Raw genomic sequence first — 56,045 nt, forward strand, 5'->3', positions numbered from 1 at the left:
ACATAACATTCTTGTCGAACAAATGACCAAAGTATAAAAGCCTGGGGTAATTAGAGTAGTAGCTACTGTAATTCGTTTCATCACAATTTGGCAAACAGCAAAGGCTACAGTCTCGGTAAGCCAATATGCATGTTGGAGAGAGGCACATGACAACATGTCATTCAGAGTGCTCGTCTGCACAGATTTGTCACACACCTTCACTCTGTCTCTCTGATTGGCTCGAGGGGGCTGTGGCGGTCGCCCTTTTCCAGGTTACAATGATACCAAGTATAGGCAACCTACACGTTTCGAAAAAGGCTATTGAAGAGACCGAAAGGAATGGTAAACATTTTTCAACAAGACTGCTCTTCAGGCGAGGGATGAACACAAATATGAATAATCTTATCCAGGTAATTAGAACAAGTAAATAATTGACCGACTAATACAATGCACTCATGAAAAAAAAAGTATTGCTGCAACAAATGCTACGGAAAAGAAAGAGGTGATGTTATCTATGCATACACCAAAACAGTTGTTCTTATTGCAAGTCGAATAACTTTGAAGCAGGTGCCTGCAACGATTTATTCATCCCCGCACTCAATAAAACGTCATTCTCGTAGCTGAAAATAAGTGAGCACTTCGCACTTACCAAAAAAGGAGGAAAAGCGATCGAATGTAGAATCGTCGATTTGCACAAGATCGCAGGAGCTTCTTCGCTAAAAGTTGCTATGGTTATTCGGTGACGCAGGCCTGAAACAACTTCTCCTAGGCCCAAACGTGACGTATACCTTTCGCGTCGATTCTCAGACATTCCAACGTTCAAACAAAGTCTCATACCTTCATATTTTCACATTATACCTGCGTCAGCGAGCACGAAAAAGCACGAAATCGTCTGAAAGCCGCTGCACATCACGGCTGCCGCGCACCGAACAAACTCGCATCCGCCAGCTCTGGGCGCTCCCATCTTACCTGCGACGTCACGGCTCTTGTGAGGTCACGTGACGAGTGGTCACATTTGCGTAAAACATGGTGGCAACCGGGGGGGGGGAAGGGTGCCACTTCCGAACTTCCGGTTTATCACTCTAAGCCCCTCTACCTCGTTGATCACTAGGATGGATGGATCGATCGATGGATGCTAATGTCTGTTCTCTTCGTAACGGGCAGTAGCTTGCGCCACCTAGCCCATGACCTTGTTAATGTTGCCAGAGGCCCCTTTGTCTTAGAGTTAGTTATTATGCTCCGCCTGGAGAACAAGCTTTAGCAACGGTCTGAAATGTTGGCCTAGCGGTTCTTGTTGTTGTTAAGGCTCAAGGCTGGTTCACAAAGACCCGTTTTCTTACGTTACGTTACGTTGCGTTACGAAAAGTCACCGGGAAATCTGTGCTTTGTATTAAGCGTGGCTACCAATTCAAGGAGATAGCCTGGTAAGCGACGTTCGAGACACGCATGTTTTGGTGACTTAAACGTAACGTAAGAAAACGGTGCTGTGTGAAAAGATTAACCGAGTTGAACTCCTTACGTTACGTTATGACCGAGTTGAACTCCTTACGTTACGTTATGACGAGCCTTGTGTCCTTGGTTGCCACGGTAACTCACCGTCCTAGCTCGTCGTCACCGAAACATTCGTGTTTACAATGTCGCGTGCCAGGCTATCTCCTTGAATTAGTGGCCACGCTTAATACGAAGCACAAATTTCCCGGTGACTTTTCGTAATGTAACGTAAGAAAACGGGTCTGTGTGAACCAGCCTTCATTCACACAGACCCGTTTTCTTACGTTACGTTACGAAAAGTCACCGGGAAATCTGTGCTTCGTATTAAAAGTGGCTGCTGTTGTGTATGCAGCAGATCATCGGGCAACTGTGAGCGATAGCAGCACCATCTTCCAGTAGGCGGACGTGAAAGGGCTCACTGTTCGCCATTCCGTTTTCTACCTCTTCGACTCTTGTACGCCGCCGAAGTCGGCCTTGTAAATAAACCCGTGTTATGCATACCAATTCAAGGAGATAGCCTGGCACGCGATATTCGAGACACGAATGTTTCGGTGACGACGAGCTAGAACAGTGAGTTACCGTGGCAACCAAGGACACAAGCCTCGTCGAACGCAACGTAAGGAGTTGAGCTCGGTTCAACTTTTCACATTGCATCGTTTTCTTACGTTTCGTCCTAGTCACCGAAACATTCGTGTCTCGAATGTCGCATGCCAGGCTATCTGCTGGAATTGGTAGCCACGCTTAATGCGAAGCACAGATTTCCCGGTGACCTTTCGTAACATAAGAAATCGGGTCTGTGTGAACGAGCCTTTTTGCCCGAGTCCCACGAGAGCGATGAAAAGAAACCAACGACAGCGACGATGCTCGCGATGGTACCTTTGGCAGGCGTTCCGTTGTTTGCTGCTCGTGAAGTAAGCACGAGTGATCGCAAGCCTGCCAAAGATACCCTCGCGTGCATGATGCACGTGTTTAGCATAGCTTCCTTTATTCTACAGAGCCAGTAAAATCGTGAAAGTCTCTGGTTTGACGCTTGTCGCTGTCGTTTTTTTCTGTTTATCGCTCGAGTGGGACTCGGGCAGCATTAGCGATGAATAGTAAGGAATGTAGTGGGAGAGTCAATCGTGTACTTGCTCAAAGAAAGATTGCAACAAAAAAAGAAAAATAAGTATGCCGTGAAGCGGCCGTCGTTGTTGCAGGAAGAAAGGCGGGTACGGTTACCTGTTTCGCGCATGCGCTATCGTACGTCCTCGCTTCCACCTCGGCGGCTTGGTGCCTGTCTGCTCATGTCGTGTTTTCCCGTCGTCCGCTGCTTCGGTGATCTAAACATCGCTGGCTGGCTTTATGGTTTATTCAGACCTTTTGGCGAACAGAGATTGCCATGGAGCTGGGGCAAAAAGGTGACAATAAAGTCGCCTGACTAGGGCCCTAGTACCAGGCTACACTCACTGCACTCACAAAACAGGCAGCAGGAAAACATACAGCAACACAACAACAAAAAGAAAAACTAAAAAAAGAACTTGGTATATATACTAATTATGAGGTCATACAATCACCGAGGAAAAATGTATATAACTGCAACATAATTAGAAATGCATCGATATGTAGGATAAGAACAGACAAAGTAGCACACTATAACGGATGAAGGATTCTTGCCTGTATTCTACACACAGATCACAGGCAGCAAGCAAACATATACTATCTATGGGGTCATACAATTTTCTAAAGAAAAAATATGTAACAGCAACATAGTGACAAATACATCGAAGTGTATGATTAGAACAGAAAAAAAAAAAACTACAACGGAAGAAGGAAATACAGTTTGCTTGTTTATTGGACAACAGTCAGGAGCTATTGTCAATCATTTCAACTTAGGGACGGTAAAGGTTCAGAAGGTTAGGAATTCACCAGGTAAACAATTTTGTACCGTAATTGTTTCTGGCTCTAATTTTTTTTTTTAATTTTTGTGTGTAAATTTGTATTGTATATGTCAGCGTCTGTGTGTGTACACAAATATAGTTCACGATCAGGTTCTAGTTCTGAAAACATAAGTTCAGACATTCATTGATTATATAAAGCCTCAATATTCAGTATATGATTCAGTTCAAAATATTAAGATGTGTCACCTGATGCAAACAAGTTTTGAATAAACATTATTACTTTTTCTCTATTAAATACAAACGTTCTATATTTGATTTGTATGTAATCCCATACAAGAGTAACCAATAGCGTAGTGTAGAATAAACAGTAGAACAGTAAGGCTCACACTTTAGCCATGTGGACAGCAATGTCCTAACTCTATTGAGCATGCCAATTGATTGCGCAAAATTCCGTTTCATGAGGCTTACATAGGACGTCCAACGAAGACTTTCATGGAACTGTACAAGTAAAAAATTGCATTCGAAAACCTCTTCAAAGATTGTGGCTGCAATATTACTTCTATAGTAAGATTTAATGGCCTGTCAATTGAAGGAAAAACAATATGCTTGGTTTCGTTAACATTCAGAAGAAGCCGATTGGCATCTAGCCACTTCGACGAATTTTCAATACACAATTTTAAGAAAACGCAGTCCTGATGGTACGCGCGATGTTAAAAGCTTCCAGAAATTTCTTGCTAGTCAGACTTCAGTGTAAGATCTACATTTCGTAAAAGCAAAGCGCACAATATGTTGCACCCAAAGTTCGGTCCGGAACGTCTGCCGGCGTTAACCTTTTCCACCGCAACGTTGCGCGCGAGCGCTTTCGCCGTCTGCTTGTTCGCCACCAATTTTAAACAGCGCTCGCGACATAAAAAAGAACGCAATTGGAAAGTCTAAGCGGCACACACGGTGTCCGAAGCTTCATGAAGATTCCTTCCGGTCACATTTCAGTGTAATATTTTCATTTCGCAAACGCCTAGCGAAAAACGTGTCAACTCCAAACCCGGCGCTCCACAAGGCGTTTTGAAGCGGTTTGGGTGATGCATAATTGGCGCGTCTGACCCCTTCTCCGACAAGGACCTGTTTGCGGCTAAGGCAAAAGGAAGGCCGTACTATGGCTCTGCCATTTAGTTACTCTTCTTGCCCGTAAAAACGACAACATTAAATCTTCCTCGTTTTCCCCTCTCAGGACCGGCATAATCAAACGAGCGTAAAAAGGGCGACGGGGTCACGGTAATCTGGGCCAGTCTGAAGATAAGCGCGAGTTTTCATCGTCGGTCGGTTCGTGCGTGATACGGGCTATCACCGTTCTACATGACTACACACAGTCTCGGCTTTCGGAGATAAAAACAAGCCGACAGCATCGTTTAGAAGAGAGAGTTGTGCCTGTCTGAGCGACTCGCTATTTTCATCAAACGCCCTTGAAGACCTGCTTGCAAACAAAATGAACCTCGGATACGGCGTGTTCGCTTCGTCGATGCTATGCCTGCTGGCAAGTTTTCTCCTGCTTCTTTGGAGGTGAGATCTCTTTGATTTGTTCTCAGCTAAACTTTACGTTTTAAAATGCTGTGACATGCCAGTTAAATTAATCAGATTTTAATTCCGAAAAAAAAAAAACACTTTCTACGGGTTTTCCCAATATGTATCAAATAAATACCAGCGGTGTCGTCCACGGACTCTGAGCCTGGCAGTTGTTGATAAAGTCGGCGAGATCGCCGACGGCCGCGAATGGCCAATGCCGCACCTAACCTCGACGCTGACCGCTCACTGCGGTCGGCGATCACGCCGATTTTCTCGCCGACTGTCCGACTTAGAGCGACAGGTCTCCAACGACCAGCGGAAGACTTCTAGCTTGTCAAATCGATCCCCAGTTCATTGCTGGGGCATGCGAGATCAGATTCCTTTTGTTGTTTTAACATGTAAACTCACATAATGTACGTGTTTTTTGTGTGCTTCTTCGTTTCTATGTTTCTTTGTTTGTTTGACTTGACTGACTTCCCATTGTTCACATGTCACATGCCTGTGGTAACGTGCTAATTAATAACTAAAAATTCCGTATTTGTATTACCCTCCATATATTAAGTTGAGGTTTCACTTGCCTGTATCTGACCGGGGCAGCGCAACTGTCGAAGGAGTCAGTAAACGATTTTCCAGCTTTTTCCTGTTCAGCTTTCCTCTTCAACTCATAAATTACACATTGTACCAAACAGTTTGAAAAGACGGAAAAGGGAAAGTCCCCTCTTGCTCGGACTCTCGTTTGTGTACCCGGACACAGCCATTCTACCCCCAGAAGATTAGCCCGTCGCTCAAAATTCAGACAAACGTTGCTTTCCCCACTCCGTTCACTCCGATGCTTACAGTGCTGTGGAAGCTACGTGGTCGTTGGGCCAGCCACACTTTTGCCACGTGATCACGCTCTCTCGTGCATAACCACGCGCAGAGAATGAGGTCAGGTGATAAAAGGCAGGCGGTTGATTGGTCCGGCAAGCGCGTAGCATCCACCGCAATGTCAGCTTCGGGGTGAAGGGATTAAGTGAGGTCCGGTGTCGTATGACGTGCGTTTGGACACGGTGACACGCTTTGGGGACTGCGGATGTATCACAGTGAAAAGGCAGAGAGCTTACGAAGGGAAGGAGATGCGAAATAGCCCGCTGTATTTTAAAATTTTCGTACAAAAATTCAAGCCTTTGACTTTCGATTTGTTTTCGTTTGGCCCACTAAACGAAGTGCTATGTAAGATCCCAATCTAAATTGATTTATCCCAGCACAAAATTGGTTTCATGAACCCTTTAACTTCAGTCTTTTGAAGTGTGCTGCGCATCATTGATTAGAGCACAACATCTAAAGTATCACTGTTGGCACAAGTGTTCCTAAGTATGTCTGCCAAAACTAAGCGCATTTTATCCTTTACTTCGACATGCGCTGGGCATTCGTGAGAAAGTACGACCGTGTTTGTTTTGTCCTGCGTAAAGAAACTATGCCTCGCAGAAGGCTTAAACTCCGATGGACCGGGGGAGGACACGTTTTAGAACGTGGCGTTAACTGGGTCAAAAAATAGTTGAGAGAAACTGAATTTCAGTATGAGTCCACCTAGGCAATGTCGTCGAAACACGAACTTAATTTGTGCATGCATGTGGCATTTAGTATATCAGTGAAAACACACTTCAGCACACACATTAAAAAAAGGACATCACTTAATTCTTTTTTTTTTCTTCTTGTTGACAAGGTTCATTTTTGTCTGTAATAGATGTTACAGGCGCCGACAATATCATTTCTTCTTTAGACGACATTAGGTTTACGTGGAGGACGACTCACAGGGAGATGTAGTCTTTTTCTTTTGTCGTTTGATCCAAGTAACTGCATATTCTCAAATATTTGCGTATCATCATAACCGTGAGCGTTCAATTCTCAAAGACTTTCAGCCTTTTGTGATGCGTTGTTTATGTACACGGGTCGAATTTTTTTTTTATTCCGTAGGTTCTTGACAGAAAGGAATTGAAGGTTGCAGGCACCAGTCGTGCCAGAACAAATATATGTTTCCGTTTAACCTATTGGGGTATGGTGACAGTGCTTTGCCGACCTCAAACTGAGCCATCGCATGACCGCTGTTTAAAATACGGACAGCAGTGGGTCGGCACTAATGCTTTCGTTTCAATTCATTTACTTAAACTCAAGGGCATTTGTTTGCGCATTTTTGTGCATTTTGTGTGGTACTGCATCGAAAGACCTTGCCAAGTTTTTCGATGCAGTACCACACGCAGTAGTCTACTCCTAAAGGTGTCGAACCTTCAAATTGACCTTTTCATTGTAAAATTTATAGCGCTTTTTTTTTTTTACGGGTCAGAACTTAATTAATGAGATTAAATAATACTCCTTCATCTCAAATTCCCCGTTACATCAGGTCTCCCACCTGGTAGCGTGAATGGCCCTCTCCTATTCTTGTTATAAATAAATGACCTTCCATACATTTAACATCGAAAATCCGGTTATTTGCGGACGACTGCGCCTTATATCGGTAAGTTACTAACCTCGATGATAGCCACGCTTTACAGACCGACCTACACAAAATCAACACGTGGTGCTAAAATGCTAGCTTGACATTAATATCAATAAGTTCCGTCAAATTAGACTAACTAAAAGGGCAGACGTGGTAACAACCCAATACAACCTTCTTTCTTTCGATCTTGACATTTCCACGTGCTACATAAATACATAGGCATCCACATTTTGAATCACTTCACTTGGAACGAGCATATCAATCGCACCATACGAAAACGAGTAACAACTTTATCCATATCATTTGCAATGTCGACAAGTTCTCGATAGCATCGGTGTTTTGAATTTCGCAAATCGCAGAAGGCTGATTTTAGTAAAATAGACCAAAGGGTGGCTGGTCGACATTTTTAAATTAACTGATGTTTTATATGCTATTGTCTAGTGTCTGGTATAAACTACTCCAAACTTAGTTTGACCGGAAAAGAATATTTGGTAACAGAAAAAATCGTAAGGCATGAAGTGGTGGACAGTTGCATTAACGCGCACTGAGAATGAATAACTAAAACGATAACATTAGAAGAATTCTAATACATTTTAGACGGAAACTATGGGTACAGCTTGCTTGTAGTAGAAATTAATAATACTTATTCAAATTTTATTTATTTTTCTAAAAACTGCCAAACATGCCTGCTCGAACGACAAATGACAACTTTTGGAGGCCTGTATCTCATGAAATAATTCAATCATTAATATATAGCTGGCATATGGTATTCTACTTATATATGGCTATTGCATAAAAAATAAATAATGTATCTGAGTGATACGATAGTCAAGAACATGAAAAAAAAAATCAAACAACGAAACATTCCCATGCAAATAAAAAACAAACACCAGCTTTGATCTTTTTTTAAATTTGAGTACCCTGTTGTACTCTATTTCGGCATTCATTTTTATTAAAAAATGAAAGCCGTTTACAACTCCCTGTAACGCCAAATTAGAGCGCAGCTCTTGAGGAGGAGGAGGGAAGGGTACTGAGGGTCGCGTGTTCTCGGGGGGGGGGGGGGGGGGGGTCACGTGACCTCGAGGGGGGAGGTTTCGTGACCTCGGGGGGGGGGGGGGGGGTCACGTGACCTCGAGGGGGGTGGTCACGAGACCTCGGGGGGTCACGTGACCCCCCTCCCCGATTTCACCGAATGCACCCGAGGTCCTCCCGACGTACTCCCGAAGGAACCCGAAGTCCTCCCGAGGTCCTCCCGAAAGAACCCGAGGTTCTCCCGAGGTCCTCCCGAAGGAACCCGAGGTCCTCCAGAAGGAACCCGAGGTCCTCCCGAAGGAACCCGAGGTTTTTCCGAGGTCCTCCCGAAGGAACCCGAGGTTCTACCGAGATCCTCCCGAAGGAACCCAAGGTCCTTCAGGAGGACTTCGGGTTCCTTCGGGAAAATGTACCCATAATGCACCGCGCGGTTACGCCGACGGCAGCGGCGACGCCGCTCAAGCCGGAAACGGGCGCCTGAGAGCTGCGCTCTAAAACATGTTGCATTATTTTATTACGAAAAGAGAAACCACTCTCCAAAGTGGGGTCTTTTTTCAGAGCCTACACGTAACAGTCCCCTATACAGGAAGTGAATCTGAGTCGGAACTCAGTCACTAGTTTTATAAAACTAACAGACATCTTTTATATATTTTTATTCAGATGAGGACATTGAAAACTATAGCAATCGTTCACACGCTAAAATTGATGAGAAAGTATGCGGTGTAAAAAGAGCTATCATATTACGAACTAGTGATCCGAGAAAAGAGTCTACAGCTATCGGCCACTAGGAACTTTGTTAACTTTATTTTCCTAAGGCACAGTCTTACTCTCTATCTCTATCTTTCTCTCTCTCTCATATATAGCCCTCCCATATATAGCATATATAGCCCAATCTTACTCTCTATCTCCATCTTTCTCTCTCTCATATATAGCCCTGACTTATATCTAGAATAAAAACATAAGCAAGCATTCCTTTCTGCGTGATAGTGCTCGGTGGCTAGCACCAATCATTTCCTCGCGAAGATCCCGATTATGGCGCAATAGTTGACGAAAGTAGCAGACAACACTCGTCGCGAGTTCTGGCAAAACGGCCGATAAAATCTGTTTTCGCGTTTCCCCGCTCGCTGTCAAGGATGAGGGGGTTCGCTTCAACCAACAAAATATGGCCGCCTATGCCTGTTTACTGAGTAATCGTGCCTGTCGCCATCCCGCTCGCTGACTTCGCCGGCGATAATATTAGGCCCAAAAAGGAACACCGACAAAGAACAGAACCCCCAAATCCTCGAGCCCCGCCTAAATATATTAGAGCGTAAACACTGTCGCCATGTTAACCTAGAAAAGATTAATATGGCGAGAGTGTTTACGTTTCAGGTAAGGAAAAATGTGGCATCTGGTATGAGCCGGATCCTTACACGAGGTGCAGGGTGAACCCTGAGAACATGTCTGCTGCCCTAGAGTACTTCACGAAAGACGAGATGCAATGTTCGCGCCAAGGTCTTAGCCAGAAGGACGTGATCTCTGTCATGCTCGACGGGGAGAAAACGTCCGTCCCAAAGCGCTTTCTGACGCGCTCAATGCTAGAAGCCTTTCGTGTATACAAAGACAAGCATCCTGATCCCGGCGTTAGGCAAATGAAACTTTATTCCTTGCGGCCTAGATGGATCGGATGTATTCCACACTATTAAAAAGACCATAAAGGCAATTTAGTTTTTTTTTTTTTTTTTTTTAAAGAAGGTGTTTTCGGAAGCATTGGGGTCCTGGCATGCCACACAATTATTTCTTGAACGTTGTGACTCTTATTTTTGTACCTGCAAATAAATTTGCGAAACCAAAACAAACATTCAGATTTCTTCCCTTTTTCGCCTCTGGAAAGAGAAGTGACGTCAGGGAGCACTGTCGGCATCGGTAGGATTTAGTGCACACCCAATGTGGTTCCCGTGGTTCGCTCTAGTGCACGGCGGTCTGTGAAGAAAACCTAGAAGAAATGGACGACAACGCCGCGCTCGCAAACGAGTTTGAGCTCCCGTTCAGCGACATCACGCCGACTGAACGGGAGACGCTGCTAAGGACGCAGAACTCTGGACTGGCGACCGATGCAGCAATGCTGCGTATTGCAGCATCGGTCGGCAGTTTATGCAAACTAACATCACCCGACCGACCGCACGCCTTTAGCCGACCTTTCGCGCAACCTACTACTGCACATAAACGCGGCATGATTGGTGAGACACCAGTTCGCAAAGCGAACACGAGACGACGCACGAAACCAAAACCAAAAGTCCGCCGACCCGGCGCTCGTACCTTCTACCTTTTTATTTTTTTGTGTGTCCGTGGTTGCTCGATGCTTTTTACGCGCCCGAGGTAGCAGTGCGGGATGCGTTCAACCAGTGACAAACGGAGAGATCGCTTCAGATTATGCTTTTATACACGGTATGAAACCTATTAATTCCCAACTACAACTTCAAAAGATTATCCAACGTTCAAATAAAAATTTTTCATCACATCTCACTACCGAAATCGAAACCAAGAGCGCGTCTATCGTTTGAACCAATCGCCAGACGAGGTGCCCGCTGTCGTCACGCTTCGGCGCACTTTAGTTCACCTTTCTGCCGCCGCCTCGGTAGGCTCTCAGGCATCGTTCCCGGCGCTATTATTACCGCGCCTGTTTGCTCGATTGGTGCGGCACCCAAACTTCTGTTCAGGCTAGAACTTGGTCAACAGTATCTAAGACGTGCCTGACATCCATTTCAATCGTCGAATAAAACTTCGAAACTGCCTCATGGTCCCTTTAAGTGTGCGTTTGTGTGCGCTGCACGAATTATTACCTTTGTGTTGCCGCTGTAGAGAACGTTGCAGGCTCAATGTTCAACACTGGTGAAATGAACTCAGCATTTCTGTGCGACCCCCTAGCAAGTCTGTGTCTTTAAGGAGACTGTGATCACTGCCCAAAAGGCCAGTCTCTTACACTTGAGGAACTTCATATCCCAGAGGATGAGGATATTATTCTTACAACATAAAAATCCGCCGACTTTGTGAAAAAAAAAATAAAAAACATTGGATTCTGAGACTTTTCTAAAAGTCATTCAAGTAACGGTTGAAAGTTGGATATTTCACAACCATATCCGAAAAACGCAAGGTAAAGCGATCTACGATGAAAAGCAGTGCATGCAACGCGGGAGCATTGTCTTTCATTTTGACTGCTGAAAACTGGACCACCGTGATTCCCGACAAAGTTAAAGCATACCACTGAAGAAAAAACGTTATGATATTTACATGTGTAGTGACGACAAAAAATATCTACAAACAGCGTAGCTATCTTCAGTGAGGACCTTTGTGACGACGTCGCTCTCACGTGCTTGGAACTAGAAAAAGTGAAAGAGTGAGTTGAAGACAACGTTGCGGTATACTCGCGCGTTACGTTCGTAAGTGACGGGTCCGCCAGTCATGTTAAGAATCGCTACCAGCTTCACCAGTTTGCACAGGATGGTTGCCCACAAGCCCAACATTATTTTCTGCATCTGGACAGGGGAAAATGCATGCGACGGAGCTGGCGGACTCGTGGAGCACCGGGCCACGCTGAACGACCTGAGAGAACGTTCAATAAATTCCATTCGGACAGCCAAGACTATGGTGAGCGTTTTATATAAGAAACTGGGTGCATCTCGCGTATCTGGACGAAATTGAGCTTGTTCGGTATCGTCTACAAAGAAAAAAGAAGAGTCGATAGTCGGCAGACTATCGATAGTCTGCCGACATTCGATAGTACCGATAGTCGGCAGAAATTTGACTATCGATAGTAAAAAAACTATCGCTAGCCGACTGTCGAAAAACTATCGATAGTGTATCGATAGTCGACTATCTAAAAACTATGCAATAGTACTATCGATAGTCAACTATCGAAAAACTATCGATAGTACTATCGATAGTCGACTATAGAAAAACTATCGATAGTACTATCGATTGTCGACTATCGAAAAACTATCAGTAGTACTATCGATAGTTGACTATCGAAAAACTATCGATAGTCGACTATCGAAAAACTATCGATAGTGCTATCGATTGTCGACTATAGAAAAACTATCGATAGTCGACTATCGAAAAACTATCGATAGTACTATCGATAGTCGACTATCTAAAACTATCGATAGTACTATCGACAGTCAACTATCGAAAAACTATCGATAGTACTATCGATAGTCGACTATCTAAAACTATCGATAGTACTATCGACAGTCAACTATCGAAAAACTATCGATAGTACTATCGATAGTCGACTATTGAAAAACTATCGATAGTGCTATCGATTGTCGACTATCGAAAAACTATCAGTAGTACTATCGATAGTTGACTATCGAAAAATGATCGATAGTCGACTATCGAAAAACTATCGATAGTACTATCGATTGTCGACTATAGAAAAACTATTGATAGTCGACTATCGAAAAACTATCGATAGTACTATCGATTGTCGACTATAGAAGAACTATCGATAGTCGACTATCTAAAAACTATCGATAGTACTATCGATAGTCAACTATCGAAAAACTATCGATAGTACGATCGATAGTCGACTATTGAAAAACTATCGATAGTACTATCGATTGTCGACTATCGCAAGACTATCAGTAGTACTATCGATAGTTGACTATCGAAAAACTATCGATAGTCGACAATCGAAAAACTATCGATAGTACTATCGATTGTCGACTATCTAAAAACTATCGATAGTACTATCGATAGTCAACTATCGAAAAACTATCGATAGTACTATCGATAGTCGACGATTGAAAAACTATCGATAATCGACTATCGAAAAACTATCAGTAGTACTATCGATAGTTGACTATCGAAAAACTATCGATAGTCGACTATCGAAAAACTATCGATAGTACTATCGATCGTTGACTGTAGAAAAACTATCGATAGTCGACTATCGAAAAACTATCGATAGTACTATCGATAGTCGACTATCGAAAAACTATCAGTAGTACTATGGATAGTTGACTATCGAAAAACTATCGATAGTCGACTATCGAAAATCTATCGATAGTACAATCGATTGTCGACTATAGAAAAACTATCGATAGTCAACTATCGAAAAATTATCGATAGTACTATCGATAGTCGACTATCGAAAAACTATCAGTAGTAGTATCGATAGTCGACTATCAAAAAACTATCGATAGTCGACTATCGAAAAACTATCGATAGTACTATCGATTGTCGACTATCGAAAAACTATCGGTAGTACTATCGATAGTCGACTATCGAAAAATTATTGATATTACTATCGATAGTCGACTATCAAAAAAACTATGAATAGTACTATCGATAGTCGACCATCGAAAAACTATCGATAGTACTATCGATTGTCGACTATAGAAAAGCTACCGATAGTCGACTATCGAAAAACTCTCGATAGTACTATCGATAGTCGACTATCGAAAAACTATCAGTAGTAGTATCGATAGTCGACTATCAAAAAACTATCGATAGTCGACTATCGAAAAACTATCGATAGTACTATCGATAGTCGACTATCGAAAAACTATCAGTAGTAGTATCGATAGTCGACTATCAAAAAACTATCGAAAGTCGACTATCGAAAAACTATCGGTAGTACTATCGAAAAACTATCGATAGTACTATCGATAGTCGACTATCTAAAAACTATCGATAGTCAACTATCGAAAAACTATCGATAGTACTATCGATAGTCGACTATTGAAAAACTATCGATAGTACTATCGATAGTCGACTATCGAAAAACTATCAGTAGTACTATTGATAGTTGACTATCGAAAAACTATCGATAGTCGACTATCGAAAAACTATCGATAGTACTCTCGATTGTCGACTATAGAAAAACTATCGATAGTCGACTATCGAAAAACTATCGATAGTACTATCGATAGTCGACTATCGAAAAACTATCAGTAGTAGTATCGATAGTCGACTATCAAAAAACTATCGATAGTCGACTATCAAAAAACTATCGATAGTACTATCGATTGTCGACTATCGAAAAACTATCGGTAGTACTATCGATAGTCGACTATCGAAAAATTATTGATATTACTATTGATAGTCGACTATCAAAAAAACTATGAATAGTACTATTGATAGTCGACTATCGAAAAACTATCGATAGTACTATCGATTGTCGACTATAGAAAAGCTATCGATAGTCGACTATCGAAAAACTATCGATAGTGCTATCGATAGTCGACTATCCAAAAACTGTCGATAGTGCTATCGATAGTCGACTATCTAAAAACTATCGATAGTACTATCGATAGTCGACTATCTAAAAACTATCGATAGTACTATCGATAGTCGACTATTGAAAAACTATCGATAGTACTATCGATAGTCGACTATCGAAAAACTATCAGTAGTACTATCGATAGTTGACTATCGAAAAACTATCGATAGTCGACTATCGAAAAACTATCGATAGTACTATCGATTGTCAACTATAGAAAAACTATCGATAGTCGACTTTCGAAAAACTATCGGTAGTACCATCGATAGTCGACTATCGAAAAACTATCAGTAGTAGTATCGATAGTCGACTATCAAAAAACTATCGATAGTCGACTATCGAAAAACTATCGATAGTACTATCGATAGTCGACTATCGAAAAACTATCAGTAGTAGTATCGATAGTCGACTATCAAAAAACTATCGATTGTCGACTATCGAAAAACTATCGGTAGTACTATCGATAGTCGACTATCGAAAAACTGTCGATAGTACTATCGATTGTCGACTATCGAAAAACTATCGGTAGTACTATCGATAGTCAACTATCGAAAAATTATTGATATTACTATCGATAGTCGACTATAAAAAAAACTATGAATAGTACTATCGATAGTCGACTATCGAAAAACTATCGATAGTACTATCGATTGTCGACTATAAAAAAGCTATCGATAGTCGACTATCGAAAAACTATCGCTAGTGCTATCGATAGTCGACTATCTAAAAACTATCGATAGTACTATCGATAGTCGACTATTGAAAAACTATCGATAGTACTATCGATAGTCGACTATCGAAAAACTATCAGTAGTACTATCGATAGTTGACTATCGAAAAACTATCGATAGTCGACTATCGAAAAACTATCGATAGTACTATCGATTGTCGACTATAGAAAAACTATCGATAGTCGACTATCGAAAAACTATCGATAGTACTATCGATAATCGACTATCGAAAAACTATCAGTAGTAGTATCGATAGTCGACTATCAAAAAACTATCGATAGTACTATCGATTCTCGACTATCGAAAAACTATCGGTTGTACTATCGATAGTCAACTATCGAAAAATTATTGATATTTCTATCGATAGTCGACTATCAAAAAAACTATGAATAGTACTATCGATTGTCGACTATCGAAAATCTGTCGAAAGTACTCTCGATAGTCGACTATCGAAAAACTATCGATAGTACTATCAATAGTCGTCTATGGATAGTCCTGCGATACTATCGATACATTTTCAAAAACTCTCGATAGTCGATTTATTGATAGTTTTGCATCACTAGGGTCTGACGGTGTGCGCCTCTCCTGGCATTCAGTCGTCTTGGAACGCGTGGCGGCTGTGCAAGTCATCAACAGAAGAAACCTGTGACATATATGTTGCACGAACAGTCGGATCCGGTTAGAACCTTTATTGAATGGGGACATCGAGGAAAGCCTTAGTGTAAAGTGCCGAATTTGATGCCCCAAGGACTGCTCATTTTGAATGCAGGGTTATCTTAGTTATTCCAGTTTTCTTCGCGGAATATTTAACCTACTATTTTCCTTGGTGATAGCTTATAATCTTTATCTGATCACCATATGAGAATCGCGAAGCGTTATCCTCGCGCAGGATAAAATATCTTGGCTTGCCACGATCCATTCGTACACCGAAAGTATCGAAGCTCTTACAGTCCGACGCGGTGGCACCGCTCTCCTGAAATGATTTGTCCCCGGAAATACATAACTAACCTAAACAATTTTAGTATTTTATCTTTATTTTTGTGTGTGGGAGTAAATTTGTTTCTTTTATTTTAAATTTAAATTATACCGGAAAGTAAAACTTCACACTCCATCATCTTTTCTCGAATCACTAGTCTCCACATGATACCTCTTTGTACGCTGTATGTAAAATGCTGTATATAATTTCTCCTCAGTTTTAGTATGTGACCGATTGCTCTAGTTGTCAGTGACCTTATCTGAATAAAAATATATAAAAGATGTGTGTTAGTTTCCTGAAACTGGAACTCAGAGTCCCTTCTCGTATAGGGCACTGCTCAGTGTAGGCTTTGAAAAAGGTCCCTACTTTGGGGAATTGTGTCGTCTTTCTCAATAAAATACTGCAACATGTTTTTAATAGAAATGAATGCCGAAATAAAGTATGACAGGGTACTCAAATCTTAAAAAAATCGAAGGTGGTGTTTTTATTTTGTTCTTTTTTTTTACATGGTAATTTTTCGTTGTTTGATTTTCTTCCCATGTTTGCCTAGATATATCCCGACTGTTGTACCACTCAGATACCTTCTTTATTTTTAAATAATAACCATAGATAAGTAATATACTACCTGCAAGTTATATGATAATTATTAAATTATTTCATGAGATACTGGCCTCTAAATTTTGCCATTTGTCGCCCGAGCAGGCATCTTTGGCATTTTTTTAGAAAAATAAATAAAATTCAAGTGAATATTACTTCTTGTTACAGAAAGAATAAACAAAAAGGGCGGACAAGGGTGTACATCTTTCGATTTTCAACGACATGTAGCGTTTTTTATTAGATGTTGGCGTCGAGATCGGTGGATTATAAGGGAAAGGGAAAGGAAAAGTGAAAAAAGGGAGGGAGAAAGGGAAGGGGAGGAGAAAAGGGGGAAAGTGGCAAGGAAAGGAAAAGTGAAACAAGGGAGGGAGAGGAGGGAGGAAGGTCGGGGCTGCAGGAGAGCGAGGATCTGTTAGCCTAGTACGACACCAGGGGGAGGTCGGCATGAGAAACTCACGAAGTTGTTAGCCCGGTAAGATTAGGGGGGGGGGGGGGGGTGGGGGGGGGAGGTAGGGAAGAGGGCAGTCATCTTGAGACACAGAGCGGCGCCGCATCGCCGCACTGTCAGTGAGCAAGGGCCCCCGGGGCCCGCGTCAAGGCCGCCAGTTGGGGTCGCAGATAAGCCGCCTCCCACTTCAAAAGAACAAGCTAGGAAGACGAAATGTTTTGAGATGCCTGCTGCATGGCGTATGCTTCAGTTATCTCGCGCCCATAGCGGTCTCTATGTGAGCCCAGAATCCGCGCGATGTGAAACGGGCTCACACGAAGAGCATGCGCCTCTATGGCGGAGAATGGGATGCTGGGACTCAATGTCCCCTTTTTTATTTCCTTGTCGTGCTCGCCTAGCCTGTCATTCACGCAGCGGCCCGTTTGACCGATATACTCGGCGCCGCACGACAGGGGGATTGAGTACACACGACCCGTTGCGCAGAGAATGAAGCCTGCTTTGTGTTTCAATGCACACCCTGCTCGTGAACGGCGCTGGGGGTCGTTCACGAGGCGGCACATGGGACCTAATCGGAACCGACATGATCAGGCCACATCAATATCGTACCGCTGGGCCGCTGCCCTCAGGCGATGTGATGTGTTGGTAAGGGATTAAGGCCCGTTCACACTCTTGCGACTGCTTGCGACATCTTAAAGCTGGGTTCCTTAAAACTTCTTAAACCAGAGAACACACTGGCGCCATCTATTGGGAAGCAGTGTAAACTCGGCGGTCCGGCATATTTGTTTTTATTTCTCGCGCAATATCCTTTCTTTTTTGGCTCGAAAAACTTTTGTCAATGTAATAAACGAGCCTTTCTATGGGTATTACGCACATTTGACCTCGGAAACCCCGCAAAACCTTCGCTTTTGTGAAACGCAGTTCAAGGGTCACCGGATAGATGGCGCTACAATGTCAGTGTGTCCCCTCATTCTAGAACCATTTAAGAAGTTGTAAGAGATCTCGTCTCTCTCAGTCGTACTCGGTCGCAAGAGTGTGAACGGGCCTTTACAGTGAGCTTTTTTGGTCGAGGCGGTCTGGCGCTGTCGGGGTGAGGCTGGGAGATCAGGGATTTTAGGGATGTCGCAAGAAGGTCGCGTGGATAGCCCGCCTTCTGGAGGCGACATATTTGGGCAGTTCAGCTGGTTTGAGAAAAGGGGGAGCAAGATTTGGCACGGGATGAGGAAAGAAAAGATCTTACAATCCCGGACTACACAGTTTTTGAATGGTTGCTTCCGAATGGTAGCACAGGCTTCTTGGACCGCTGCTGGAAATTCCAGTGGAGTCCGCCGCTCTGCGTCTCAAGATGACTCCCCTCTTCCCTTCCCCCCTCCTAATCTTACCGGGCTAACAACTTCCTGGGTTTCTCATGCCGACCCCTTTTCTTGTCGTACTAGGCTAACAGATCCTCGCTCTCCTGCAGCCCCGACCTTCTTCCCTCCTCTCCCTCCCTTGTTTCAATTTTCCTTTCCTTCCCACTTTCCCTCCTCCCCTTGCCCCCTTCCTGCCTTCTTTCACTTTTCTTTTCCCTTTTCCTTTCCCTCATGGTCCACCGATCTCGACGCCAACATCTAATAACACACGCTACATGTTGCTGGAAATCGAGAGATGTCCGTTCTTGTCCGTCCTTTTTGTTTATTCTTTCTGTAACAAGTTATCAAAACCAACGCGCTCACGTTCAACTAAATATTATTACTTTATGTTACATGCAAGCTGTACTCATAGTTTGCGTATAAAATGTATTAGAACTTTTCTAACATTATCGTTCTAGTTTTTCACTTTCAAACGTGCCTTCTTCATCCTTGGGTTGCCAAAGGCATGGTAGCGCTTTTTTGGACGAGGACAAAAGAAAGAAAGACAAGACAGACACGAGCGCTGACTGCAACTATTTAATCAACATGGAAATGAGGCATATATACACGCTTCGATCCTATCAATCAACCAACCCCAGGCCTAGCCGCCACTTGCATGAACTGCACCTCCTTATCGAAAAGGTCGATAGATGCAACGCTGACACACCCCAGCCCTGCCCTTTTTATTTCGTCTGCTTCGATAATCTCCCTAACAGTTCTATTTTTATGTCTAGCGAGTACGGAGCATGAGTCAAACAAAGGCTTGCACCCGCAGTCATGGCAATGCATTGAAAGGTGGCCATCCCGATAGTTTTTGATGTTTAGGCTATGTTCTCGGAGCCTATCGTTCAGGCATCTCCCAGTCTGACCTACATATTTCTTACCGCATGTTAAGGGAATCTGATATACAACACCCTCAACACAAACGACAAACGGATTTCGGTGCCTAATCACACAACCCAGCGAGGCTTTGCGGAAAGGGTTCGTCAAATGACTCAGCCTGGCTAGCTTCTCTGGCGCAGAAAAGACCACCTTAGTGTTTATGCGGCTTGCTATTTTCTTTAGGTTATGCGCCGTCTTGTGCATATAAGGCACGACTGCAATCCTTTGTTTACTCCTGGCCTCTTCTGGACGGGTGTTGCCCTTAGCTCGAAGCCTCTTAAGGATCACCTCGGCTACCGACACCAGTACAGCCTCCGGGTAACCAGCCGCCAACAGGCGTTCAGACTGCTCCTGGACACTCAAATGTGTCACATGGTGACATGACTTATGAAGGGCGTTCTTGAAGCACAAATTAACAATCCCTCTCTTAACCAGTTTTGAGTGGGACGAATTAAAAGGCAGCAGGGGCTTGTTGGCTCTAGGTTGATACATCCAACATACATGATTCTCGACGAAAGTAAGCCTGATGTCGAGGAAACGAATGACACCATCTACGGGCACTTCATGTGTAAGTTTCAGGGGATAAGTCTTCTTTGATAAGTCTTCTTCATCCGTGCGCGTTAATGAAACTGTCCACCTCTTCATGGCTTACGATTTTTCCTGTCCCCAATTTTTTTGTTTTTTTGGTCAAAACTAAGCGTGGATTCGTTTATACCAGACACTAGACAATGGCATATAAAAAAAGATATGTTGATTTAAAAATGTCGACCAGCCACCCTTTGGTCGATTTTATCTGAAATCACCCAGAAGCAAAACTGGTGTGGTTTCGATGCTGGATTCAAGAATCACAATCGGGCGCCTATTTCCCAGACCGAAACCTTCGCTACTTTCCTTCTCCCTCACGTCGAATTCGTCCTCGGGTAATCGTTGTGGCCATTTTTATCGCCGATTTCCCATTACTCCTGTACCGGTTCGTCTAAACTCCCAATGACGTCCGGTATGCGTAAAAATAGAGCACCCGCTGGGACATCAATGACAGCTCCCAATGACAAGCCCGGAGGAGTTTGCGAAAGAGTTCCACTATAAAACTATTTCGCTTACTTTCGAACGCGGCCGCCCAGTTGGCATATCCGGTATGAAAAACGAAAAAGTAATAAAACGTCTAAATCTGCAAATGTTAAAAAAAATAGAACGGAGACGAAGCTAGAATGGTTGACGATAACGCCTATATCCTAAATGCATTATATTTGCATGGCGACGGCAAAGCAAGCTTTCCGCCTATTTTGGAAGTGACGATAATTCAAGATGATGATGATGATGATGGGGTTTATTTGCGTGCCTGCAAACAGCCAAGTGGCCTGAGCAGCAGTGCACTTTCTTGTACACAGATACATAAAAGTGAGAGATAAAAACACAATCAGGCGAAAATGTTTGTTTCACCAAAAAAGGCATCGTGAGTCTGTTGCAGACGTGTCATTGGGCAAGTGGCCCGCACATCAGGATAAAACGTGTCTCTGCATTTTGATGTCCTCCCTGACGGTACCCGGAACCTCAGCGACATCAGCAGCTGGGCACAATCAAGAGACCCACGCCGAATTTGACGCAGGAAATGCATGTCTCTTGCAATTCGTCTATCGTGCAGAGGCACTAGACCGAGGTCAGTGAGCAGGCAATGGTAATTGTAGAAACGGCGGCGGCCGATATATCGGTCGTATAAGATTATTATAAACTTACGCTGAACGTTTTCAATAAGATTACTCTGCAACATCGTTACAGAGTTCCAAACCACGGACGCGAACTCGAGGCGTGATCTAACCAATGCACAATACAGACATAAAAGACACTCAGAGCGACGAAATTTTTTCGTCATCCGCGAGATTACACCCAGTTGCCGAAGTCCTTGGCCAACAATGCGAGAGACGTGGAGGCGAAAATTCAATCTCGAGTCCACAAAGACACCAAGATCCCGTACATAGACAACCCGCACCACTTTCTCTTCAAATATAGTGTAGTCGAAGACTATGCTCCCCTTCTTCCTGGTAAGGGACATTACTACCGTCTTTTTTTGGATTCAGTTGAAGCCTATTTTTTAAGCACCAATTTTCAACGGAGCGGATGTCATTTCGTATCTGAATACAGTCATTTGCATTGTCAACAACACGGAAAAGTTTAAAGTCATCGGCGAACATTAACACTTTCGAGTTTCTGATAGAAGATGGTAGATCGTTAACAAATATCAAAAACAGGAGTGGTCCAAGGTTAGAACCTTGGGGTACTCCAGATAAAGATGCAAATGTCTCCGACACATAATTTAAAAATCTAACATAATTTTGGCGATTTGAAAGGTAACTTTCAAACCATGCGCAATACAAAGTGCATAGTCCGTATTCTTTTAATTTCAACAAGAGTATCTGGTGGTCAACCTTATCGAAAGCCTTGGTCATGTCAAAGTAGACTGTGTCCACCTGACCACGGTTGCATACTGCAGGACCACTATGACCGAGGAAAGCAGCTAAGTTCGTCTCCACTGATCTGCCCCTGAGGAATCCGTGTTGCAAAGGTGAAATGTTTTGTTTAAAATATGAGTACAAGCGTTCATACATCACCATCTCAAAAACCTTTGAGAAGCGGCATCCTTGTGAAAAAGGGTCTATGGGTGTCGGACCGCCAAAGGCGGTTTATTGTGAGAGTTTGAACCGGAAGTACGTCATATTATACTGTCCTTATACACATGCCACTGAAACCCACCCCCGGTGACAGCGATCTTAAACAGCCGTTTTGGTTTTTTAAGCGTCTGCAATTCCCACAATCACTATTATTCCTCACTTGGTCGAATAGACCGATGTATGGAACAATCAGATTTACCATGTTATCAAAACGTTGTCACAAATTGTTGGCACGTTAGATCGTCATCGTAATGCTTCAAACATAACCTTTAAGATACGCGGTTTGACGTGTCCTTGACAACCTACAGTCCACAGCGACGGAAGCACAGCAGAAAAAAAACATATACGGAAAAAGTAATATACAAAACTCACAAAAAAAAATCAGCAGAGATCATACACAAAGCAAGTAAATGCCACTAATATTTGAAAACATCACTAGAAAATAATGATAGAATTTCACTTATCGACATTTTGTTGCAATCCCAATGTATCGAAAATATTTAGTAAATGAGGGATGTTTTGTTTTAGAGATTTTGTGCCTAATGTTTGCATGATCACCTCCCAGCACCTGGGGCACCGGTAGGGTATACATTAATTTTAATTTAGAGACAACAGAGAGTTATTGAAAAGGTTATATTCCTTATGCCATCTATCTTTAGGCTAATACTAAGTCTTCAGTATAAAATTATGGACATTAATGATTCGAAAATTTCAGAATATGTCAAAATATATGCGATTGAAATGGAATATTGCGAATGGTCCTTACTGTTGTAGTTGTTTTTGTGCAACAAGTGTACCGTTTGAGAATTCGTTCACGTGGTTGTTCCCCAAACTAAATAGCAATAATATAGGTTAGAACAGAACAAAATATTATAAACTATGCTTTTCGAAAAAATTTCAAGAAGCAGAGGGGATTCAAAAACAAAGTAAATTTTGGGGGTAATAAACTGTCAGACACGGCGGACGTCGAAGATTGCAGAAAAATAAAACATAGTAATAAGCAAAATAATTAAGTTAAATTTACCAATTACCTCTTGAATAGTGAAAATAAACATATAGATCTCGTTAGAAATATTCCGAGTATCATCAAAAACTTCCATATCGGTCATTTTTAGGACGGCCTGAAGCTAGTGGGGAGCGCCAGGGTGCGCCGAAACATACCACTGGTGTAACAGCCACACCGGTGATGCGTGAACGTCGATGTTATCCTTATTCGCTTTTTTGGCATCGCTGGCCCTGCGCTTCCTGCAGGAATGGTAACTTCAGAGCACCCCATGAGTGCTACGTATTTCAAGTTTTCTACAATTGACCGACTGGGGAATTTTAGATGACGCTCAGCTAGTTTCCAGTCGGAACCTTGCGTTTATTTACAGTCAATAAAAAGTCAATTAGGCAGTTTAACCTCAACATATTGCTACTTAATATCTTGTCTTTGTTTATATACCTAGCGTCCGCCGAGCCTCTCAGTTTGTTCTCGAAAATATTGTTTCCCCAATTTTAGGGGAGCTTGAAAGTTTCCGCAGGAACACCCGGTACATAAAAACTAAAGCCCAATGAAAATAAAGTAATTTAAAGTTTCTTTCCATCCCGAAAAAAACTCACAAATACCGGGTATTCGAAAGCTTCATACATGTCTTAGTTGATACGTCGACTGCCGGTTTCTATCTTTTTTTTCGCGTTTTATTCTAGTTACGGCACCTGTATTTAGACGCTGTCACTTGTCCAGGAAGGCCATGTCAGAAAATTCTAGCCACGTATCAAACAGTGAAAAATAAAAATATAAAACAGGGCGCAGGAAACGCAATAAGGTCCGCCGTCTCTGACAGCTAATAACCCTGAGTAAAATTTAAAAAAAACTCAACTAGCCAAAAAAGCATCCACGCGTGATGGAAAGCATTTTCAAAAGAGGCGACTCGATCGAGTGGCTAAGCACTACAATAAAGATAAACGGATTTAACTGCGTTTTGTTGCTTGGAATACATTTTAGCGCTCAAGACACGCAGACACAAAGACGAGGATCAGACACCACAGTGCGCTTTGTGTCCTTGTGTCCTTTTTTTTTTTTTTTTTTTTTTTTTTTTGAGCGCTCAAATGTATTTTAAGGTCCAAAACCAACTGGCTCAACAGTCGACTGTAGTGTGTTCTATTGTTTTTCGTTTGTTTGTTTGTTAGTTTGTATGTTTTTACGGGAGAAGGAAATTCAGCTAAAAAGAAAACATTAAAAAGGGTGTCCAAGCCACGAAGCCTTTAGATCGGGGAAGGAGAAAGAGAAGAAAAACTTCAGAAAGAAAAGTGGGACATTTTTCGTTAGAATTGTGTTTCTTGTTTCCAGTTAGGGTTCCGTGTTTTCGATTCATGCCAATAAATCCGAAATATAACCCCCCCACCCCCCCAAGCGGTCTTGTACACATGACTGGGAAAAAAAATTAACCGATTACATCAATTATATTACTCGATTACCCGAGAAGAAAAGTAAATTGGCCGTTACTCGACAGTCACTTCTTTGATTACTTCTGATTTTCAAAACGACACATTCTTGTGCACGTTTAAAAACGTGACTTTCGTGCTGCTCATTACTGGACGGGAATTTCTCAACTAGCAACTACGTCTCTTCTCAATCTATCAAGTTTTGTGAACCAGCCTTCTGTTCGAGATTTGGGTTAAAGATTATTCGGTAGGAACCTTGTACAAAGAGCGTCACTAAGAATGGGGCATGGTAATTGCTCCAAGTACTCTTAGTGCTTTATTAACTAATCAGGTCACTCTCGTGTTTACTTTGTAACAAAATATATTCAGGTTGTTACAATATCACTCCAAATAGTAACATATTACGAGTAATTTAAACACTCGTAAAAACTGCCGTGCAGGTCTGCCCCCGAGCCGGTCTTGTCAAAATCGGATACACCAAAAAGAAACCGGTTGAAGGTGTTCTTGAATAAGAAGAAGAAAAAAAAACAAGCTTCACGGAAAGGAAATTTTTGTCTTCATCTTCATTTTGTAATAACCCCCGGGCGAAGCCCCCAGAAAACTACCTGCGAGACCCATTTTTCTCGGAACCACACAATTAATCCCGTTTTCTTTTCTCATCGGTACGGGGATGTTTTCCAGGTATTCAAATCACGCGTACGTTCCCTGAGGGTTGGAGAATCTCAAGCTCGGTTTCTTTCTACCTACCCTAATGAATAAACCGCTTAAAATTCGAACAGGTTACAAACTAGCCGACCCGTTCAGGTTATGATGGGACACGGATACCCGTTTAATACACGTATCAGTTTGATACGGAAAGAAAAAGGTTTGATACGGGTACACGTTTACAGGGACACTGGCAGGGTATTTATGCTCGCCGAGGTTTTTAGTTGTACGAGACATATGAGAGCCCAAATACCCAGAACAGAGTTTGCGGCTCGAAATTCGGTTTCTTACCGCCCGAAAAGCGCCGATCGTAAACTGGCCGGTTGGAGTCGCACTCGCTTTCTTTTCCGTGGTCACGGGCCGTTCTCTAGTTTAGACATGACCACCAAATTTAATCAAAGTCGTTGGTCATTGAAAGCACACAGTCAATACTAAAAATAACAAAAAAAAATGAAACCCATTTTTTCTGGCTTCCATAAAGCTGCAAATACGTTTATCGAAAAAAAGGTTGCACAGAAAACTGGAAACATTCTGTGGGTTCACTGAATAATTTTCAATATGGCGTCGTTTCATGTTTCGTGGGACACGCGGGTGGCAGCGGACGACGGGCGTGGGACCTCTACTTCAAAATTGTCGTTCACGGCACCGGTGAACTCTGTCTTTCTTCGAAAGAAAAATTTTAAACCGATTAAAAGAATTGATATTCATCCCGTACGACACGCCCGACCAGCAAGCCGATTGCACGAAGACGTCGCCGAGCCGTCGTCCCTTCTCGTGGCTGAAGACATCGCTCGCTCAAACGTCAAGCACGAAGTGCGTACTTGGAGTTGAATACGCACGCGTACGGTTTCTTTACTAGGTGCGGATGTGGCCAATTCGTGGTGCTGCCCGACTTCAAGCCGGCAGTGCATGTACACGGGGGAAATCGCCAGCAAACTTTCCAGACATACAGTCGACCGACTGCATTACTACAAACGAAGGAGTTCCTTCAGTAGCTCAGTGGAAAGACGTCCGCTTCACACGCAGCGGGCACGGGCTCAATTCCTAATGTGGGCGTACCATTTCTTTTTTCCGAACAATTTGCGATGTTTACATTTTTTGTGCAATTATTACTGAAAAAAGCAATTGTTGTGGACGATACGTCGCTGAACTAAATCGAATGGGATTTCATGTTTGACGCCTCTACCGCACAATGCCATTTTCAGATGCAGGACATGTGAGGCAGCTCTTCACGCAGCATCGTGGAAGTGTTCTTTTCGGAGCCGATTACGGGAATTAACCACGGGCACTCACGACTAATTGTCAGCAGTTAAAGGTGTACTCCGCCGATTTTTGAGCTACCTCAACTAACTATAGTTTCTGACTCCCAGGCCTTTACCCTTTCTGGAATGCTATTTAATATCGTGAAATTCATAATAGTTATTGCGAAATCGGCAAATGAAAATGATGCAAAAACAGACATTCAAATATACCCGCCCTTTTCAGGGCCGTGACGTCACTGGAAGTTCAGCTTGCCAGTCGGGCGAGTAGTCTAAAAAATAGAATATGCCAATTATTTGTTCCGTGCTGGAGCGCGGGGACTGGAGCGAGCTTCCAAAGCATTCATTTGACACCATGAAACTGCTTCGAATCAGTTGGGAACAAATTCTACAGTCCAAAGAGTGAACCCCTGCACTTCCAATGACGTCACTTTTTCATTGTTGCCAGTAGAGACTTTCAGTTTGAAAAACACGGTGAGGACCAAAATTGTAAATTCAATAACTTCGTGAAAAAAAATTATTTCGACCTAATATTTGGGATACTATTTTGGCGATGTTGTTTGGCGAGTTTAGCAAAATTTAAAGCAAATCGGGGACCATGAAGAAATCGGCGGAGTACACCTTTAAATGTGCAAAAGAACTCATCTTGACGTACAGAACAGCGAGCGGAATAAACATAAGTGCAAAGGAATCGCACGGCGAACGGATCTCGCAACGCATTTTGCCTGCTGCGCGCGAAAAAAAAAAATCGCGCGGTCGGGTGTAGCCACGCGACTTCCGCCACTCACTCTCTCCTCTCCACGTTTTCGTGCGGTGCGGCGGTTTCGGTTTCGAACAGTTGCGTTTTTTTACTTGATTGAAAAAGTACGTGACTCTGTGGCAAAATAATAATTCGGTAGTATTCCGAAACCATAATAAGTCGCCTGCCAAAAAATGAAAAAGAAAAATATGGGAGGTGTCAGTGTCCCTGTAATACTTCTACACGTTTGATACGGGCACCCGATGAATGTGGAGCGCAAGTTTGTCTGCTTCGTTTGCAGGGGTTGTGGTGACGTCAGAACGCCGAACGTATTTCCTCGCTGTCATAAATAGGCTTACGAGTTTCGGGACTTCTTACAAAAGCTTAAAATAACCAACCTTCCAGGCGAGACCCATTTATGGCTAGCGAATAATTTGCCTATCTGAATGGCGCGTTCAAATGTGTGGTCACGTGCTCGGTCGAACGGGCACCCGTATCGAACAAGCACCCGTATCAAACGGGCATCGTTTCAAACGGGTCCCGTTTCAAACCGGTACCCGCATCCCATAATCGCGTTTGATCCAAACGGATCGACAAGTTTGCCACCCGTTTGATTCAAACAGGTCGACCAGTTTGCCACCCATTTGAATTTCAAATGTTTTTTTTTTCTTTACAGTTGGGAGGAGGTAGTCCTCAAGGCAGCTCACTTTGAGGTTTGCCCACTATCCTTCAATCAGAGCCAACCAGATCTCTGCGTCTTTCTGGCGTTACCGCAACTCCTGCGCAAGAAGTATAGACGACCTGGTATCCGCATAGGAGTACCCGTTTGATGCGGGCACCCGTTTGACGCGGGCACCCGGTTGAATCGGGCACCCGTTTGAATCTGGCACCCATTTGATACGGGCACTGGCTTGATACGGGCACCCGTTTGGCCGGGCACCCGTTCAATACGGGTGTAGATTTGATACGGGTATCCGTTCGGTACGGCACCCTTTCCAACAGTCATCCACATACTGAAGCACATTCTAAGTTAGCCCCAAATGGGTGCGTTCTAAAATAGGCCCACCTATCACACACACAAACCCCAAACAACCCAGTTTTCTATTACCGAGAAGCACCGAATCTGTGGGGAAGAAAACACGTCTGAGGAATTTAAGACTGCTTACGTGTAGGAATGCGAATGGCATTATAGTCCGCGGGTGAAATGTTTTCGAGCAATGCTTCTACACATTTAAAAGTTGTTTCTGCCGGTATTGTATTCGGTAGCCGCCGTAGGTGTAGACGCTGCTGCCGATGTCGAGGCGTAGACGTGGTCGCCTCACGGTCCATCGTACGGAGCACACAACCAGCACAGATAAAGTCCAAAAAGCAAACTGACGCGCCGGAGGCAGCGCGCGACGTCTTCCTTTTGCACTCGACACTATGGCGGTGACATCACGCTCTCCCACTGCGCAGGCGCCCCGCCCCCACCGGTTTCGTGGTTTCCGTGACGAAGCATCTGCGTTGCTGTTCTTTTCTTTCTGTTTTATCTCTGAGGCGCGTTCGCTTTGATCTTGAGCTGCACGTTCTTGATGACGTATTTTTATGGTCATCTTTCGGGCACAACGTCGACGCCACCTTTTCTCGTAATGAAACTACAAACGATAGCGTTACGTGCTCAACAATTAAGAATGTTCCCAAAATAATGGTGGCATATTTTTTTACTTTCCCAATAAATCACTATTTATAAAGGCTTTCGGTCCACCGCTTTTTTTTTTACTTCAGTGCAGTAAATGTTCTTTTAAAATGTTAATTCGGGTTGTTAACTCGGTGACTGAAAAAATTCTTCGACAAATGTTGAGCTTTCCAACCAGATCTTTTTATTGTAGGTGATTTAGAACAAATCGAAAGCAACGTGAAGTGTAAAAGAGAAAAGCTAGTAAATATTGTTTCTTGCTAGCTGTGTTTCGTTTTTGTTTAAATTTACACGTGTAGCAAGACGACGAGTTAGAACAATATTGCGGCTTTCTAAAGTGATAGTGAAGTAAGAATTGATTGTGAGGGGTTAGTGTAAACTACGGCATATTATCAGTCTAATATGTTAGGGATGTGTTCAACTCCCACAATCCTGGATTGCATCTAGAGCAAATATTTATAGATAACTATATCAAGAATCAAGAATCAAGAATAGTTTTATATGTATATATATAATACATATATATATATATATATATATATATATAGTTTCTTCTATATATATATGTATATATATATATATATATATATATATATATATATATATATATATATATATATAGAAGAAAATAACCCTTAATGAAAACAGCAACAACGTCCTAAGGCCGAACTCCGGCCGAAAGGTCAAAGATTGAATCGTCCGTTGTTGCTGTTTTCACTAAGGGTTCTTTTCTTCTATACCCACGCCTTCGGCCCCCCGCCACCATGCCCGTTGTATATATATATATATATATATATATATATATATATATATATATATATATATATATATATATATATCGTTTTTATAGACATCGCATAATAATTAACGTAGCAACATATTGGGTCTTTGATGTTTTGTATCTGTTTTTTTTATTGTGAACACATCACCTAGCAATATGACTAAAACTATTTGAACAGGAAATAATTGAAATCATATTAGCTGACATGTTTTCGGCAATCACCCACTGATTTTGATGTTTGATTTTAGAATAGAATTCTTGGGTATCTCGGGGTGTCGGATATTTTCATCCTTACATTTCAATCTCTCGTTATTTTTATTTTTATTTATTTTGCATTAAAAGATTAAGCACCAATCAGTGAAATTAGTAAGAACATTGCCCGCGTGTTATATCATTCTTCGTCATTCACTAAATACTAATGTTTTTTTTTTTTTTTTTTTTTTTTGTGATTGATTTTTCTTTGCTTTTTATACTATCTAGAAAATTCTATTCTTGGGTCTCTCGAGGGCCCGAATATTGTTTTCCTAGTATTTTCATTTTTTTACGTTTATTTCTATTCCTTTTGCATTCAAAAGATCTTAGTGAAGTTAGGAAGAACGTTGTCCGCATGTATTGTAGTTCTGCGTCATTGACAAATGAGTGCCCATGAATATGTGTAGATGGGCGTATGAATTAATATGACCATGCTACGTTCAGCCCTGAGTACTTTTACTGTGGCGAAGCAATGGGACAGAGTCGATCTAGTGGTTATAAGGCTACCATGGTAGAACACCAAAGAGTTCGTCTGGTGTTTAGGCACTCGGATTCCAAGAGATATGTTGTTTCCTGGCGAACTGCCACAAGATCTAGTACATATTGCGTGAATCACATCGTTCCTTGACCTCTTAGGGGACACCATATATCTTTATCTTACCGTATGAAATAACAACCTGATTGTAGTTCCTACGGTATGCAGTAGTTCCATTTTTTTTTAAGCTAGAGTACATTACTAGATGAATCCCCGCACTGCTTGCAGGTGGCGTCGGAGGACATTCGCCGTATTCGAGGGCACGGGGATACGCGGCCCCGAGCCAAACCTCATCTCCGGCAACTTCTACCAGTTCTGGACGAAGGTATGTGCGGACGTTTTGCCTTTAGGCGGCTTCACCACAGTATCAGTGACAGTCTTGACGTAAAGCCTAAAAATATAAAGATTCCGGGAATCTAGGCTGTCTCGCACAGACCCCTTGAAATAAACCAAAAAATGCAAAAGCGATCGGCCAGTATACATCGTGTCAGCATTCGGAGGAGATCAGTCGACGCCACAAGCCATCCCAGCCAGTCTAATACCACGCGATTGTAACGTGACCTCCAGGAAGAGCAAAACGACGTGTGGGATGCGTAGTCATGTGATCATTTCACGGGATTATATTGTGTGTTCAATTGGATGGGATGGCTCGTAAGGTCCATTCTAGGAGGAAACAAAGTGTCGCTCCCTTTACGGCGCGTGCAGGACCTTTATATTGACAATTTCCGAATCTACGACAGCCCGAACTTGTTGCTTCAGTATACGCGTTGGACTTTCGAGCTCTTGTGCTGCCCACACACAGTTTACAAACTGGTCCGTGTTTGCCCCACACCAGGTGAGTGAATTGTGCAGGCGCAGAAGCGAGACTAGCGTTGAGTGAAGCGCCAGCGCGTGCGTCGTGGAGACACCAGCGCCGCCTCAGCGGAGTAACGTCACAGCCGCGCGTGGGTGTACAGCTGAGCCTCTACACTACTGAGACATGGCGCAAACGGCGTACTGTCGAGGACAATATGAGCTGAAACAGTCGTCCACGCTTCTTTGACATACCTGCCTGTGCTTGAGGGAGTTGCGGTCTGACCTAAGCTAAAAATGGGAAGTTAAAGTCCAATACATGGAACACTTTATCAAATCAAGAGATAATGCAGTTTGTGGGAACCGCTGACGCAGAAAAAATTACGATAGGCCGTTTGAGCTCACACTGTCGACCGAGGTACGCCCGACTATCCATACTCTGATTCAGCAAAAAAAGCTTTACAACGGGCAAAAACCGAAACCCGAGCGAGCCAATCCAAGCTTGAAAGCGAGGTACGGGACAACGTACCTTCAGGATGCACTCTTCCTGCGGAGAGCCGTCACGTGATTTTCTCCATCGTTTCAATCGGATCTCGGGAAACGTGTAATTCGACCTTCTGTCGACTTACACTGAAACGGAGTACCGTCAACGCACCAAGGCCGTAATGCTAGACAGTACGTTGTCTGCGGGAGGCCAGTGAGAAGCAGGGATTGGAGACGAGGGTTGCATCTGCTTTTCAGCTGGGACCGCTTTTTAAATCAGTAAGACCACGAGTTCAAAACTCAGGGCATATATCCGATTGGTTCCCCGCACTGGCCTTTGATTGGCGACGTAGAGATCACAGCACTTCGCCCTTGTAAATTTTTAAAAGTGTCTGTACAGTCTCCATTTCCACGAAAAACGTCTTCGGAGAAAGCCTTTACCTAACCCGAAAATGGATGCTTAGCAATCTAATGCCCCTTTCGTCTATTACTTCATTTCCATCTAAAATGGCTATTAGCCCACTTCGTGATGGTGGTCGTTTGGCCAGAGAGGAACCCATCTGCATAATAAGCCTATTTGAGAGAATATGACTCGTTTGCATACGTAGCTTCGTTTTCAACAAGCACGGTGCCACTTCGTGGGTACGAAGTAGTTTTGCTGAATAAAACGCCTTCAGTTTTCTTTCAATTTTTTTATTTACTTTTTGTGTGATTTTTTTTTTACACTGTTAGCGCAAACACGACAACTCGATTGTTCGCCTTTTACTATGAACGAACACTGATTACCGCCAAAGTTCAACGCTAAGAATAGCGCCCAAATTATGCACCTTCCGGTCAACTAGTACTCCTGGTGATATCCTTTTAATTGTAAAAAGAAAAAAGAAAATTCCAATCACTTTTTCTTGTTAACTGTGTCGCGCTATGTACACTGCGCGGCACTGTTAGTTAGCAAAATGTCGGTTACTGGTTCAAATGACTGTATTAATTTCTCGAACCAATTTTAAGCCGAATCGGTTACTCTAACCATTTTGCCGGGGAGAAGAGCGATTGTTTAAATGTGCTTAGATGATATTAGAGGGGCGATACAGCAATTGTAGTGCTTTCAATAAATACCGATTAGAATTATTCGTTCATATTAAGAAGTTATAAAGCCCGCGATAAATCTTTTTTTTTCTCTCTCTCTCCATACAACGGCAGTCGCAGAAAAAAAATATTTAAAATAGGCCAGCAGCGTTTACCGCCTCAACTTGAGATTAAAGCCGGTCACGAGATGTGAAGCCTATTATATTCCGCCGATGCTTATCATAGCCACGTGCTGGGATTGGCAAGGCACAGGGTTGGCAAGGCACACTGGAACGCGCTAAGTTCAACGTATTGCTTAAGTTCGGCTATTCCTGTCACCCCAGCGTTTGGGCCCGAGCCACTACTCGAATGCATGTCGGGCATTGATTTTCACGAGCCCAAATCGAATGCTTACGCAGTGCCCACATCTACTGCATGAGCCGAATTATTTAAATACCCTCTCCGCGGGGATCGCGAAACTTGATGACGGAATCCTGGGAATAGCCTGGTTGACAACGCCAACACTGCCATTCCCCACGATGTCGTCATCATGATTCTGCGGAGGAGAGACTGAAAGAAAACAATCGGTTTTGCCCTTGAAAATACGTGGCGATAAAGAAACTTCTTGGGCAGTGCAGGTGGGTTCGAGTAAACTTGGGCCCCACCAATGCCAGTGAGTTAACGTGCCATGGCACGGCTCCTGTAAAGAGTTGTTTCGGCCAGTGACGAGGAACCAATATACCTATCAATTTCTTTCTTAAATTTAGAGGGGAAACAGATTCGGTACATAGGTCATATAAGGTCAAATGAGGTCATTATCTCCTCTAGCTAAATTTAACGGCGAAACTAAGTTATGGCCAGGCCACGTGACACCAATATTTCTGCTAAATTTATCGGGGACACTGAGGATGTTTTGGTCACGTGGCATAAACTTCCTTTCTAGATTTAACGGGAAAACTGAATTTGTGTTAAGCCGGTGGCCCACTGCTTCTACGTCATACAAAAGACCGTTAGCATACATATTCAAATGCGAGTCACCGCGAGATCCGTGCTTCGAATATCGCGTGGCAATGAGTTCAAGGAGAAACTTTTCACTCGGCATTCGAAGCACAGATATTGGGATGACACGTGTATGCAGACTTTGTCCCGCGGCGTCAATATGCCCGCGAAATTTAGCGCGGGTTCTGAATTGGTGCATAAGTCACGTGATGTCAATTTCTCCGGTAAATTTCGCGGAGAAATTCCACGGACGGACAAATAGACAGACGGATAAAATATTTGACTTATTGGTTCGGATAAAAAAACATTTCACATTTTAATGCGTTCGAATGCAATTACGACAAATTACATATAAAGAAAGGGATCGATTTAACTCGCCGAAGATATCGAGTATAAAAAAAAATGCCCGTGTTTTCGCAGTACTTCGCCGTTGACAACGTTGAAATACGATACCTATACTCGTCTTCTATAGTATCTACTCCGATGATTAAATGGCAACGACCTCTACAGCGAGTAACGAAGCATCGTAGGCGCGCACATTTTCATTTAACTAAGATCGCGGTATATATAGATATGTTCTGCACGTCGCCGCTTTTGTATGGCTATCTTGTCTTCAGTCCCCTCGTTCATTTTGCGAGGCAATGCGAAGAATGCGGCTCATCCATTAAGCGACTCATCTCGCAACCCCACGCGCCCACGCGATAAGGAAAACGGGACATGAGAACCAGATGTTTTACCACAGTCGGGTGCCGAGTATAAACCTCTCTCGTCCACGTGCACGTACACGTACTTTACAGAACCGGTATGGCGTGAAGGAAGGAATAAAAAAAAAAGCGAGGCATTACAATCTGGAACAAGTAAAAGTGTAAACGGAAGGCAAAACAGAAATGATGGAGAGTCGCGATTAAAGCGTGAGCTTCTCCCAGCGGTGTAACGAGAGCAGAACGACGTTACCCTGCATACCGTAAGTTCCGCAATTCAAGAGGCGACGTCCAGGTGTAGAAAATGTCTATATTAGAATACGTTCTGCTCCCCCCCCCCCCCCCCCTCCCCTTCCCGCATTTGCACGGAACAGCGCGCCTACGGCACCAAATACTCCCCTAGTGGTGTGGGCAGCCCGTATCCGAGAGAACGCAAGCCCATCACGTTGTCACGCCTTCGTGCTGTGTTACAGGGAGACGGCTGCCGCCGACACCGTAAAAATATCTGATTCGCTGATACAGCAGAAACGGCCGTCTCCGCTGTCACGAAGACTGCCCACAGCGATAAGGTGGTGGCAGCCCATTCTCCCAATTCAAAAAGGAAAACCCCGAGGCCGCGCGCGTTTAGGCGTTCCAACTACGCAAAAGCTGTCGTCTCCAAGGCCGCTGGAGTTTCGCCGTCTGTTCCCTAGTAAATTATATTCAATAACCATCGCTTCACAAGTCTCCCCTTGACACAGCGATTCATTTCCCGGCTCAAATTTTTGCGGTCCTGGGTTCTATTTCTAATTGCAAATGTTCCGAAGTAATTGCTTTCTTGTCACTTCACCTATTTACCGCTTTCCCGAGCATGCATTTTACGTTACAGATCTGAATTTCCTAGGTAGTTTGCCCAAATAAAAGTTGTCCCGAAGAAAACAATGACTAACAAGCTCGGACGAAGGAAAGACATTTAATTTGTCCTTGCTGCCCTCGAAACTGTTGCCAAGAAAACAAGAGCACTTACAGAATGCCTCGCAGGTCCCCCTTCCTGATTAGATTAGCATAGTCAGAACGTTTGTTCTCGCTTGATTGCTTGCTCCTTTGTTTGCTTTCTCGATATTGTTTTCTTTTTATGCTCTTGTTGCCTTCTTTGTTCCTTTGCTTGCTTGCTTTCTTGGTTGCTAGTTTGCTTTTGTTCGTTTGTTTATTTATCCTAGGGTGACGGGGAAAAGGAGCTGTTGCTGTCACTTCCATTTTTAATCATCGCCAGCAAGCAGCGCGTAGCGCGCTCTTCGTGGCGCGCTTGACTGGTGGCAGTCTAGGTTTCCATTGTTCAAGTGCAATTAAGTAAACATTCGAAATTGATACGTTTACTTGGGGCCTTTCGCGGTTGACGAATTTGAGCTCAATCAGCGGGACATTTTTATTTAAAGGTGAGATAAAAGCAACGTAATTCACTGCGTCCAAATGTTGCTCAAAGGTTAGCACCATCTAAAGATTTTTTCCAGCACCCCGCTTCCCCCTTCCCAACCTTACTCGCGAAAGTCGCAAACAATTATGATATCCCGGTAAAACATATGCGCATGTTATTGTTGAAAAGGGTGTTAGTCCGCAGGGGATGAACTGGTGGTATCTAATCATGTCGTTTAACACAGAGGGGATCTCTGCGTAGAAGGTAGTTGAGAGTGGCTGTGTGGGTATATATAGGATGATTGAGAAATAAACCAGTTAGCTGAGTGTGAGACGTTCTCTTCAGTGTCTGTTCCTTCGACTAAAAGTTTTTGTTTTTTTTCTGTTCTGCATCACAGTCTCGTGGGTCAGACGACATGGTGTTATCGTTTTACCTTAATGAGAAGGCTTAAAGATGAATTACGTTAATTAATTGAATTAATGATAAAGCTTAAAGATTTATTACGTTAATAATTTGAATAAATGATAAAGCTTAAAGATTAAAGACTAAATAAAGTTTAGCTCGGAGTTTTGAAGTACCCCGCGCGCTCTCGTCTGCTCCTCTTCCTCCGTTTCTGCCCGCAAAGTGATCGGAAGTTACCTATCGAAATCATTGTTTGAAGTTCGGGATTCTGTAGCCCCTGACAGCCAAACCAAAACGGCGGGCGGGTGCTTCTTATGTTTACGCTTCTTTGCGATCGTGATTCCTTCTGCGGCGTCTTTGTCAGGGAACGCGGCAATCTCACGGGCTGTAGAGCGTTAATGAGATGCCCGGAACCGGACGTGCCCCGCGTTTCTTTAAGCTTTCGGTTACTGTCAGTTCTTCACCATCAACAAAAGAGATTTAAAAAACGCCTGACTTGCAGTAACCAGCCAAAACGGCATGACCAGCCTATGCAAATGAGCGCGCTCGTCGCTCACGAGCCGTCCGCTTCGTCTACCAGCTGCTAATGTGGATGGTAGTTAACGACTGCCGTGGATACGCGAGGGGATCGTTTTGTAGACTACGCGCGCGTGTATTAGGAATAGCTGCTAAATCGGAGAGTTTGACAGAAGGCGGATCATGAAGGCCCTGCGACTCGGATGGAATATTTCGGAAACTGCATTCATCGTCGGGTGCATACGAGCGGCTTTCTTATACGGTACCTATCAAGTATGGAACAACAATGGTGAAACTGCTAGTGCACGTTGAAGCATTGCACGTCCGCGCGCACTGTCGTAGAATGGAGACGTCCAAGGTTTTTCCCGCTGGGTGATGCTAAATGGGCGGCTACCCATGGCTCCATTGACGCCTATAGAAACAATGTAGGTTTATTTATTTATCTACAATTACCCTATGGGCTCCAAGGGGCGTTACAGAGGTAGTAGAATTCTAAATTTAGCGTTATGTGTGATGGGGACGATGTCATCGGGAAAGCCATTCCAGTCCACAATTGTTTCTGGTAGAAGAAAATGTTGATGGGCTGTTGAAGTGGTCTTGGAGCTGGCAATATTGCATGAATGATCAAGTCTTGCGGAAATATAGCTCGGCTGGCTGAGGAGAGATTGTAGTAATGGTTTCGAATCGTAAATTTTATGAAAAAGGTAAACACGGGGAATTTTTGCGACGAACAGAAAGGTCGGAAAGAGTTAATTGAGATTTCATTGCAGTGTCATTAGAAAATCAATAGTAATTAAAAAGAGTAAATCGAGCAGCACGATTTTGAACAGAATCGATTGCGTTATTTAAAAAAGAGTGATGTGGGTGCCAGATAGTTGAAGCATACTCTAGTTTAGGGCGAACAAGCGTGACGTAAAGGAGACGTTTAAGGTTAGAAGGGGCAGGCTTGAAATTACGACGAATATAGCCAAGTGATCGGTTTGCAGATGATATTGTCTTTACGGCATTAACATTTCAGGACATATTCGCGGTTAAATGAACACCAAGATACTTGGACTGTCTATCAGTCTGAGTGGTAGTGCCGCTGAATTTTATTGAGTTTAAGGGCTGGGAGGAAGAACGTGGGAAGCAGAGGTGCATGCATTTGTTAATGTTTAGACACATCTGCCATGTGCGGCGCCATTCAGTAATTTCGTTAATGTCGTTCTGGAGTGCAAGATGGTCGTCTGGGGTTTTCGTTAGTTTATAACCAACACAGTCAACAGCGAAACGACGAACAGGGGACGAGAATTGAAGAGGGAGATCATTAATGTAGATTAGAAATGAGTAAAAGCCGAAGTACAGTTCCCTGTGGAGTACTGGAAGAAACGGGAGAGAAAGAGTAGGACGTATCGGAAATACATTTTAAAAAGAGGCAAAAATATTTGGAAATACAAATACAGGAATGCATTTTAGCGAGGGCAGAAATATAAATGCAGAAATACTGATACATCTGTGCAATACATTTTTAAATTTTGTTTGAGACGCCAACTGAGATGAAGCTTGAAGTTTGAAGTGGAAATTTTCAATCCCGAAATTACGTTCCCATAGGCTTGGCACTTTGCCTTGAAGGTAGTGGTTTCGGACGGCAAGGAGTCTTTAAAGGGCTCAAAAAAAAAACGTTCCATCAAGGGCTGACCGCGGTTTCTTAATTCCGTGACATCCTGTCTGTCTGACGAGGGAATCCTGTCAACATTGATCACATGACGTCACGGTGGAATGAACTGGTATTCTTTATCTATAGTTGTGGCCTTGAACATAAAACTTTACCACGCTGCTGTATGAACGGACAATACGTACTTTCATTGTAGGTTACCTAGTTGAAGATCGTGCAGGCAGTGTCACTTGGAATTTTTGAAAATAGTACACCACCTGAAGCATCCTGGAACACATGTCTTATCTTCTGTTACGGTTCAAAAAACGATACGGTGGCATCCCTGTTCTGAAGGTCCTTCCTGCCGACCCTCCGCCACCAGCGCATGGATTGCAGTCCTCAAGTTTTGCCTAGCATCATACAAACAGAGACCTCGTGGATTTCGACCTGATATTGCCAGCACAGGTGTGACGTCTCCGAGAAACAGCACGCTCGAGACGAGTTGCAGGTGTACGAAGTCTGGGTCGGCACAGCGAGGTCACGCCTGGCTTTTTTCCAGGGTTTTGGATCATCAAAGCAGCGGGTCAAGTTCACGTCGGCCGATGACGTACCCTTGAGCAATGCAATATTACGGGCGCAGCCGCAGAGGCATTCAAATATGTGTTGAACTGCGTGAGTCATCCTACTATTTCAAGTCAACCGCCATTAGGCTCGTGCTGCAACGGACTGCTACTCAGCTTTGCCGGCTGGGTGTACTGTATAGGCTGAGGCAAGAGAGACGGTTAGCAGCGGGCGTTGGATGCCAGCAAACAATGACTCGAGAAATCCCTACCTAAGATCCTGCGGCAGAAGATGACCTGACTCCACTCCTGACACGCTACCTGGTTCAAGTCCCCGACTACGCAACACTTCTCAGAACAGAGAAGAGGACGCAAAGAAAAATAGTTTGGAGAATCGGAAGGAACTTTGGTCACCATAGTAATAATGCCCCAGCATCCCCTTGACCCTAGTGCCATCAGAATTGAAAAAAAAAAAAGAGATGCGTTCGGACTTGTATTTTTTGTTTTCGGAGGGGGGAGGGATGGGGGGAATATTTCTCAAGAAATGTAACGAAATACATTTCATTCTGGTTATATCGCGATACAAAGAAACATTCTAAATGTATTTCGATGCAGGAATACAGATACTGGTGAAAAAAATGTATCGCGATACAGAAATACAGATACGAAATGTATTTCTGAAATACTATCGCGATATATTCGTATCACGATACTGCTCAACCCTGACTGAAACGATGACATTTGGGGAGCGGTAATTTCGTGTGATATTATTTTTATTTTTGTTGTTTATGGTAGATCATTTCTCTTTGGTATGGTGGTCTTGTGAAGCCCGCTGGAAATTAATGTGAAGCTCATGTCCGCGCAGTCACACGCAGAAGTTAACTGCCCCCTTCTCCAAAACATAATATCCAATTTTCGGCTTATTGGCGCAGTTGCACTTCGGTTGAGTCTAGGTTCCTATACGAAGAGCTCCCGAGAAGCGAAAGCTGGTTTTTCGACCTGAAAACTAAACTATGCATCTCAGAAACCTCAAACGTTGTGAGAATATGTCTATAGCGGTTGGAATCGAACACAAATTTTGGTAACATGGCGTTACTTGAATAAGAAGATAATTGAAAAAAATGAAATGTCCTTCTAAGCCGACCTCACCTAATCGTTATATCGTAGAATGACAAGAAATTACATTGGGGGGTACCTACAGCTTTTATTTCAGTCGAAACAAAACTGCCCAGCAAGAAAGAAAGCAATATCATTTTCCTTGCTGATAATTGTTTTTCATTGATGTTAAACCTAAAACCGTCCACAACGTCAGTTCTTTTTTTTTTTTTTTTTTACGATATTAAGTTTAGCTGGACGTCGGTTCAAAGAGAAATTTCGTCTTTCGCAGTTGTCTTTCACCCAGGTATCGTCGTCTGCTCAAGCTTCCGCGTTCTATCCCAACCACTATCGCATTCTCACGGAGTTCGATATGTCTGCGACGCATAGCTTAATTACACGGGCCGCAAACCAGACTGCTCTTTTCTCGGGAACGCCCGGTACAACTCTTTCTCACTCTCGTTACTCAGCAAAAGGCCATTCAAGTTCCTCAATCTTTTAAACTATGGTGCCCGGAAAGCGTTTCCGACTGGTCTGTTTTACCGTGTCCTCAGAAGTGGTCCCTTTATTTCCAACTGACGACGTCATAAAATTGACATGTTGATGCCTGACGTAATCCTAGCACTGGAGCAGCAGCAGCGGCGGTGGATGCAGCGAACTGCCAGTTCTGCTGCAGGTCGGCATGAAGCCAAACCTTAGATGGTAACCAAAGCACGTGCGAGTTGGGAAGCCGCGTCTACCGACCCTTGAATCCGCTCGTCTTCTTCGCCAGCATTTCTACAATCAAACACCAGGATCGCGTCATCCGGTAGCATGACATGCCGGCTGCTGTGACGTTTAAGTTGCCAATTCAGAATCATTTTAGACGCATGGGTGGGATAGAACGATAAAAACGTCAGTCGAAGACATGTTCCAGGCAATTTACCTAATCTTAAAAGCATAAATCCATCAATGCGAGTAAATTTAGGTGGAGTTGATTCAACGTCTTGCTGCTAGGTTTATCTCATCAAACCATGGCTCTTCGTCGCCACTAACTTATACGTTAAAGCATCTTAAACTGGAGCACCTCCGCCTTTGCCGGCAAATTGCCGGGCTAAAGTTCCTCTATTTACTGCCATAACATATCTGGCATGCGCAATGACACCTATTTACTATCTACTGCACAGCAAGATCAAGTTACTTCGAAGGTGCACGCTTATACTTTGCCAGAACTAAACTATTTCAAAATTTCCTAATACAAATTAACAGTGTAAATCCTTGCCGTCATTGCTTGTTAAAGGCACAAATGTTCTCACATTTTTAGCACCTCCCATTGTCGCACATCTCGTAATCTTTCCCGGGTTAGACAGCCCTGCCACCTCCAGTACGTGTTAAAAGGACAAAACTATAAAAATGGATTTAAAACGGGCGTTGATAAATGTGCGTTAACGTTAGTTTGTCGGGTGCACGGAAGTCTGATCTCATGTTCGCTAGTAAACACAAGAACTCAATTATCAGTTCCTCCTTTCTTTGTAGAGTAGAAGTTATAATACGAAAGTCGCAGTACGTGAAATGTGCCTGGGATGGGCCACCAAGTTGTGCAGTAGAAGCAAAATCCGACGTTGATCACAATAACCTTTGTAGGTCAGGAAAAGCTATTCGTGTCGTCTTCGCGTCAACTGTTCACGCAGCGTACAGTGAAAAGGGCTGTTTATACTACAACGTCGACGAACGCAACGCGCACCAGCGCCAAACGACATTCGTCGGCCACTAAGTCGTGCCACATCGCGCCGACAGACGCCCGAAGCACTGTGTTTACAGTCCAGCGCGCCCAAACGAACTGCTCCATTTTGCGCATGCGCGTCGCCGTGGCCACCGCGTCGCCTCGCCGAGGGTATTTCCGCTCTTTGGTCGGAACCAATCATGCGATCGGTCGGTGCGGTCATGCTCCGAAGCCGCGATTTGGTGCAGTGGTTAGCAGTCCAAGAAGAAGAAAATGGTGGCATGACCAGTGTAATGCCCGTGCCGCATGGGCAACTGGAATGCCATTTACAACGAATGACATTCGTGTGATCGGCGAGTCGGCTGGCGATCTGTCGCGCGTGGAACGCCCCACGCTCGGAGTGTCGCGCGCTGATAGGCCAATTGATCAAATGTCATTCGTTGTAAATGGCATTCGAGTTGCCCACGTGGCACAAGCATAAACCGAATCTTATTTTCTCCAAAATGTCAAAAAATGTGTCGACGGAAAAACAAAAAAATTACAATATCCTGTCCGTCCAAGTACATCGCTTTGCAGGATCGCCGGACTCGCGCCAAGCGATTTTGGTGAATCCGCCAGGATACTCCGATGGAAACGATGCACTCTATATTCCACAGCAACTTCTTTCTGACAGATGGCCGGTGTGCTATCATTATAGCTATGTGGAGAACAAGTTGTCTACTTCTTGCGCAAGATTTGTTGTTACGTCAGAACGACACCGATTGGAGGACAGTGGGTAGACCTCAAAGCAAGCTGCCTCATGGTGTACCCACTTCAATCAGAGCCAATCAGAGCTCGGCGTTCTGACGTCACCACAACGCATGCAAAAGAAGCAGACGAACTTGCGCTTTGCACAGCCTTTCACGTTGACTCAAGAAACTGACATCGAAGACAGCGTATAAGATGCCTAAATCACGCAATCTTCGCGTTCGACATTGAAGCTCACTTAACGAAACCCATACAAAAAAATACGGGATTCAGTACCATTTTCATCGTATACCGCTACTATCGTTTACACAAGCTGAGACACCCCACTTTAAAGTGTCTGGCGTGCTAAATAGTTAAAATGTGTCTCACTGGGTTCGCCGTTTCCGTGCATACGACGGCGCTTGTTGTTGTTTCGATTCCAAACGAGTGCCAGTGTGTACGACTGGTGACCTTATATAGCGACAAACTTAGGTCACCCTTCATTATATTTCATTAAACTTTGGCGCATTAACCGGCTTCCAGCATTTGCCGGTAGAATGTTCATGTGCGTCTCTGGCTCGTTAGGCCTACGACGCTTCTCGGGGGTAGCGCATCCTTGGAGGAGTCTACGTCCACACACACACACACTTGCACAGTCGAGCGCACGTACGTTAAATATGTACGCCAACACCAACACGAGAAGTTCGAGCACACGACACAGGGCAAAGAATCGCAGGTTCAGATAGCAGAAATGAGCGTCTCAAGCGCTCCGACTGGCCCCAACATCCAGATTCCCAAATATGGTGCTCGCGAGAAGGCTTCTCTGGAAAGCGACCGCCGTCGATTCGCGCTCGCCGACGACGTGAATAGAGCATGCTATATTTTGTCGTGGGCTACGCCGACGAGCGCTGGGCTGCCAACGCATAGCCTCCTATGTACTGACAAAACCTGGCAGACCGCCACGAGAAGCGGCCGCCGAAATAGAAAAGATGGAGTGGCAGGCAACGAATGAGAGGATACCCACGTGACTGACGCCCCACTGCGGCGAGACGCCGAAACACACTTCTCCCAAGCGAACAAGTGTGTTTCGGGTCCTCTCCGCTGCAAAAACTGTGCGCTGACCTCCAGGTTTCCTGAGAAATGGCTCTTTGATGCTCTGTGGTACCAGATCCTCGCGCTCCAAATCTGCGACCGGGCACTGTGTGGCTACGTCGTCGAACTGCCAGGCTTTCTGAGTATAGAGGGACTGTGGCCAACGCGGTCGGGAGCTTGCGCTCATCGACGTTACGACGGAGTATAAACATTCCTTCAGAGCAGACAAGCGAAAGCTGACTTTTCTCGCCGGCACCGCTTTTAAGGCTACCAATCTTTAGAATACAATAGAGCAGATTTTTATTTCCATTTCTTGCATATTGCAATATGTGCCCTCATAAGCAAATAAGACTTGTGCGCAGCACGCGACAAGTACATTCTTAGGTAAACGCATAGTCATGTTAAAGGGGCCCTGCAATCATATTAAAGCGTCTACCATTTTGGCGGTTTCCACGTCTCTTGGGGTTCGGGCACGCCAGCCGGCACGGAGAGAGTAACTAAATATCAGTGCGTCATATTTTAACCGGACGACGCGGAAACCTCCTCCACTTACGAGGGCGACCCGCGTTGCCGAAAGCCCGCAATATGTGACGTCTTTGGTCCTGGGCATACTAGTGGTCCATGCCGCTAAAAGCTTTTAGAGCGCAGCTCTTAAAGGGATACTAAAACGAAATTTCGGCGCTCATTTTTTGGTCTATATGTGTTCAAAAGAGCAGTATTACATGGAACATACCAATATCTTGTTAAAAAGTGAAAGCCGTTTACCACTCCCTGTAACGCCGAATTGGAGCGCAGCTCTTGAGGAGGAGGAGGGGAGGGTACTGAGGGCCACGTGCTCTCGGGGGGGGGGGTCACGTGACCTCCCCGAGGGCACGTGACCTTGGTGGGGTCACGTGGGGGCAAACACGTGCCCCCCTCAGAGGTCACGTGACCTAGGGGTGTCACGTGACTCCCCGGGTCACGTGACCAAAATTTTTCCGCTAGATTTAGCGGGGAAATGTTTTCCGCTAGAATTAGCGGGGAAATTTTTCCGCTAAATTTAGCGGGGAAATTTTTTCCGCTAGATTTAGCGGGGAAATTTTTTCCGCTAAATTTAGCGGGGAAATCTTTTCCGCTAGATTTAGCGGGGAAAATTTATCCGCTAGATTTAGCGGGCAAATTTTTCCGCTAGATTTAGCGGGGAAATTTTTTCCGCTAGATTTAGCGGGGAAATTTTTTCCGCTAGATTTAGCGGGGAAATTTTTTCCGCTAGATTTAGCGGGGAAATTTTTTCCGCTAGATTTAGCGGGGAAATTTTTCCGCTAGATTTAGCGGGGAAATTTTTTCCGCTAGATTTAGCGGGGAAATTTTTCCGCTAGGTTTAGCGGGGAAATTTACCCATAATGCACCGCGCGGTTACGCCGACGGCGACGGCGACGCCGACGCCGACGGCGACGTTGCTCAAGCCGGAAACAGGCGCCTAAGAGCTGCGCTCTAAAAAGTCTCGAAAAGGAATTTTAAAACGAATTAAATGATTAGCAAAGAGCACCTGGTGGATGTCGCTAACGCCTCGTTTGTAATGCTCGTCTAGGAACCTTGACAGCTAGTGACGGAGGTTGTCTCGTCTCCGCCCACGACGAGAGAAGGGGGAAAGGAGGAACTCCCCTTTTCCCGAGAATCCCTTTTGTGTGTCGCAGAAGTCGCTATTGTCCCCCTAGAAGATTATAGAAGATTAACCCGTCACTCAAAATTCGTACAAAAGCAGCCGCTTCGGTGGCTGGAACGACTAGGCCATCCTCTCGACATCAGCCTCGCCGTAGCTTTGCTCGCATTGAGACGACCTACGTCACGATTGCGTTGGATGTCACGTGCTCTAAGCTGGGCCTTCTCCGAGCGCTTGCCAGAGTGGGCCGTTTATAACGAAAAATACAGCCACCAGGATCAAAATACAAACGTGCGATTGTCATTTACGGATATTGTGGATCATATTCAACCTATTTTTGAACACGACGGGAATATTTCAAATTTCGTTGAAGTATCCCTTTAAGGGCCCGTTCCCGGCTTGAGCGGCGTCGCCGTCGCCGTCGGCGTCGGCGTAACCAAGGTCATCCCAAGGTCACGTGACCCCCAAGGTCATCCCAAGGTCACGTGACCCCAAGGTCACCCCAAGGTCACGTGACCCCAAGGTCACGTGACACCCAAGGTCACGTGACTCCCCAAGGTCACCCCAAGGTCACGTGACCTCAGGTCACGTGACACCCTGGGTCACGTGACCGCCAAGGTCACGTGACACCCAAAGTCACGTGGCTCCCCAAGTCACGTGACCCCCGGGGTCACGTGATCCCGATGACGTCATCAGTGACGTCACTGATGACGTCACCGGCATCCGCATCGTCAGCGTCATCACTGATGACATCATCAGTGACCTCACTGCTGACGTCACCGGCATCCGCATCGTCATCGACATCACCACTGATGACGTCACCGGCATCCGCATCGTCATTGTCATCATCACTGATGACGTCATCAGTGACGTCACTGATGACGTCACCGGCATCCTCATCGTCATCGCCATCATCGCTGATGACGTCACCGGCATCCGCATCGTCATTGTCATCATCACTGGTGACGTCATCAGTGACGTCACTGATGACGTCATCGGTATCCGCATCGTCATCGTTACTGATGACGTCATCGGCACCGGCATCGTCACGCGACCCTCCTAGGTCACGTGACCCCCACCCAAGGTCACTTGACCCCCCCCCCAGTACTCTTCCCTCCTCCTCCTCAAGAGCTGCGCTCTAATTCGGCGTTACAGGGAGTTGTAAACAGCTTTCACTTTTTTTTTAGTCGAGATACAAAATAAAAGTGAAAGCCGTTTACAACTCCCTGTAACGCCGAATTAGAGCACAGCTCTTGAGGAGGAGGAGGGAAGGGTACTGGGGGGGGTCAAGTGACCTTGGGTGGGGGTCACGTGACGATGCCGATGCCGATGACGTCATCAGTAACGATGACGATGCGGATACCGATGACGTCATCAGTGACGTCACTGATGACGTCATCAGTGATGATGACAATGACGATACGGATGCCGGTGACGTCATAAATGATGATGACAATGACGATGCGGATGTCGGTGACGTCATCAGTGACGTCACTGATGACGTCATCAGCGATGATGACGATGACGATGCGGATGCCGGTGACATTATCAGTGATGATGACGATGACGATGCAGATGCTGGTGACGTCATCAGTGGTGCCACTGATGACGTCATCAGTGATGATTACAATGACGATGCGGATGCCGGTGACGTCATCAGTGATGATGACGATGACGAGGCGGATGCCGGTGACGTCATCAGTGACGTCAATGATGACGTCATCAGTGATGATGACGCTGACGATGCGGATGCCGGTGACGTCATCAGTGACGTCACTGATGACGTCATCGGGGGTCACGTGACCCCGGGGGTCACCTGACTTGGGGGTCACGTGACCCTGGGTGTCACGTGACCCGAGTCACGTGACCTTGGGGTGACCTTGGGATGACCTTGGGGGTCAAGTGACGTTGGGATGACCTTGGTTACGCCGACGGCGACGGCGACGCCGCTCATGCCGGGAACGGGCCCCTAAGAGCTGCGCTCCAATTTTAGAGGGCAGCTCTTAGGGGCCCGTTCCCGGCCTGAGCGGCATCGCCGTCGCCGCCGGCGTCGGCGTCGCCGTCGGCGTTTTCGTCGCCGTCGGTCATCCCAAGGTCACTTGACCCCCAAGGTCACTTGACCCCCAAGGTCACGTGACCCCCAGGTCACCCCAAGGTCACCCCTCCCCAAGGGTCACGTGACCCCAAGGTCACGTGACACCCAAGGTCACGTGACCCCTCCCCCAGTTTCACATGACACCCAAAGTCACGTGGCTCCCCAAGTCACGTGACCCCCGGCGTCACGTGACCCCCGATGACGTCATCAGTGACGTCACTGATGACGTCACCGGCATCCGCATCGTCAGCGTCATCATTACTGATGACGTCATCAGTGACGTCACTGATGACGTCATCGATATCCGCATCGTCATCGTTACTGATGACGTCATCGGCATCGTCATCGTCACGTCACCCCCCTAGGTCATGTGACCCCCACCCAAGGTCACCTGACACCCCCAGTACCCTTCCCTCCTCCTCCCCAAGAGCTGCGCTCTAATTCGGCGTTACAGGGAGTTGTAAACGGCTTTCACTTTTTTTTAATTGAGATACAAAATGAAAGTGTCGCGAACCGTTTTAATTATGTATGGAAGTAGTTTTAGAGCGCAGCTCTTAGGGGCCCGTTCCCGGCTTGAGCGGCGTCGCCGTCGGCGTCGCCGTCGGCGTCGCCGTCGGCGTAACCAAGGTCACCCCAAGGTCACGCGACCCCCAAGGTCACCGCAAGGTCACGTGACCCCCAAGGTGTGACCCCCAGTTGTCACGTGACCGTCCCAGGGTCGCGTGACCCCCCTGAAGTCACGTGACACCCCTCCCCCAGAGGTCACGTGACCACCCCCGGGGTCACGTGACCCCCCGCCGATGTCACGTGACCTCCCCGATGACGTCATCGTCACTGATGACGTCACCGGCATCCGCATCGTCATCGTCATCATCACTGTTGACGTCACCAGTGACGTCACTGATGACGTCACCGGCATCCGCATCGTCATCGTCATCATCACCGATGACGTCATCAGTGACGTCACTGATTACCTCACCGGCATCCGCATCGTCATCGTCATCATCGTTGATGACGTCATCAGGGACGTCACTGATGACGTCACCGGCATCTGCATCGTCATCATCACTGATGACGTCATCAGTGACGTCACTGATTACCTCACTGGCATCTGCATCGTCATCGTCATCGTCGCTGACGACGTCATCACTGACGTCACTGATGACGTCACCGGCATCCGCATCGTCGTCGTCATCATCACGAATGACGTCATCAGTGACATCACTGATGACGTCACCGGCATCCGCATCGTCATCGTCATCGTCGTTGATGACGTCATCGGAGTCCGCATCGTCATCGTCACTGATGATGTCATCATTGACGTCACTGATGACATCATCGGCATCCCCCCAGGTCACTTCACCCCAGTACCCTTCCCTCCTCCTCCTCCTCAAGAGCTGCGCTCTAATTCGGTGTTACAGGGAGTTGTAAACGGTTTTCACTTTTTTGTTGTGTATTTTAGATCAGAAAAGCAACAAATGCAGTGTATAAAGTACGGAAACAAGAAAAGACCCGTCGACAAACCCGCCACCAAGTGGCGGAAAAAACGGCGCATAGTAGAAAGGGCTAGTGGCACGAGGCCTCGACGAACGGCGAGCGTGGAAAGGTCCCGGATGTACGCGGTGGCGCTGCGGTCGTATACCGGCTCGAGGATCCGACCGGTTCCGAGCGTTCCGAAGGCTTTCGGCGCGGGCTTGGCTTGCGATTTGGACATTTGGCGGTATGGCAGCGCGAAGTGGCTCCCGTTCTGAGCAGATCTTTACCCTGTATTTGCTGTCGTTTGTGGCCCTTGAAGTGTTATGCCGAATTAGTCGTTAATCGCGCAGCAAATGCAATGCGAGCCGCCCTGGTCGCCCGCTTCATGGAGCCTATCCAACACCTGCTTAAGTGGCGCCATCTCGAGCCGTCGACACGGAGTGCGGCAGCCGTGAGCGCTCGATAAGCTCACTACTCCTCCTCTAGCTCACGGACACTCAAGCCAGGGCCTACGACGTCATGAAGGAGGTTATTTTTTGCTTGTTTTTGTAATTCTAATTTGCCTATAACTTTTAAAATAAAGCGAAATTTGAGAAAAATTTTTTTAAGTTACTACGTTCAGTGCGCTCAGGTTCGGTGCAAATTAAAAGCCAGTCAAAACGTTGTTGCAGTGCCCCTTTAAGAGTAAACTTCTGTGCCTCTGGCGCTGCCTAATAGTTTTATTGTACGAGTTTGAACTAAAACAAAGGAATAGTTTAGTATCATGGGTAGTTTTAATTTTATATACAATCTGAGGTGGATCAATTAATCTAATTATCTAAAAAAATATTTTCTGTCTTTAACCTGTATTTCATATATAAATGTTGTTATCGAAACTATTAGAGTGGAGGCATCTTCGTTCACTGCCTTTATAGGTAGAATGTAGTGACTGGATGCACCAAAACGAAACAAAATCTAAATAATCGTCGATATCTAGTTTGCGCTAACAGTGTCGTACAGTGTACGTTCTTCGTCTGGAGTTTATTGATGCCGATGCACTGTATATTCATCACTGCTTCTTTTTCTTTCCTTGTTGTTTTTTATGTGGCGCAGGACATGCAAGCGGTCCTGGAAAGCTGGGCGTCCAGATACGGAGATATTTTCGGGTAAGCTGACAGCTCGCGACGCACTACCGCAACTGTTCGCATCCTTCGAGGACGGTGGTATCCCGCGTTTATGTACAATGCTTCTTGGAGAATCCACATCAGGACGAATATTCTCGCTTACGAAACTTTCACTCCGAAAAACAAAAATGATATAGGATTGAAAACACTTGCACTGCTGCCTTCTTATCGGCTGGGATGCGTGTTCCGCCAATGAGAACACGAGTCTTTACTTGAAGCCACGCTGGTCACTCGTAGGCAGTGCGAGACAAAATACTTGATACAAGTATTTAAGTTAAGTTACAAAATGCCTGCTTAATGAAGTATTTAAAATACTACTCAAGTTACTTTCACTGTAAACTATCTTGAGTAGAGTACAAATACTTAGAAATGTAATTCAATTACTTTTGAAGATACCTCCGCATTGCGTAATTTGTATCGACGTCAATGACAACGACAATTATACAGCTGCGCAAATCTGGGTTACAGAATGGTTTATTAGCACGCAACAACACAAAACGGAAAAAAAAAGTATCGTAGGGGCTATTTTATGCAGTCCAACTATAAAGAGCAGGATATTGTCACGAATGACAAATGATGAGGCGTCGAATAACTGAAGAAACTTAACGTTTAATGGGGCGAACTTGGGCCCAAAACAAAATAGACAAAGGCTAACGTCGCAGGCGTCGATGTCGGCGAAACAGCGGGATCGAGCGATGGGACGAGACTGACTCCGGACCGCCACTCGGAGCATCTTTCGTGCCCGCGGGGGTTTCTGGAAAATTATGCGTAGAAAGTTCGGTGCGTAGAACATTCGTAACTCGATCAGACGACAAGGTTCTCGAACTTACGAAAATTTTAAGTGTAAAAAATAAATATAATAGGAGTCCGCTCCCTGGTATCAAACCCGGAACCTTCGCGCGAAAGCCATGCGCGCCAACCATTTGGTTACACGCTCGCTCGGCAATGCGCGTGGCAGTATCACTGATACATGTTACAAAACATTTTTGGGACAACAAGACAGAGGTCGCTTTAGCTATTGGGGAGGAAATCAGACCGTAACGCCCCAAGCTGTTAACTTTAAAACTGCATGGATGGAGACAACAAATACAATGACTCAGCGTTCAGCTCACTTAACCGAACGCGTCGTCAGCGTTCGGCTGGGATTCGTGTTCTCCGGTGAGGGGGAAGAGGGGCTCTTTTGTTTCCACTCCGGCCTGTATGAATAAGGTGCCCAGCTCAGCATAAACGCCAAAGTGGGTCAAGCTCGCATCCTCTGAGGGCTGCTTTCGGGAGAGATCCGGCACTTAACGTCACTTCGCAAATTGTTAGTATTTTTACATCACACTGTGCCCCGCGCTCTATTAAAAAAGATAACATGAACACCCCAACAAGGCCTGTGGGTATGCGGACCGGCCTTGTGTTGGGTAAACACCGAGGCGTAGGGGCAACAAATCGCTGAATATCACGTCTAGCGGCGCACCTCAGACGCATCGTTTAACTACAATAATATTTCCTATAGGGGAAGTTCACTATAAACGAACTTGGGATACGGATATGAATTACTAGATAACAAAGAAAACCCACATAATAGACAGTGCAGTGGCCGCACCTTCTTCAATTACGTTGCGTTCAGAAAGGCACTCAACGTCGGGGGACACTTAGTTGACATTTTGAGGTTTTCCAGCTAGTTCGTTTCCTGTCCTGTTCTCTGCTTATCAATGTTCGCTTACAGACAGTGTTCGCGAGAGCAATAGGTGACGGACTGACAGCAAAAAGAAAACAAAAAAGACAACATCGACGTTTTGTCATAGCGGGGTCAAATATACCAAAAGCAAACAAAAATGTCTTTTTTTGTGTGTCCACTTCTTATTTTCTTCTATTTGTTATTTTCTTGACACCCAAGTCTGCATTTTTGTCGTAGGTCTTTTCCCGGTCTTCATTGCGCCTCAGGGTGGCAATCTTTACTTCCGTGAAAGCACCCCTTTTGTTGGAGAATGTTTTGGAAGGAAACTCCAGGAAACAAAAAGCGCCTTCGGGAAGGTGAGGGGAAAACCTTCATTGTACGAACTTTGGGCTGAATCATGAGTGAAAATCGGAAAAAAGTGATGTTTTCACGGGCTCAGTCAAAGTCGCCGTAGCTAATAAGAGCTAGCAAGAGGATTTGGTTGCTCGAAAGAATGTTCACGTTTGCTCGTACCACGCCACTTTATACCGAAAAACTCGGAAACTTGCGAAATGTCGAAAATGTATTTGAGACAATGAGTACAAGGTACTCAGAAATTTAATTAAAATAAAGTATCAAATACTCTCGATCAAAATTATTCACTAGATACCAAGATACTTCAAAAAGTATTTCAAATACAGTATTTTGCGCAGAGTATTTGAGATAGCCACAACTCTGCTAGTGGGTGATGCCGAAAAATAAGGAGCGCTTATGACCTTGCCATCCAAGAGGTATATTGGCATTGGCTGCGCCAACAGAATCACGTGGAATATGATAACAAAGGTAAGAGTGTATCAGGAGTCACGCTGCTCGGTATCAGACCATTATCGTATCCTTAGGGGGGTAGCCTATATTTCGTTTGACTCCACGTCCGACTGCAGCCAAAGGGCACCGTCACGGCTATCGTTGTCTTTGCGTGTTTGATGTTCCTGGCTAAATCAACCAGGCACATTGAATGCCCAATGATCCTGCGCGTTTTTCTATGCTTGAATAATTTAGCCAGATGTCGCAAACACGTATAAAGGTTGAGCGCTGTGACGAAGCACTTTTGGGGGCGCTTGATTGGCGTTCATTGAATGTCGGCGTCAAACGGGGTCGCACTCGGCGTGAGATGGAGTACAAGCAACCCTTGTCATTGCCTAAGTGGTGTCGGCGACGTTTGGCAGACGTCGGCCGTTCTCTAAATGTGATATTACAAAACGGATACTCTTATTTATTGGTTTTCGGAAGATGCGTGACAGTGCCCAGATCGTACCCAAAATAAAGTAAGCGTGAATGAGTGGCGACATTTTCTTTTTTCTTTTTAATTCGACAGAGACCTGGAAAGCTGGGTCTCTGTTTATTGGCCTGGTTCGGAATCCACTGAATTCTACTAAAAAATAAGTGCATAGACAATGCAATTCGTCTGTCAACGTCTTAACATTACATCAGGTGAAAGAAGCGTCAAATAAGCGTGACTTTCTTTAAAATCGCGATGTTCATATCTTTCAAGCTCTAACTTTGTTCTTTAAGAACCGAAAAGTATGCATATAAAAAGTATTTTTATTTAATAACTACCTAGTCTCGCTATTTGAAAATTCCACAAAAAATTCTCGGCTTTATTTAAAATGCACCATGCCAGCCGTCCTTCTTGCACTCTAGCTTCACCAGAAAAAAAACGTGGACATCGAAATGCTGCTCGTGTTATTCCACCATAGACGTTTGAAAGTGCCGCCTCTAAATGTCACTATCTGGCTGCTGGCGTGCGAAAATCGTCTCATAGTCGAGCCTTGCAAAGGCGTACCCACGGTTGCCACACTGACACCCGAACAAAGCATGTGCAATCCAGAGGCCAAGGTAACATTCAATGCGTGGCTGCTTTCAAACATTATTTAAATATCATGTAGGAGTGTCCCAGATAAACACTACCACGTACCAGATACCCCACCAAATCGCTCCGCAAACCAGCCAAAAAAAAAAGAAAAGGAGTACTTAGCCATGACAAGTGACGTGACATCAGCGGTCTGATGTCTCACCGCTTGGGTGGCGCTGTTGTCGGTACGCCGCATGAGCGCACCTTTAATTTTACAAGAACCCGGTTTGTGGACACGCCTAGTGTCCACACATGGCGCAGGCAAACGCTGGCCAGTTTGTAAACACCCTGTTGGTCTATATGCGCATCGCGGAGGAACAGTGGCTGGAGGTAAGGAGACCACGTTTCTGGAATATTTTTAACTTGTATCTGACTTTGCATGGCTTGCACTGACGTCACTTGGTCAGGCATATTGGCGCAAAAGGCGCGTGAGAGATAGAAGGGCGGTCTGGCGTCACGTGCGAGCCATATACGTATAGCAAGGTTATTATCTTTTCGTTCGCCTTGTGTAGACCATGACCTCCTGACATCACATGTGCCTTGCATAACTGGGAATGGTCGGCCCCTTTTAAAGCGCAGCTTTCAGGCGCCCGTTTCCGGGTTGAGCGGCGTCACCGTCGCCGTCGGCGTAACCGCCTGGCGTCACACGTGACGTCACGTGGGTCACGAGGCTCGCGAGTGACCTCACGAGGGCCATGATGCTTACGAGTGACGTCACAAGAGTCACGAGTGACATCACGAGGGTCACGAGTGAAGTCACACGTTATGTCACACGGGCACCCTCCCCTCCCTCCTCCTCCTCGAGAGCTGTTTTCTAATTCGGCCTTACAGGAAATTGTACCCGTCTTTCATTTTGTTTTTTAAATCGCAGGTTCTACAACGGCGACGCGCCAATGGTAGCCGTCAAAGACTTGGATTTGCTCCGAAGGGTGTTTGTCAGCGACTTCAAGAACTTCTACGACCGAGGGGTGCGTGCGCCGGTGCTCATCTATGGCATTGCAACGGCTACTCTTTAGAATGAAACACACGTGCGAAAAACGAACCGAAAATTACACACTTTTTTAAACACCATATAATAGCTTCATGACATTACAAAAAGAAAATCAAGCCGCGCTTCGGCGCTTAATTTGAAGAAATTACAAATATGCACTTAAAAATATTGCAATTTAGATTTAAATTCAATGAATAAATTTGTTGTTTCCTTTGAGAGCGTGAAACGATTTATCGTATTTGGATATTGCGCGGTGACCGGTTGGTTCTCCACAAATATGTTTCTTCATTTAATCCTGTTTTACAGGGTGCAGTTCTGATTGTGATGTATTTATTTGCGATGCCATTCATGCTGCGGCAAATATTTTATGAGTACAGCACGTACTTTAGCAGGTGCCTAGAAACTGTTTCTTTTCCACAGGAGCGGTGTCGCAACTAAATATCGCTAGCAAGCTTCTCACCATGCGAAACGAGATTTAGTTTTGGGAGGCGCTATATACTCACAGACACTGCGTTAGAGGTACTTTTTGGTGCTACTCGTTTGCAAAACTTGTAGCACTTAGGCATGAGTCCCGTCTCGCCTGTCTTGATATGGATACTCCTTGTGCGAGGGTCTGATCCTCTAATCACTACTTTGTGATCACGATAAAGACTTAAGGTTAGGTCTTTATCATTCACTGGCTAATTTTTTTGTCTAGGGCGGAGACACCACACGCCATTTCAAGGCAAACTAACTTTACCCAGATGCCTAAACTTTGATACAATAAATTTATCTTTGCGTAACAAGCTGTAATAAAACTAACCATAGGACCACTTTTTGAGACTGTTTAACATGGTGGTTTGTAGCTGACTATTCAGTACATTACAAGCGTGGTACCCTGAAGCTGATTTCAACATTACTTCAGTCATGCCACGAATTATCGCCCGGCTATTTTTAGTTTCAGAGTGCGAAATTCTGTCTAATCATTTTAGAAACATGATGTACCCCATGTATTCCTAGAAAAACGTGACGCACTCCTCGTTTTGCTTTAGACATGCAACATCCTACATGTTTTAATCCAGTCACAAGCTCCCACTTGTTTTGTTTTAGACACATGACACCCAAGAGGCTTCGCCTGGAACATCTGAGTTCAAATACCTTTAAGACGACACAACTTATTTTACCTTAATGGCACGACTACTGACAAATGTAATCTTTCTAAACTCAGGGTTTCCAGCTTGCCTCTCC

General features: G+C 44.7%; 1 long non-coding RNA gene across 1 annotated transcript; it reads left to right on the plus strand.

Annotated features, from left to right (window-relative positions):
* The first annotated feature begins 30,976 nt into the window (after positions 1-30,976).
* On the plus strand, positions 30,977-54,789 carry LOC121832917. Its single transcript, XR_006078480.1, has 3 exons — positions 30,977-31,063; positions 50,200-50,252; positions 54,699-54,789. It is a non-coding gene; the product is annotated as an uncharacterized LOC121832917 (long non-coding RNA).
* Positions 54,790-56,045: the final 1,256 nt, after the last annotated feature.

Source organism: Ixodes scapularis, unplaced genomic scaffold (genome assembly GCF_016920785.2).
Source record: "Ixodes scapularis isolate PalLabHiFi unplaced genomic scaffold, ASM1692078v2 PGA_scaffold6__148_contigs__length_123643588, whole genome shotgun sequence".
NCBI lineage: Eukaryota > Metazoa > Arthropoda > Arachnida > Ixodida > Ixodidae > Ixodes > Ixodes scapularis.